This window comes from Balaenoptera borealis, assembly GCF_965194805.1.
Source record: "Balaenoptera borealis genome assembly, contig: HAP1_SCAFFOLD_395, whole genome shotgun sequence".
In the NCBI taxonomy this organism is placed as follows: Eukaryota; Metazoa; Chordata; class Mammalia; order Artiodactyla; family Balaenopteridae; genus Balaenoptera; species Balaenoptera borealis.
In genome coordinates, this window is record NW_028123798.1 from 283,687 (window position 1) to 355,775 (window position 72,089).

General features: G+C 41.9%; 2 long non-coding RNA genes across 2 annotated transcripts; both read left to right on the plus strand.

The window, feature by feature from the left end:
- The first annotated feature begins 5,466 nt into the window (after window positions 1-5,466).
- LOC309621400 lies at window positions 5,467-15,569 on the plus strand. The gene is made up of 3 exons (XR_014239989.1): window positions 5,467-10,432; window positions 12,882-13,095; window positions 15,204-15,569. It is a non-coding gene; the product is annotated as an uncharacterized lncRNA (long non-coding RNA).
- Window positions 15,570-39,381: 23,812 nt separating this feature from the next.
- LOC309621401 lies at window positions 39,382-45,305 on the plus strand. Its single transcript, XR_014239990.1, has 3 exons — window positions 39,382-39,770; window positions 40,441-40,612; window positions 42,497-45,305. It is a non-coding gene; the product is annotated as an uncharacterized lncRNA (long non-coding RNA).
- Window positions 45,306-72,089: the final 26,784 nt, after the last annotated feature.

Genomic DNA, 72,089 nt, shown 5'->3' on the forward strand with positions numbered 1-72,089 from the left:
ATAGTATCTGGTCTTATGTTTCAGTCTTCAATCCATTTCAAATTAATATTTGTGAGTGGTATAAGATAAGTGTCCAGTTTCATGTTTCTGCATGTGGTTTTCCACTTTTCCCAACAGCATTTGTTGAAGACACTATCCTTTCCCCATTCAAAATTACATTAAAACCAATCAATATTTAGGAATAAACTTAACGAAGGAAGTGAAAAATTTGTACTTTGAAAACTACAAGACTTTGATCAAAAAAATTGAAGAAGACAAAACAAGTGGAAAGATATACAGTACTGTGTTCATGGATCAGAAGAATTATTGTTGTTAAAATGTCCATACTACCCAAAGGCAACTATAGGTTCAATATAATCTCCATCAAATTTCCAACAGCATCTTTTACAGATATAGAGAAATCAATTTTAAAATTTTGTACGTGACCACAGGAGACCCCAAATAACCAAAGCAATCCTGAGAAAGAACAAATTGGGAGTCATCACACTTCCTGATTTAAAACTATATTACAGGGGCTTCCCTGGTGGTGCAGTGGTTAGGAATCCGCCTGCCAATGCAAGGGACACGAGTTCAAGCCCTGGTCGGGGAGGATCCCACATGCCACAGAGCAACTAAGCAAGTGTACCACAACTACTGAGACTGCACTCTAGACACCGTGAACCACAACTGCTGAACCCACGTGCCACAACTATTGAAGCCCGCATGCCTAGAGCCCGTGCTCTGCAACAAGAGAAGCCACCACAATGAGAAACCCGTACACTGCAGTGAAGAGTAGCCCCTGCTCGAAGAAACTAGACAAAGTCCGTACGCAACAATGAAGACCCAGCGCAGCCAAAAATAAGTAAATAAATAAATAAATTTATTTTCAACAACAAAAAAACTATATTACAATTCTGTAGTTATGCCACACTATGATACTGGCACTAAAATACACACATAGACTAAAGGAACAGAATAGAGAGCCCAGAAGTAAACCCCTGTGTATAAGAAATTAAAATTTGAGATGGGAGTAAAGCACACTCAGTGGGCAAGATAGTCTCTTCAACAAATGGTACTGGGACAACTGGATATTACTTATAATTTTGGGGGGAACCTCCATACTGTTTTTCATAGTGCTTGTAGTAATTTACATCTTTACCAACAATGTACAAGGATTTACTTTTCTCCATGTTCTTTCAAACACTTGTAATCTTTTGTCTTTTGGCTGTAGCCATTCTAACAGGAGTGACATGATCTCGTGGTTTTGATTTTCATTTCCCTGATGATTAAAGACGTTGAACATTTTTTTCATATATCTGTTGGACATTTGTGTGTCTTCTTTGGAAAAAATATCTATTCAGATCCTTTATCCATTTTTAATTAGTTTTGTTTTTTGTTTTGTTTTGCGTTTGTGTGTTTTTTTGGTGTGTGGTTTTTTTCCGTGCAGAAGGTTTTTTAGGTTGACTTAGTCCCACTTGTTTATTTTTGCTTTTGCTTTGTTGCCTGTCCTTTGGGGTCATAACCAAAAAATCACTATTCGCAAGACAGAGGTCAAGGAGATTTTCCCCCAGGACTTTTTTTAAGGAGTTTTATGGTTTCAAGTCATACATTTGTGTCTTTAATCTCTTTTGAGTTAATCTTTGTGAGTAGTGTGAGATAGGGGTCCAATTTAATTCTTTTATATTCATTAGACTGTACCAGTTTACATTTCCACCAAAAAAGCACACGAGTTGCCTTTTCATCACATTCTCACAAACATTTGTTTTTTCTTGTCATTTTTATAATAGCCATTCTAACAGGTGTGAGTTGATGTATCATTGTGGTTTTGATTTGCATTTCTCTGATGATTAGTGATGTTGAGCATCTGTTCATGTACCTGTTGGCCATCTGTATGTCTTTTGGGGGGAAAAATGTCTTTTCAAGTCCTTTAGCCCATTTTTTATTTCATTTTTGACTGCTATTATTTTATGTTACTTATATATTTTGAATATTAAACCCTTATCCAAAAAAAAAAAAATGGTTTGCACATATGTTCTCCTGTTCTATAGTTGCTTTTTAGTTTGCTGATTGTTCATTTTGCTATGCAAAGTTTTTCCTTTGTTTGTTTGTTTTGTTTTGTGTGCTTTTGTGGCTTCCACATTTGGTGTTATAGGTGAAAAATATTTGCCAAAACTATATTGAGGAACTTGTTCTTTATGCTTTCTTCAAGTAGTTTTAGAGCTTTAGGTCTTATATTTAAGCCTTTAGTCCACTTTGAGTTAATTTTTGTGAGTGGTACAAGAAAGGGGTCCAATTTTATTCTTTTGTAGGTTGTTATCCAGTTTTATTCCAGCACCATTTATTGAAGAGACTGTATTTCCCCTACTGCATCTCCTTGGCTACCTTGTCAAATATTTGTTAACAGTAAATGACTGGTTTTATTTCTGTGCTCTTGATTCCGTTTCATTGGACTAGGTCTCTATTTTTTGCCAGAATCTAGTGTTTTGATTACTATAGCTTTGTAATAAAGTTTGAAGTTCGGAATTGTGATGTCCCTGGATTTGTTCTTCTTTGACCAGGTTGATTTGGCTATTAGTGGTGTTTTGTGGTTCCATACAAATTTTAGGGTTGTTTCCTCTTTCTGTGTAAAAATCATTGGAACATTGATAGGGATTGCACTGAATTTATAGACAGCTTTGGGTAGTATAGATATTTTTACAATATTCTTCTGGTTCATAACCATGGAAACTTTTTTCATTTATTTGTATCTTCAGTTTTTTCATCAGTGTTTTGTCATTTTCAGTGTGTGGATATTTTACCTGCTTGGTTTAATTTATTCCTAAATGTTTTATTTATTTCTGATGCCATTTTAACTATGATTGCTTTTTACATTTCTTTTTCAAATTGTTAGTATATAGAAGTACAATTGCTCTTCACATGTTGATTTTGTATCTTGCAACTTGACTGAATTTATCTATAACTTGTAATACATTTTTTTGTGGAATCTTTGGGATTTTCTCTATATAAGATTATATTAAATGCAAACAGAAATAACTTTACATCATCCTTTTCAATTTGGATTTCTTCTATTTATTTTTCTTGCCTAATTGCTCTGGCTATGACTTCCAGTACTATGCTGAAAAGGAGTGGTGAGAGTGCACAAATTTATTTTGTTTATATTTTTAGAAGAAAAACTTTCAAACTTTCACCATTGAGTATGATGTCTGCTGTGAATTTGTGCAACATAACCTTTCCTGTGTTGAGGTACATTCTACGATAGCAATTTTTAAAGTATATTTATCATGGAAGATTCTTTAATTATTTCACATGCTCTTTCTATATCTGTTGAGATAACCATATGATTTTCATATTTCATTCTCTTAATGTGGTGCACCACATGTTTGATTTACATAAGTTGAATTACCCTTGCATTCTAGGGATAAATTCCACTTGATCATGGTGTATGATCCTTTCAATATACTGTTGAATTTTGTTTGCTAGTATTTCACTGAGAATTTTTGCATCTATATCAGTAATACTTGACTTTTTTTTTTTCTTGTAGTGTTCTTATCTAGCTTTGGTATCAGGATAATGCTGGACTCATCAAATGAGTTTGGAAATGTACCTCAAAGTTTTTTAGAAAAGTTTGACATGGATTTGTTTTAATTCGATTTAAATGATTGGTTGAATTCCCCAGTGAAACTATCTGGTCCTAGCCATTTTTTTTTTTTTGGAAATTTTTTATTACTGATACAATCTTTTCACTCATTGTTGGTCTGTTCAGTTTGTGTATTTCCTCATGATTCAGTTTTGGTAGTTTTTATGTTGCTAGGAATTCATTTCTTCTAGGGTATCAAATTTGATGGTATATATTTGTTGATGGTCACCTCTCATGAGCTGTTGTATTCTTGTTGTATCAGTTGTAATGTCTCCTTTTTCATTTCTGATTTTACTTGAGTATTCTCGTTTATTCTTCATTAGTAGAGCTAAAAGGTTAATTTTGTTTTCATTTCAAAAACCACCTCTTGCATTGATGTTTTCTATTGTTTGCATGGTCTCTGTTTTATTTCTGTTCTCGTATTTCTTATTTCATTGCTTTGCTACTTGTGAGTTTAGTGGTTTGTTTGTTTGTTAGTCCCTTGAGAAGTAAGGGTGTTTATTTGTGATCTTTCTTTTTTCTTATTGTAGGCATTTGTTGCAATAAACTCTCTTATAACTGTTTTTCTTGCAGCCCATAAGTTTTAGCATGTTGTGTTTCCATTTCCTTTTAAGATTTTTTTAAATTTCAAAGACATTATTGTAAAGCTGTTGTAATTTTCCCCCCGGTTTTATTGAGATATAATTGAACACAGTACTATTTAAGTTTAAAATGCATATTATAATGATTTGAATTACATATATTGTGAAAGCGTTATTGCAGTAAGATTAGTTAACATACATCACCTTATATAGATGCAAGAAAAGAAAAAAGAAGAAAAAGAAAATATAGTTTCCTGAGATGAGAACTCTTAAGATCTACTTGCTTAACAGTTTTCAAAGATACCATATGGCCGTGTTAACGCTATTCCTCATGTTGTGCATAACATTCTCAAAACTTATTTATCCTAGAACTGCAAGTTGATACTTTTGGACTTCATCAAATTCTCCCTCTTCCCACCTCCCTCCTCTGGTAACCAAAAATCTGATCTTTTTCTATGAGTCTTTTGTGAGTTTTTTTTTTTTTTTTGACATATAAGCTTGGTCTGACTTCTCTCACTTAGCATAACGCCCTCAAGGTCCATCCATATTGTCACCAATGGCAGGATTTCCTTCTTTCTTATGGCTGAATAATACTCCATTTGCTAAATATACCACTAGGTTTATATCCACTCATCTGTTGATAGACACACTTTTTTTCCCATGTCTTGGCTATTGTAAATACTGCTGCTATGAACATGGAGGTGCAGATATCTCTTCAACATAGTGTTTTTAATTCTTTCAATATATTCCCATAGATGAAAACGCTGGACCATATGGTAGCCCTATTAAATTTTGAGGGCCTTGTCTAGTGTTTTCCATAGAGGCTGAACCAATTTATAAGACAAACAAAAGCACACAAATCAACCCTTTTCTCCACGTCTTTGCTAGCATTTGCTAGCAAATCTCTTGTCTCTTTGATGAGTTCCATTCTAACAGTCCTGAGGTGATCTCTCATTGTGGTTTTGATTTAATTTCCCTGATGTGTAGTGACGTTGAACACATTTTCATGTATTTGTTGTACATTCACATATCTTCTTTGGAAACATGTCTATTGGGGTCTTTGGCACAACTTTTAATTGGCTTAATTTTTTTTGTGCTATCGAGTTCTATGATGTATTTTGGATATCAACCCCTTATTAGTTATAAGGTTTGCAAATATTATTTTTGATTACATAGGCGCTTTTCATCTTGTTGATTATTTATTTTGCTGTGTAGCTGATTTTTAGTTTGATATAGTTCCACTTGTTAATTTTTTTAATTGTTGCTTGTGCTTAAGGTTTCATCAAAAATAATATTTAAGACCTGTGTTAAAAAGATTTTTACTGTTTTCTTCTAGGAGTTTTATGGCCTCCCGTCTTACAGTTGTCTTTACCTTATCTTATTTCTCTTTAATTGTCATGAGTGGTGTTAGACAGGAGTCTAGTTTTATTCTTTTGCATGTAACTATGCAGTTTTCCAAGCACTGTTTAATGAAGAGGCTGTCTCTCCACCGAGTGTTCCTGACTGCCTTATCAAATATTCGTTGACCTTGTATGCATGGGTTTATATCTGGATTCTCAGTTCTTTTCCATTGTTGTGTATGCCTTTTTACATGAGAGTACCATACTATTTACATTACTATGGATTTATAATACAGTTTGATATCATGGAATGTGATACCTCCAGGTTTGTTGTTCTTCCTCATGATCGCATTGCATATACAAGTTCTTTTGTAGTTCCTAATACTTTTCTGTTTTGTTTTTTTCTACTTTAAAAAATGCCATTGGTTTTTGATAGGAATTGCATTAAATCCATAGATGGCTTTGAGTAGTATGAACATTCAAAAAATATTAATTCTTCTAATTATGAACAAGGGATAACTTTACATTTATTTCTGTCTTTTCCAATTTTTTTTCATCAGTGTATTGTAGCTTGTATTGTAGCTATCTTTCATTTCCTTAGATAAATTTATTCCTTATTATTTTATTAGTTTTGATGCTGTTATAAATAGAATGGTTTTCTTTTTTCAGATCATTGTTAGTACATAGAAATATGACTGACTTTTGCATTTTAAGTTTTTACTCTGTAACTTTACTGATTATGTTGATTCGTTTTACGAGGTTTTTGGTGAAGTTTTTCCAAGTTTCTATATATAAAATCATGTTATCTTAAAATAGACACATTTTTACTTCTTAATTTCCAATTTTGATGCCTTTTATTTCTCTTCCTTGACTGATTGCCCTGGCTAGGACTTCCATTACTATGCTGAATGAGTGGTGAGAGTGGACTCCCTTGTCTTGTTTCTGATATTAGAGAAAAAGTTTCAGACTTTCACTCTTGAGTGTGCTTTGAACTGTGACCTTGTCATATTTGGCCTTTTTAAAAAAATTTTATTTATTTTTGGCTGCATTGAGTCTTTGTTGCTGCACGTGGGCTTTCTCTAGTTATGGAGAGCAGGGGCTACTGTTCGTTGTGGTGCGTGGGCTTCTCATTGCAGTGGCTTCTCTTTTTGTGGAGCATGGGCTCCAGGCATGTGGCCTTCAGTAGTTGTGGCACACAGGCTCAGTAGTTGTCACTCACGGGCTCTAGAGCACAGGCTCAGTTGTTGTGGTGCACGGGTTTAGTTGCTCCTTGGCATGTGGGATCTTCCTGGACCAGGGCTTGAACCCATGTCCCCTGCATAGGCTGGCAGATTCTTAGCCACTGTGCCACCAGGGAAGCCCCGATATTTGGCCTTTATTATGTTGAGTTACATTAATTTTATACCTAACTTATTAAATGCTTTTTCTGTGCCTATTGATATTATATTTTTCCTTTGTTCTGTTGATATGATGCATCACATATATTTGATTTGCTAGTATTTATTCAGAATTTTTAAACCTTTATTCATCAGTGTTATTGGCCTCTAATTGGCATTGTCCATTTCAGATTATAATATCAAAGTAATGTTGGTCTTGTAAAATGAGTTTGAGAGTTTTCGCTCCTCATCCATTTTTTCTCTTTCTTTTTTGAAGACTTTGAGGATTGGCATTAATGCATTAAATATTTGGTAAAATTTACCAGTGAAGCCACTTGATCTTGAGTTTTTCTTCATTTGAAGAGTTTTGATTACTGATTTAATTTCCATACTACTAATTGCTTCATTTAGATTTTCTCTTTCTTCCTAATTCACTTTTGGTAGGTTGTATGTTTCTAAGAATTTTTCCATTTATCTAGCTTGCCCAGTTTGTTAGCATGTAGTTGTTCAAAGTAGCATGTTATCCTTCTTATCTCTGTAGTAGAGTTGTAATGTCTTCTCTTTTATTTATAATTTTGTTGATTTGGGTCTTTTCTCCTTTTCCTTGGTTAGTCTAGCTAAAGGTTTGAAATTTTATCTTTTAATGAACCAACTCTTAGTATTGCTAATCTTTTCTGTTGTTTTCCTCCTTTCTATCACATTGATTTCTGCTGTAATCTTTATAATTTTCTTCCTTCTGCTAATTTTGGGCTCAGTTTTGTCTTTTTCCAGGTCCTTGAAGAGAAGAGGTAGGTTTATTATTTGAGATCTTTCTCAATTCGTAAGGTAGGCATTTGTTGCAATAAACCTCCCTCTTAACACTCCTTTTGCTTCATCCCATAGCCTTTAGTACACTGTGTTTTCATTTCAGTTTTTCTCAAAATACTGTCTATTTCTTCTTAAATTTACTCTTTGATAAATTAGTTGGTCAGGAGAGTGTTGATCAATTTTTTTGTATTCATTAGTGTTCCAGTTTTCCTCCTGTTATTGATTTCTAGTTTAATAATATGATAAGACAATATACTTGGTATAATTTAAGTCTTCCTGATTTTACTAAGATTTGATATGTGGTCGATCATGTGGTCTTTTCTAGAAAGTATTTTTTCTGCACTGAGAAGTCTGTGTATTCAGCGTTTGTTAGATAGAATGTTCTGTATATAACTCTTAGGATCATTTGGCCTTTAGTGTTGTTCACATCAACTGATTCTTTTTTTTTTTTTTTAATTAAAATATAGTTGAGTTAAAATGTTGTATTAATTTTTGCTGTATAGCGAAGTGTCTCAGTTATACACATATATACATCTGTTTTATATTCTTTTCCATTATGGTTTCTCTCGGGATATTGAATATCCTGTTCCCTGTGCTATACAGTAGGACATTGTTTTTTATCCATTCTATATGTAATAATTTGCAACTACTAACCCCAAACTCCCAGTCCATCCTTCCCCAAGCCCTTCCCCCTTGGTAACCACAAGTCTGTTCTCCATGTCTGAGTCTGTTTTGTCTCATAGATAGGTTCATTTGTGTCATATTTTAGATTTCACATATAAATAATACCATATAGTATTTGTCCTTCTCTTTATGGCTTACTTCACTTAGTATGCTAATCTCTAGTCACATCCATGTTGCTGCAAATGGCATTATTTCATTCCTTCTATGGCTGAGTAATATTCCATTGTATATATATACCACATCTTCTGTATCCATTCATCTGTTGATGGAAATTTAAGTTGCTTCCATGTCTTAGCTATTGTAAATAGTGCTTCTGTGAACATTGGGGTGAATGTGTCTTTTCGAATTATGGTTTTCTATGGATATATGCTCAGGAGTGGGATTGCAGGATCATATGGCAACTCTATTTCTAGTTTTTTTGAGGAACTTCCATACTGTTCTCCATAGTGGCTGTTTCAATTTACGTTCCCACGAACAGTTTAGGAGCATTCCCTTCTCTCCACACACCCTCCTGCGTTTGTTATTTGCAGAATTTTTGATGATGGCTATGCTGACTGGTGTGATTGGTACCTCATTGTACTTTTAATTTGCATTTCTCCAATAATTAGTGATGATTGGCATCGGTTCATGTGCCTATTGGTCATCTGTATGTCTTCTTTGGAGAAATGTCTGTTTAAGTCTTCTGCCCATTTTTTGACTGTTTTTCTTTTTGGTTATTGAGTTGTATGAGCTGTTTGTATATTTTGGAAATTAAGCCCTTGTTGGTCACATCATTTGGAAATATTTTCTCCTAGTCTGTATGTTCTCTTTTCATTTTGTTTATGGTTTCTTTTGCTGTGAGAAAACCTATAAGGTTGAGTGGGTCCCATTTGTTTACTTTTGCTTTTATTTCTATTGCCTTGGGAGACTGACCTAAGAAAACACTGGTACAATTTATGTCAGAGAAAGTTTTGCCTATGTTCCCTTTTAGGAGTTTTATGGTGTTATGTGTTATATTTAAGTCTTTAAGCCATTTTGAATTTATTTTTGTGTATGGTGGGAGAGTGTGTTCTAACTTTAATGATTTGCATGAACCAACTTTTCCAACACCTCTTGCTGAAGAGACTGTCTTTTCCCCCATTGTCTATTCTTGCCTCCTTCATCAGAGATGAATTGACCATGGGTCTGTGGGTTTATTTCTGGGCTCTCTATTCTGTTCCCTTGATCCATATGTCTGTTTTTGTTCCAATACCAGGCTGTTTGATTAGCATTGTAGCATTGTCTGACGTCTGGGAGGGTTATGCCTCCTGCTTTGTTCTTTTTCCTCAGGATTGCTTTGGCAGTTCTGGGTCTTTTATGGTTCCATGTACATTTTTGGGTTATTTGCTCTAGTTCTGTGAAAAAATGTCATGTGTAATTTGATAGTGATCACATTAAATCTGCAGACTGCTTTGGGTTGTATGGACACTGTCATTTTAAACAGCTGCAGCCTGTTCTCACTGTCAGTGGAACTAGCTCCCCTCTGGAAGCTGGTGTCCATACAGGGCTCTTAGAAATAAGACAGACAACACCACCCACGTGGACTCTTCGTACACACCTCTGACCCCTGTCTTTCCTTTCTAGAAGTAACCTCCTTAATCGAGTGGGTGGCGTCTGGGGATGTGGTAGCCATCACCCTCCAGGAAGAGTCAGTGCCCCTCCTACCACTGGGGAATGAGTGGCCCTGTGCCTCATTCCCACCAAGGGTCCCAGTTTCAGGAGTTTGTTGAGCTTTTATTTTGCTGCTTTAGTGGATGAGAAATGACACATAACCCATTGTCTTCTTTTCACTTCTCTTCTGATGATTGAGGCTGGAATTTCATCACTTTCATTTATTTCCAGAATGCAGCCACTTTTCCCAGTTCTGGGGGAGACCACTGAACATGCCTTCCTGGGTGTTCCCAGCCACAGACTGTGATCCACATCCAGCGAGGAAACTCCACTCTTTGTGCAACTACTATGTAGCTAGTGACTGGCTTCTGACCAACAGAATATAGCAAATCATGGGAGGTCAGTGTTAAGATTCATTGACAAAACCTCTGTCACTTCTCTCTCACTTGCTGCATCCTGTGTTCTCTCTCTGTTTCTGTCTGTCTCTCCTATCCCTGGAAATGGGGAAGCCTGCAAGGGTGTTAGTAGCTGTCGTATGGAGAGGCCCACATAGGAGAGAACACAGGCAGGTCGCAGGTCTCCAGACAGAGGCACTAGGCTCTCAGCTCTGACTGCATCCTGCCAGTACCCATCTCAGTGAGTCTGGGAGCAAATCCTCCCCTGTGGAGAGACAGCTGAGACCTCAGCCACAGCTTCATAGAGACCTTGAGTCGAGGGCACCCAGCTAAGTACCGTGGGAGCTCAGGGGTAACTAGGTGTATGTATTTTGTATGTTGGGAAACCCTCCATAATGATCTTTAGTAAATCAGACAATCTTTAGCATAGAGCAGATCTACTCAATGTTATGTAAAAAAACCCACAAAGATAATGCATGTTAAAAAGGTAATAAAATGGACTAAAAACAATAATAGAATTATGTTGATATTACCATTACTACTCTTAAAGAGAAAAGTAAACTTAGAAAGATGGCAGATTCGCGTACAGACTCCTCTAAGTAAATTTCAGGGTACCTATATGAGACGTTCTCTGGGGTATTTTAGAGTCAGAATCCTAGGTTTGCACAAAGAAATTTGTTCTGAGAGGAGAAAACAAGCAGGAGGGAGTAGAATACCAAAGAGGAGGAGGATGTGGGTGAACTTGGAAAGTTATATGCAAACCACGGAAGGGGAGTCCTAAGGGACATAGAATAAGTACCTCGGTCCATAGTAAAGGGACCTTGTCCTGCCTACCTCATAACCACCACCAGATTTCAGAAGACTGGCCAGTTGGCTAGGGGGCCTAGGCTCCAGGCATGGAAGTCAGGAGCTTTCTGCACACCCTACATGCAGAGGCCTCGTCTGTGATACATCCTTACCCCCAGCACTGTCTCAGCATCAGCACCTTGCCTGCGCTCCTGCCATTTGTACCTACCCGGTCCCATAAAGTCCAGACACTTCGGTTTGCATATGTCACACCAAGGCTATTGGAAGATGTCATCCTAGGTGATCCTGGGTCAGCAGGGAGGACGAATTGTTGGCACAAACAGTGCAGGGGCTCCCTTGGGGACTTAGAAAAATAAGTGGTTACTTGAGCAGGCATGTCACCAACCCTATGTCTGCCAGTGCCACACCAGCTTTTCCTGGACACCTGAGTGAATTTAGAACATGTCCCCAGGTTCAGGCATGCCAAGAATACTCTCCTTACTCCTCACTTGTCAAAATGTCAGTTCCTAGGCTGACTTTTAAAATTCGGAGACTGCACTCTAGGAGGGACACCCTCTCCATCCTTCCCAGGAGATGTGAGAGTGGTTCCTGGCCCAGAGTTGAGGTGGAAAGTCCTGTGCTGAGTCTGGCAGGACAAAAGTGTCTTCCAGGGCTCTTGCACTGGCACCACTTTCTGGTCCCTTAAGAGGACTTTAACATTGTTCTAGAGTCTCAAGAAAGTCAAGACTGTCCTCCCTGGGGCTCACTTACCAGTAACAACTGTCCGTACTTCCAGTGGGTAAGTCTGAATATCTCAGGAGGCTCTCTGACCAACAAGTACCCATAAGTACAGCAGGAACCAGGAAGCACCATGTGTATGTAAGTCTGTTGAAAGCCCTCCATACTACTCTTCAGTAAATTGGATACATTCATGAGCAGAGAAACTTAATAAGAAATGCAATAACAACAGTAGTGATAAATAATATCAATAGTGATTACAATCATAAAGATATTAATTGTACTACTACCAATAATAATACTAATAAACTTAAGGACTGAGGGATTACATACAGAGTTCCCTAATTGAATGCCAATTTCTTGGGGTATTTTGGGATCAGAGTCCTAGGTTAGCACTGGCTTTGGAGCCACAGTCGTAGGTTTGCATAGTGAAGGTATAAAATAAGCAGCAAAAAAGAGCAAAAATAAACAGCAGCAGGTAAAAGAAATCCATAGGGTGGCGTGGGCTGACTTAAGTCTCATATTCCAACCCCAGTGGAGAAAACTATGTAGAAGAGAAATGTTGATCCAGCGCTTTCCTGGCAAATGGAGCCAGCAAATCTCATGAGTTCTGATGACTGGTGTCTGCGGCTCTAACCCGGGAAAGAAAAGCAGGACTCCAGATACACCTTCAATACGTGAAAAAACATAAAATGTACATGGAGCTTCAGCTCTATCTCTACCCCCACTGCCTGGCAATTGACAAAGTGGCAGATCAGGGCTATTGATTGCCTTTTGATGCACCTACAGACTTACTTGAAATTAGGAGGAGAATATTAGTTATGAATTTGCAAGTAAAATGTTTATAATAACCAATCTGGAAGTTGAATTACCACTTTCTTGGGAAATTGATAGTTTATTTTACACAACACCTCATATGTTTCCTTTAGTAACATTTGTTCACAGTATATATATTTCTGAATATGTATGAAAGGCGTATGCCATATTGGCCCAGAGAAGCCATTGATGGGGCTTTAGAAATCAGTGACCTTTGAGGACGTGTTTGTAGAACTCACTCATAAAGAGTGGGACCTGCTGGACACATTGAAGAGAAAGATGTACAAAGATGTGATGCTGGAGGACGTGCATTGTCTCATCTTCTGGGTGAGTCTCTCAATATTTATTTACTTCCTTATGCATGTCTTATTGAGATAGGCTCTGCAGCTTCCACATATGCCGCTGCACTCATGGCCCTGACTCATGCTTCTGTAGCACTTAGAGAAACCTGGAACGAATGTGTTCCTTTACTTACCACAGCACATGTGTCCCTGTATGGAGATAGAGTCTCCATTACCACAATCGTATGTATTCCTTACTAGTCTGCCACCAACACGCAGAATAATGCTGAACACAGATAAGGGCTATTTTATCTAACAAACAAGTGACTTTATGTTGCTAAGTAATTCTACTGCTTGGGGGACTATTATGAGGTTTGAACACAGCAAAAATACATGACCGCTTGTGTCCCCCTTTCTACATGAACTCCACGTAATAATCTCATGGGTCTTATGTTTATTGGATTCTGTTAGAAAACAGTGTTAACCACATTATGAAAACGTTGCTTCCTTCCTGGCTGAGACGTCTAGGCAGCCTGCAGTCTGTCTTTCCTCTTGGGCAAGAACCACAGCAGCCAGAGACTTTTACTGTCTTTGAGTGATGTGTCAGGTGACAACCTTCAGTGTTTTCCCCCTTCAGGGTGCTCGAACCTGGGCTGCCATTGATGCCCTCACACTTGAGCTTTGGCATCTTGTCCTGCACTTGCATTGCATGCACTGTTCTCAACACAGAACTTTAAATCCATCTAGCATTTCCCACATGTATCAGGGCATCAGCTCTGCAAACCAGATGTAATTTCCCAGTTGGAGCAAGAAGAGTAGGTGTGGAGGGACGAGGAGGGTTTCCCCAGGCTGGGGTCCAAGTCAGCTCCAGACACATGTGCTCAGTGTGGGGAGGGAGCAGGACACTTGGAATGGCTACTGGAGGTTTGCTCGACTAAAGGATATTTTTAGAAATGTATGTGAAGCCATTGAGTCAAATTATCCAGATTCTGTCATTACGCATCACACATTAATTTCTCTTCACGTTTTTCCCTCTACTTTTCACCTCAGAGAAGCAAAATTCCTGTCCTCGTGGGAGTTAAAATTCCATGTTTCTGTCTTTGCCATGGTCTCTTTAATAATGTTTCCTCTCATATTCCCTGCAGCATCTGAATTTATTTTATTTTTCTTTCACCTAAACTCTGAACATTTTATTAACATTTTTCTGAACCATGTTTCTATTCACTGGTGTATGCCTCAAATTCATGTTCTTTCCCCAGGTAATGTACTTTTCAAGAATTTAATCCCCTTAATGTCACATGTGTCATTTCTTATTTATTTAATTTAATTATTATTTTTGTCTTATTTCAAGCAAAAATTGTGACCATTAAAAGCAAGAAATGATATCCAGGCAAGTTTTTTTTTTTTTCCTGGTGGACCAATTTAGTTGTAAGAAAATAGTAAATTTCTTCAGGTGTGAACCCTGGTCATCCACATGTGAAACCTAAGGATGAGGTAAGTTAGGAATTCAGCAGAGTCATATAACTCAGATACAGTGTAGTGTAAACAGTAGTAGCCCAGCATAAAGTGTTCACTTTATGGACTAAATTAGACTGAATTTTGATGATAGCTAGTAGAAATGCTGCAAAGGGGGGATGTCCATGCAGAATATTTACATACTATGTGTATGTAACTGACATGGAGATAATTTTAACTGGAGACTATCATTGAATAGACTTACATACACATGAGTTTTCACAGCATAGAAAACACTTTTACTGTAATCAATGAAGGAAAGCCCTCAGGGATTTTTAATTCCTTACTCAACGTTGAATTCTCACACTGGATGTATCAATGCTAAAATCAAACTGAAAAGCCAGAGTTCATATCAAAATTCTCAGACATGGAAAAACTCTTATCAAGAATGTTTTACCACACATTTCAGCTATGGATTCATAATTTTGGCTAATAACCTATTATTTTATAAATAAGCAGAATAAAACTATAGATTTGTTAAGTAATCTTGGAATGATAAATAAAAAATTTTGTAACAATAAGTACTTTTTGAATAGGTTAGTGTTAAGAAATATATATAAACAAAGTTATATGTGACAGTTATTATGATCCACTTAATTGTGATCGTCAGTAAGATTATCAGTTGCTTTTTCTCATCAGAAATGTTGCAGGCCAGAAGAGAGTGAAACGATATGTTTAAAGTACTGGGGGAAACTACCTAACAACCATTCTATATCTTACAATATTATTCTTCAAAAATGAGGAAAATGAAAGACAGTCTCAGACAAAAGCTGAAGGAGTTCAGTACCATAATACCTACCCTTCAAGAAATGGTAAAGGGATTACTTCAAGTTCAAATGGAAGGACACCAGTAACTTGAGGCCATATGAAAATATAAATTTATCTGATAAAGGTAAATAAATGGACAAATAGGAAAAAAAAGCTATAATTTTGACTTGTAACTACACTTTTTTATTATTCTGGGATATTTTCTAAATCCAAAATATTAAAATAATTATAAATGTATTGGTATTGTGTGATTGTTTCCCCTAAAATTCATGTTAAACATATAACCTCCAAATGTAGTGATATTAGGATGTAGGCCTTTGGGAGGTGCTTAGGTTATGACGGCAAAGCCGCCATGAATAGGATTTGTGTGCTTTTATTTATTTTTAAATATATATTTATTTACTTACTTATTTGGCTGCATTGGCTCTTAGTTGCAGCACGTGGGATATTTGTTGTGACGCCCAGGCTTCATATCTAGCTGTGGCACAGGGACTCGGTAGTTGCAGCACATGGGCTTAGTTGTCCCGTGGCATGTGGGATCTTAGTTCTCTGACCTGGGATTGAACCTGTGTCCCCTGCATTGGAAGGCAGATTCTTAACGACTGGCCTACTTGGGAAGTCTCTCCTGTGCTTTTAAAAGAGATTCCAGAGAGCTCTCTAAACCCTTCCTCCTGGTGATGATATAATGAAAAGTCTATGACTCAGAAAAAGACCTTTACCTAACCCCCTTGATCTCACACTTCAGCCTCCAGAACCATGAGAAAGAAACTTCTGTTTATAAGCTACCCAAGCTGTGGCACTTTGTCATAGCATCCCCAAATAACTAATTCATACATCTACATTAACAGAAAACAATGTATAAATATGTGATTTGTGACATTAATAAAATGTAATTAATGTGTAATGTAATAGGAGATGTAATAGAGATTTTGCATGTCATTAAAACTATGTTGATATCAGTTGAAGCTAGTTTGATAGGATTTTATATGTAATCTCCATGGTATCCACAAATTTAATATCTATAGAATATACACAGAAGGAAATTAAAAGTAAGTCAGGGGACTTCCCTGGTGGTCCAGTGGCGAAGACTCCATGCTCCCAATGCAGGGGGCCTGGGTTCAATCCCTGGTCAGGGAAGTAGATCCCACATGCCACAACTAAGTGTTAGCATGCCGCAAAGAAGATCAAAGGTCCCCCATGGCACAACTAAGACCTGGCACAGCCAAATAAATAAATTTTTAAAATGAGTACAAAAAGTAAGCACAAAGGACGTCAGTATGGGAGAAAATGTGGGACAGAAAAGCTATATGACATTACAGAAAAATTGGCAATTAAAAGTCATTCCATATCAGTAATTTATATATATGTATATAGCTTAAACTCATCAGTTAAAAAACAAAGATGGACAAGCTAGACATAAAAAGGGTCCAACTTATGTTGTCTACAAGAGACTCACTTAGAAGTAAGGACACTCATATGCTGAAAGTGAAAATATGGGAAAAGGTATTCCATGAGAACAGTAAGCTAAAGAGGAGAGGAGTGGCTCTGCTGCTTCTGCTGCCAAGGCTGTGGCCCCTACTTTGCAGGGAGTAACCGGGGGTGGGTGCAGGGGCTGGGGCGCCCCTCCCACCCTCTGCACCGTGAGCCAGGGAAGTCAGAGGGACTTGGTCCCCCTCCCGAGTTCCATTCTTGCTCCAATGAGAATGGTGCTAATCAATAAAGACCAGGGTAGAGCTGATTCACTTTGTTTATAAAGCAGAAACTAACACACCAGTGTAAAGCAATTATACTCCAATAAAGATGTTAAAAATAAATAAGTAAAGACCTTGGGAAAAGAGATGGTCCCCGTGGAGAATGCCTATGTCATAAGTTTATCTGCTGTCAGGTTGGGTTGAGAGAGAGGAGCTACATTGGTGTGTTCTCTCCCTTCAAATCGATTACTTTTTCCTTCTTGATGTGCACACACACACACAAAACCATTATAAAGCCCATACATATAGAATGCTAATGGATTGGTCTATGAGCTTGAAAAGAGGGAAACACTTGATGTCGTTGCAGCGATGTGTTTGTGTCTGTGCATGTGCATTACTAGGTGGAGGGTCCACAGTATCCATCAGATAATTAAAGGAAAACATATCTCCCAAGTGTTCTGGATTTCATAGATAAATTATCATAGGACAACAGTCTTCAATAAAAATCAGGTAGCTCTCTCACACACCACTCATTAAAGTAACAAATATTCATTGAGAGTCTCCAGGATTCCAGCATGTGAAATTTTCTGGAGACTAAGAGGTGAAATGTATAACATTACCGCCTTCACCAAGTTTATAGCTCAGTGGAGGCAATAAAATTTAATATCTCACTTTTTTTCTATTTAAGTCTGACTCTGGGTTTAATTTTTCTGCATCGTGTCCACAGTGTCCCAGGACTGACGCCCTCCTCAAGCTCAGCACCTAGAACACAGATCTGATTGAGCAAAACTGGTGATGCAGCTGCTTCCCAGTGAGGCTGTGGCCTCTAATGGCTGTCTCCTGCTCCTGTGTCTGTGGCCTGCTCAGCATATGGGAGACACAGGCTGCTTCCTCAGTGCGTTGTGTACCTTCCAAGGCCAAGAACTTGCTGAGCAAAACATAACTTCTTTACTCTTGTGAACACCTGGCCTCCAAAACGCTGAAATATCTAGTGACAATGTACTGAGGATGTAATTTCTTATTCATTCCCTGACCTACACTCTCAGTAAGAGAGACATGAGGTAAAACAACAGGGAATCAGGCTTATGGTCATGACTTGGCTGGGTCAAGAAGTTCTAGGCCATGTGGGAAGACTCCTCTCTCCTCTGAGATTTCTGCTTCAACCAACGGGGAGCAGCTGCCCTTAAGGTCTGAACTGGAACCCTATAAAATTCATATGTTGAAGTCCAGACCTTTGTACCTCCATAATGTGACTGTATTTGGGAATAGGGCCTTAGGAGAGGTGATTAAGTGAAAATGGGTCATATGGGTGAGCCCTAATCCAGAGCTGTTCCCCTATAAGAAGAGATTAGGACACAGCCATGCACACTCAGCTCATAGAGGTAAGTCCCTGTGAGGAGGAAGCAAGAATGCGGCCATCTGCAAGCGAGGGAGAAAGGCCTCAGAAGAAACTGAACCTGTGGACACCTTGATCTTGGACTCCCAGAGCTGTGAGAAAATTAACTAAGCCTCCCAGTCTGCAGTATCTTGTTCTGGCAACCCTAGCAAAACCCTAATACAGCTTTATTTCTCCTATATTCCTCTTTCTTGCAAATAAAAATTATGAAAATAGCACCGAAAACACACAGCGTATAAAGTATTTGAAAGGACAAAAAAGCAGGGGAACCACGGGGGGGACTGATGAACTACACAGCCGTGATTCCCCTGGTTTTCTTTGTCTCCTACCAAAGTAAAGGAAAATAGTCAAAATCACCATGGAAGGCTTGAGTAGACATTTTAGAGCAGGCAAATCTCCATGGTAAAACAAACTTGAAATGTACTCAGAGTTGGTAGAAATAGTAAATGCATTTTAATCTTCGGAGGTTTAAGAAATTCAATTTCTTGAATTTCTAGAGAGGTTATAATACATATGTACATGGTTGAAGGTCCTGAAAATATAAAATACTTTGCATTACATTGTGCCCCCCACCACCTCCCCCCGTCTTTGCCCCGGAGCCCTGGCCCTCCACAGGTAACCATGTATCTGTTTTCCCATGCACGCTTCCCGGGTGTCTTTATGTGCATACAAGCAAGTATGAACATATATTTCTCCTTGGCACCCTATTTAAAATCACAAATAGAATACTAATAAGCACGGTGTTTTGTTGTATCTTGATTTTACTCATTTGACAATATCTTGCAAATTATCCTCTATCAAGACATAATTTCCTGCACGACAGTGCACTGAATGGATGATGTACTATAATGCACTTTGCCAATCCACCTTGGGATGAACGCTGATATTCAATAACCTATATTACAAACAATGCAGCGATGCATAACCTTGGCGTGCATTATTCTGCTGCTAGCAAATGTGTAGGATATGTTTCTAGAAGATTTATTATAACCTGGAGTGCTTTTAACTAAGAGCATTTGAGAAGATGTTACAGATACTCTGTTGCTGAATCCTTCTGCAGAGACTAGCAATGTGCCTTTCTCTTTAAACTGCAACCTATCAGATCTATCCCCCACATATGTTTAAAAATGCTTTCCAACCTCTTCTACCTTCAGAAACCCTCCATAATCTTTCTTCTCAGCACTGCCCTTTATTCTCACACCCGTCACAGCCTTACCTGGCACATACCCGTTGTCTCCACCTTGCTCTCTGCCCATTTAGGAGAATTTAGAAATACTGAAACCCCTCTTTGATCATCTTCAATAAATCAGCTACTGTGTGAATCAACTTTACTGTTTTTTCGCTAATTACAAACAATGGTAATAATTACAAATAATGTTGAGTAACGATGACAGTATTAATTTACAATTCTGTAGGTCTCCAAGCTTCTTATTTCACCAGTGTGTACACCACTAATGGATCTCAAAGCAAATTCTCAAGTCACTGAAATTTGTTCTTGCCACTGACACCACTGTATGGCCATCTAGTCGTCCTTGCAGCAGCGGAAGCCAGGTAACAACCAAATGGATGGAAAACCACCAGGATAGATCTGGATGGCACGCCAGAGAAGGTGCGCCTCCATTCCTCTGCACTCGTTCCCTCTGGGTCCACCACAGGTCCCATTTCTCTCTCAGGGTTGTCTCCCCGTCCACACTCGCGTTCAGAGGCCATTCCGGGACGAGATTGTCTCGTGGAGCCTCTGACAACCGCGCACGGTCTCGTGCCTCCTACGACCATCACCAGACGCCCCAGGCAACTCCCCATTTCCCCATTTGTTAGGCTTCTCCGACCACCAAGCCCCAGGCGTGACCGTGGACGCGCCTGGAGCTCCCTGCCGCTCGCCCCCGACTGTCCTTGTCGTCAACTGCGTTGAGGGGACCTGTGTGTGTTCGACACACAAGCGCTTCGCCGACGTAGCCATCAGAAGAGGGAACGCCGGGCGCTCCCCCGTAGACGCACCTCGGCCTGCGGGGGAATCCCATTTGCCCAGCCCCTTGACCGCTTCTGGCGGATCTCGGAGTAAGTGGCCGCCGTGGAGGAACTACGTCGACGGGAACGGGAGGCACTGGATCCACAAGGCGTCCGGGACGCACACCGGCGCCCTACTGGCCGGGGCGTCGCCTTCCCGTGGGAAGGAGGACGAGGAGGCCGGAGTCGCCCTCCCACTGCCTCTTCGTTTCGCCATCCGGCCGTACCCAATGCGGAGAGAATCATATTTGGGAATTAAGGTGAACGGTATTCAGAGAGAGAGCCGGCGGAAACTTGGCGCCGTCCACGCCCATAAGAGACTTTCAGCCATCCGCAGGCGTACTTGGAAAACAAAAGTACGACCACCTGGACACACGGAGGACGACGCCGGGCACAGATACCCTCTCCTGACCACGCGCAGCAACTTGGGCGTTCCCCGCGTCAGAAGTCACCGGGGAGTGCCGGTCGAACCGCACAGACCACCACTCAACTACTACTAGGGAGTGCAGCGCGGGCCTCACAGTACACAGGTCTGCCCGTCCAAAACGCGAAAGCAAGAAGCGCCCATGCACCCGAGACCGGGACCCAAGCGCGGCAGCCAAAAAGCTCGTCGCGCCCTCCACCGACCTCAACGCCCGGGCCCGGTCCGTTCCCCACCTACGAAGTGGGACGCTGGGGAACCGAGGTGGTAGAAAATGAAGGCCCCTAAAGTGACTCATAAGAACGGACCATGAAACCTCAGGCGCTCCGGAGGGCTCGGAAGACCCGCTCCCTTCACAACGCGGTGGCGGGCCCAGGTCGTGCCCAGTCCGGTCGGTCCCCGCGGCGGGAGGGGCACGGGCAGATGCTGGTCGACCAAGCAAGGTAACCCCCAAAACGTCACTCGCGAGCGCGGCAACGGTCACACTCTCACAAACCTGCGTGCCCAATCTCCAGCGACAATAGGAGACGCACAGGCCTCGGAGCCACCGGGATAGACGCCACCAGCGTCGCCGGCCTCCCGGAACTCTGCCCCGCGCCCGGCGGCCGAGTCTCAGCCCTCGCGAAGATCGCCGAAGCTCCGGAGACAAGGGACGATATAAAAGCGGCCGCCAGGTGGCGCCCGACAAACGGCTCGAACGTCCCCGGGCCGGATCCCGATCGCCGAACGGCGAGGGTGCAGCGCGGGCCGTCCAAACGCCCGAGCTCGTCTCGGGGCGTCCGCCTCGGAGCTAGCTCGCGGCTCGGCACGACACGGCGCGACCCCGGCAGCAGACGAGGGACGAGGAGCTGGGAGGATGTTGCCGGGAGGCTGCCGCGAGGGAGACGCGCTCTTCACGCTATTCCTAGGCCGCCGGCCGCTGTAAACAAGGAAAATTCTGCAGGGGGATGGACTGAGTGAACTGTAAGCTGAAACCAAAAAAACTACCAATAGAAAACACGGATGACATTTTATTCTGTAATTGCAGAGTGGAGATGGTACTAAAACATAAAAACCAGGGCCCAGAAGCCATAAAGGAAACGATTGATAACTTGACCACCTAATTGATCTTTATATATTCCACAAGCAAAGTCAAATGGCAAGAAGTGGGTGGGTGGGAACATTTGTGCAAATACATGTGTAATAAGAATATTGATATCAGTATTACTTAACAGAACATTTAGAAAACAGCCATTAAGAGGGACCAGGTAAGTAAATTTCAAGTACATTCAGACAATGCAGTACTATCACTTTGTGCTTTGGTTTACTGATATATTTTTAAATGAGCTAGATCTATAGGTACTGACTTGGAAAAAATGTTGATGACAAACTGTTTAATGAAAATAGCAAGTTTATACATATCTTTTGAAAAAAGTAAATGGAAAAGTAAAGGATTGGCATAGGTAAAGCAACTTTGAAAAACAAGAATAAATTCCTCCTTATAGCCTGGGGTCAAGAGCCAGAAAGATGAGTGTGTCAGAAACAAACATAAGCCACACTTCCTGCTTTTCTGCCCCCTCCTTCTGCAGTCCTGGGACAGGCAGCTGGCATCTCAGCCCCTCAATGTCTCTCCTCCACCCACACCCAGAGCCACCTACAGGCAAGTAGAACTTTCACTCTGCAGGCATGGGCTCCCTATGTCCTCAGCCTGTTTCCTCATATCAGGAGCCCCTAGCAATTCACTTAGTTTGCCCAGTCGTCCATGCCGAGGGTTGCTGGCCCCAACCTACGCCTGTGCAGCCTTTCTTTCCAAAAGCTTTGAGCTGATATCCCAAGGGAAGAACATTCCCCTTTTATAGAAGGTATGAGCCAAGGGGACAATTGGAAGTTTGCGCCTGGATCCATCATACAAACTTTGTGTGAACTCAACTCCCAAAGACACAAGAGCGACAGAGGGTCCACTGTATTGTTAGTGCAACATGGCCATTGCTTTCTTAAATCACGCAGGCTCAATCAGCAAGTCCAGCTGTGGCATGAAGAAAAAAGAAACACACACACACACATATCGGCAGGAAATCCGTACTCCTCCCAGGTCTGAGAGTGGTGGGAGCAGAAAAGAAATCATTGTTGCCACTTCTTGGGTCCCCTGTGCTGACAAATAATGGCTGCTGTATTGATGTCACTGGCGGGGAGTGAGGGCTTGGAGCTCCCTAATCTATCATTTGCTGTCCAGTGCCCTACATTTCATTCTGTCTATCATACACTTTCTCCTCAATACACAGTTACAATTAAGAAAATAATAATCTGCATATGTTACATTCAATTTTCAAGTTTGAACAAAGGTGAAGAACACATAGGGAGGGACTTCCCTGGTGGTGCAGTGGTTCAGAGTCCGCATGCCAATGCAGGAAACTCGGGTTTGATCCCTGGTTTGGGAGAATCTTACGTGCCGCGGAGCGCCCAATCCCATGAGCCACAACTACTGAGCCTGCACACCTGGATCCCGTGCTCAGCAGTAAGAGAAGACACCACAATGAGAAGTCCGCGCAACTCAACGAAGAGTAGCCCATGCTAGCCGCAAGTAGAGAAAGCCCGTGCTCAGCAACAAAGACCCAACATAGCCAAAAATAAATAAATAATAATTAAATAAATTGGAAACTCTTTAAAAAGAAAAGTACACATAGGATAACTGAGTTATTGTGACGAAGTTTAGGAAGGAAATTTTATTTATCTTCTTTTGTAGATATAACAATGTTCAAATATACTCTATAAAAAGTTTAATATTTTAAAAATTAAAAATAGTAAATAATTCCTCATTACTCTTTATTGCCCAGCACCCATCTCCACCCCAGCACCTTTCACACTAAACTCACCTGATGTCACATCTGCTCCCCCTCGTCTGGAAACTTGTTTCTCTCATCACTCTCACCTGTGTTCACCACACACTTAAGGCCGTTGTAGTCATTCACATGGTAGTTAGGGAATTTTTCTCTACCGAGCCTAAGGGCTGTATTTATTGTTTTTAGTGAAAATCTCTCCCATCTGTTCTGTGAAGTCACAGCCTTAATGAAGTCTGGAACAAGTGGGTGTGAATGACGGAAGGAGATTATTTCCACATCAGTCTCCCTAACAGGGTGTTGAACATAACTGGCATCAGTATTTCATGGGTGCACTTAGAAGATCCAGGCCAAAAGGAGAAACCTGACCATTTTGCAAAAGATGGACCAACTCAAGAATAAAAATAAGTCTCTTCTCACCTGTTGTTTCATTGTCAGGAACTCAGCCACCACTTGTCCTCCTCTGCATCCTCATGCAGGGTCAGATGAGAAACTGAGCAGATAAAGATAAGGAAAGAGAAAGCAACCAAGAGAATCCAGGCATTTAAAGCATTGTTAGGTACGCCAGGCATGAATGCCCAACCACTCACCTGGGAATGAGCCCTATCACCTAACCCAGAGGCATGTGTAGATATGGTGAACCCCCCTCTCTCCAGGGTCAACAATAAGGCAGTGTAGGCTGCTGCACATAATCAAGACAGTAATATTTTCATTTACACATAAAATATGAAAATCCTTGGGTGTTGTAATTATTATTTTTTTAAATAAATTTATTTATTTATTTATTTTTAGCTGTGTTGGGTCTTCGTTTCTTTGTGAGGGCTTTCGCTAGTTGTGGCGAGCAGGGGCCACTCTTCACCGCGGTGCCCGGGCCTCTCACTACCGCGGCCTCTCTTGTTGCGGAGCACAAGCTCCAGACGCGCAGGCTCAGTAGTTGTGGCTCACGGACCCAGTTGCTCCGCGGCATGTAGGATCTTCCCAGACCAGGGCTCGAACCCGTGTCCCCTGCATGGGCAGGCAGATTCTCAACCACTGTGCCACCAGGGAAGACCCCGGGTATTGTACTTTTATTAGAGCTACTTTTTCAGAGTTATTTCATTAATGTTCAATTTCTAGGATTTACACCAGGCTCCAGGAAACCCGCACAATGATCAGTTGGGGAATGTTGAGTCCACAGAAAGAACACCACTCTCAAATGTTTCCTGAAATAATTCTTGATCAAATGCACCAGGATTTTTTCTACAACACCCGCCCCAGTGCTTCAGAGCCCCCACCCTCCCTGCTGTGCCCAGACCCCATCCCCCGGATGCCCTTGCCCTCAGTCACCTTGGTTCCTCCCCATGTGGGAATCAGGCAACATGAGAGCCTCAACCCTATTGTTGCCCTCAATGGCCTCGGACATGTGGCCAGGCCACTTTGGATCTACTTAATGGTGGGGAAAACAATCCAGGGACTCATGTCTTGTTGGAAGGTCTTTTCACACAAATCAGGACTAAAAACCCCTTGCACAGGAAAGCAGCAGGAGTACGTACATCATAAGCCGACTGTTGGGTACCACAATCCACACAGGGCAGACACGCTCATCAAATATAGAGTGAAGTTTAATTTGGGGTGAAATTTAGTCGACACCTTCAGATACATTAGTGAAATAGTAGGTGGAGTTCTGTCCTACTAAATGTCATGGGGAGAAACATTCTTCATTTCATAATTTTTCTATAGGAAAGTATGTGTAAACTGTCAAGTGTTACCTAAGTCAATGTTAATCATTAACTACTACGTAAACAAATACTGATAATGTGTCAGGAACAAGGGTGGATCACAGCCCTTTGATCCTGAGATCCTGAAAAGAGAAAACATTCCTTTTGAGACCCTGTGATTGAGAATTACCTACGTTTGCTCATTTGTCTTTAGTACAACCCTGTTACTTATAGATTAGTTACCTTTTAACAAGTAACATAAGCTAGGTTCCGAAATTTTGCTTATTTGAGAAAATCATGCAGCTAGAAAATGACAGAGCTAGAATTCAATCGTAGCTCAGGCTGTTTCTGAATCTGAAATTCCTACATATGCTGGTGTTGAGGTGTGGATCCCAGATTCAAGTTTGACCTGGATATGTCACCTACAAAATCAGTGGTTGGAATCCTCCCTGTTATCACAACACTTCCCCTCCAGTCTGTTCACACAATGACTACCGTGCTTAGGTTCTCCCAACACAGGAATCCTCCAGTGCACTGGCCCAGCCACCCGATCAGTCCCATGTCTCCTGAGTTTTATGGAACAATTCTCAGGTCCATCTGACCTCTCAGCACAGCTGATGATCAAGACCCCAATCAGAGATGACAAAAAATCTCCCCTTCCTATGGCTGCATCTATCATAGGTATCTCCCAATGAGTTTTATAAATATCTGGCATCCTACCAGGACGTGATCATACATCATTTCTCCCATGCTTTACACACACTTCGAATGTTCCCCTCGTTTTTTTGAATCCCTGAAATTCTCACCTTCCCTCACTTTCAATAGTGTGCTCACCTCCAACCATGCACATGCAGTAGATAATTTGAAGAAATGTTTCAGCTCACTGTCATGAAGTCAACACCTATTCCTGCATCTTCACCCATTGGCGATGCCGCTCCTGTTTAAACTGAAAGTCATTTCTACGCCTGGATAAGCCCATTTTCCTCAAATGTATCCCCTTCTCTCCTGCTCTCTGGAGAATGTTTTATTATTAATTGTAAACTGAAGCTCTTGTACCAACAAACACCCATCACTTCCCAGTCCATTCCCTTTCATCTTTTTCAGTTTCTTCATTCTTGAAACAAAATCTTTGAGCCAATTTTTCTCTAATTCCTGCCCAATGTACTTCCTCCTTCCAAAGTAAACTGAAAGAGCAGTGTAGGATTAGTGACAATCTCTGGGCGCCCCTCCCACAGTTTGATTTACTAGGGGTGATCTCCCTGTTACTATTGACCTGCGTATACATAAACCTTTATAACATTATAGTTATATCTCCATAATTAAATCCAATGAATGTTTCTCAGTATTTTACTTGGACCCAAGCAGAACTGGACTATGCCCTCGGTCAGGAACTTTATATTTCCAAGGTTCTCTGACATCGCACACTCCCCACTGCCTTTAAACTAGTCAGTTCCTCCCAGTGTACTGTGTGCGGTTCTCCTCAAACAATACTATTTCAACATCTCAAGACTCCATTGTAGCCCTCTTCTCTCTTTTTACTATATACACCATCTTCGAAAACTGTTATAATTATTCAGTCTTTGACTGTTACCACTATGATAATAATGCGTAGAAACGAATGCTAGATTTCATTTCTGAGGCGTCATCCATACTGGCATGGGAAGCAGGCACCTACAATGAAATGTATATCAGACAGAAGCCAGGAACTTCCTCCCCAAATAAAAACTACTTCTCCTCTCGTCTGCAGTCTCAGATAGCGGCTCCACTAATTATTTGGGGCTCAGTCATTGACATAACGTCCCAGAACCACACAAACAGATCCAAGCATCGATTTTAGCTCTACAATGAGCGCTCTCGTCTCTGTTCATCTCCTCCCTGATAGCCACATACATAGTTCCAGCTACACTTACACTGCTTCACTTTCAGGTTAAATGTCAGTGCCTCAGAGCTTCCTTCTTTAAATTACTAGCTAAGTAACTCTCCTCTCCCTGTTGTCTTGAATAGAACCTACAGGCAACACATCTAATATTTCACGATATCTCTTCTCGTCTGTTATTTTTCTTTTCTTTTCTTTTTTTCCTGTTTTCCTCTCTGGACTAATTGCAGAAAAGTCAACTGTAGAGTCATAAAGCAAGTTACACTTGAATATTAATTATGAATTGTAAATCCACAGAAATTCCATTTACACAGTAACCTAATCTACTCTCAGATGGCCTGTGACCAAAGGTCTTTAATCAAATTATATAACCATCTTCAGATTTAAAATTCCTTGACTAATAAATGACTTTGTTTCCTCCTGGGGAAATTTTTCTTTAGTAATCACCAGAAACAAAATGTACGGGGAAACTGTGTTTGTGTCTTTACTAAAGTATGCAGCTACCACGCTCCTGAGTTCAAAGTTTTAGTCTCTTTCTATGGAATCAGGCATAGAATTGTCTGTGGGCTCCTGTTAATAGATTTTATAACCTCATATATTTTATAATCATGAAGAAAGAACTCCTTTAATCTGGATGCCAATTAGGATAAATCTAATCCAGAAATAACTTCCCTAACACAAGCTTTTCCTTCTCAACAGGTTAAAAACTTAGATACATGTAAGGAAAGTATAAGTGATTCCTTTAATTTGCTAATATTCTAAAAGCCTCCGAAAGCAATCTTGATGCCTTGGGCCAGATGTCTCACTGTTTTGTGAATTGTGGCCAGTTCTGGGAAGAGAATTTGCAGCAAGCGTATCGGTCTTTATATAAATGGGTTTAACCTACAAACAGTCCATCAGGCTGTGGGTTTTGTGTGGCTTTACATAAAGACTGGTGTTTTTTGATGACATCAAACATTCAAGGAAGATATTTTTAGTGTTTTAAAGCATTTGCATTTTAATAGCAAGGTAAATGATACTTAAATTATAATCAATTACATGACGTTTCCAGGGATGCAGGAGAGAAAAGAATACAAATGGAGAAATTGGGCTTGGCCAAGGAAGAGATGATTCTTCAATTCTTCCTACGGGCTTGGGAGTCAACAATGAGGAATATTTGCAGATTTTGTGACAGTGAGCTGAAGAATTTCCTCATTTTATCTGATTAATCTGTCTAGTAGAAGGTCATTCCCTTTGTGGAAAGTAAGGAAACTACTGAGTATGATTAAAAATCAAAAGAAATGGAGAAAGTCTGAAATATTTGTGAGGCATAGAATAAGACTTAATTATCTAGATATAGTACAATGGCCAGAGATATTTGGAAGATGTTGGGCGATTTCTGAACCCCACCAGATTTAATATCCTAGTTAGATTCAGTCATGGAAGAAGCAGGTAGTTGGAGCCCTCCAAGACTGGAAACTTGATCAGCAGATGTGATGAATTTGGAAGGAATATGAAAAGAGGAACATGGAAATTGTTGGTCTTCATAACTATATGTTGAAATTACTTAATTTGATTAATTTGGAATAAACATGAAGACAGGTTGGCACAGATGTTAGGAGAGTGGGGTCAGTGCACTGGAAGTTCTCCTAGTATTTGGGGTCAGTGAGGAAACTGAATAATAACTTGGAATATCATGGGTTAATTACCTTTAAAAACTCTTTGATTTTTATTTCCTAATAAATGAATTTGGGATACTAATATTTCCCTTATGAGAAGCAGTAGCCAAAGCCTTCCTAGTTTGACCCTGGGAAACAAGATTACTCCCCTTTTCTCGTTGACCACTTCATATTTGCAGGTGGGGTGGTTTTTCACTCCCAGATAAAGGTTTATGGATTCATGACTGTTACGTCTGAAAACTCTAGATAAAATTCAAGTGTCATGGCTTTCTTCTCTTTCCTTCGATTTCCTGCTTAGAGTAAACAGTGTCTCTGAGAGAGAATACTAACAGCTGAGTTCTTGGCAACGTGTCCCCAAGTGAGTGGGGACTTGCTCTTTCTCCTGCAATGGTAACTGTTTCCAGTGGATAGAAAGGTGTCACCACTTGGACTGAGTGCTCTAATTGTATCCAGGAGGGAGTCAAGGCTCTGAGCACTAGTCCTGTCATCTGGCATCTCTGTGAGGATCGTGGAGTAGGGCAAGCGCTAATACAGCAACCGTCTCCTTTCCAACATTTACACCGACGTTTTCCAGACTCCATGAAGGCAGTGATGGTAAAGAGGGCACATGAGAGGTTATATTTCTCTCCCCTCAGCCATGGTCTTGACAGGGGTGTGACTCACTCCATAAGCGAGTCTGTGATGCAGTGAGCTCTGTCATGTGATGGACACAAGTGGAGGGATGAGCAAGAGCAGAAGTTCAAGGCCTGGTAGGGGAAGTGGTGTGTGGACGGGTAAGTTCAATACGTCCAGGGTCAGAGGTGCTGGCTAGAGGGCTGTGCAGGGCGGAGGGGGCAGGAGAAAGAGAAGCCCTTCAGCAGGACTGGCCCAGAGGGCAGAGTGCAGCCAATTTTGCTTTTTTTTTTCCTCCAATTTTTAATCTGTTTTCTCAGAATACAATTGACAATTTTGAAAACTCTAAAAAGTCAAAACAAAATATTCCCTTTCATTCTTGTTCCAAACCAGCCATTTCCCCCCTGTTTAGGTAACCTTTGTTCAGAAACTGGAAGCACTTTACAGAAAGCATTTTTTCCTTAATTGGTGCATTGAGGAGGATATAGTAGGTAGAGGAAAACTTAGAAAACTGTGGCCATATTTGAAGCCCTGGAGAGGCCTGAACCATCGAGAGTCTCCTGTTAGTCTGTGAGCAGGGAAGACAGGAGGAAGGTACAGGAGACACAATGGTAGTCAAAGCGGTGAGGTCCCAGGAAACGAGGAGGGAAAGAGGGACCTCAACCCACAGGAAAGGTCAGTCGGGGTTCATCTTACCGTTTGGCAGCCCCGAGACCACTGGCTTGTGAAGTTGAGCCCGTCTGTCCTCATATCTGGTGATGAATGCATGGTATGTGTCGAGGTTAAGTAGACAGCAACTGCGGATCCCATGTTGTATATACAGTCTGTTCAGTCACACAAAATGGTGGACATTGCATCAAGACTCTCTGACTTTTTAATGACTAATTCACCTGTAGCTTTTATTTATTGGGGTTTGTTATTTTCAGACATGTCATGTCAGCTTATTTAATCACTCAACTCTCTTGAGAGGAGATTAAAATATTTCCCACATGAGAACAGTGAGGATTGTATTGGGGAACACTTTGCCTGTAGTCACTGCTGATAAGTGGCGGAACATATATATTGCCTGCCTTGGGCTTAGTCTGTAGATTTAACTGAAAGTAGTGGGTAGAAGGGATATTTATGAATTCCCAAGTACACACTTTTTAATTTCCAGTCAGCTCAGAATTAACATTCTGTTGTGGACTATGCAGGTTATTTCACACCACCTCACATGTGATGCTCCTTTATCATGAAAGTCACTCTGTATTCAGAGTGTTCGCATCCCTGGATTACATCTGAATGGCATACGCCAAGTCAGCCCAGAGGAATATTGGACTTGAAGTCAAACAGGGTTTGAGCTTTCGATACACACAGCTGCATTTTCTCAGTACTGTCATCCTCGACCATCATCTCTGGACATTTGGGGACATGGGGCAGCCTGAACCAGAAAGTCCAGCATGTTTTTAGGAATCAGTGACTTTCAAGACATGTGACTGTGAACTTCATCCAGAACTGGGGTAATGTCAATTGCAGGTTTCTCTGAGTGAAATGTCTCTGGAATCTTGTTGAAGTCAATATAGAAAAATCCCTCCAATAGTGCCACAATTCTGTGAACGTATCAATCTTATTAATCTAACCTTCTGCATATTCCTTGGCCTTAGATGAAAGGATGGCTCTGTTGTTACTGGTGCTAAACTTCAACGAAGCGCCCATTGTTTCAGTCCCTCCCTTTCAGCGCTTTTCCTCATCTTGATGTCGCCAACATCCCACCCATTTTATTTTTCGTTTCTTTTACCCTTAAAGATATATTCTAATTGTCAATATCCTATAATATGTTTCCAATTACTGGTATATTCCTCCATTTCATACCTTTTCTCTGTGTTAAAGATCAATATTTTAAACATGTTCACAAACGGTAGCTTCAGGAAGAACCCATTTATCTGAAGGTCAACAGTAAGTTTATGGGGATGAACTCCACTGTCCACATTAGAGACATCTTCTTAGGGTAAGAGGAATTCAGCACAACCACCTGACTGAAAGTGGACTTAAAGGCAGGCCCAGCAGAGGTTTTTGAATAGTTTGCATTTGGAACCATATTGCCCCAAAGACAAACCGTACCTTGAGTCTCAAAAGGGCAGTTGCTTAAATGTAGCTCATGTATATAGTGTTTGAAAAATAAAGAAGACCTAAAACTTAATCAGAAAACGATGGCAGTGAGAGGCTACGAAATAGAAAAATCTATGTGAACTCAGCAAAGTGAGACTCTATGTGAATATAAGTACCATGGTGGGGGCGTAGTTAGTGGAGACCATCACTGAGGGAGCATCCTAGAATTCATGTGTAGAGAACTAAAGAAATGAATTTTATGTGAGCAAACTTTTAACAGTCTTTCCTTTCCTTATCAATAGCAGAGTCTTCACCCTGGAGGAGAGCCCGCTGAATGTCACAAATCTGAGGAGATTTCACATAGAACTCAACTTTCACGCCACATGAGTGGCCTCTCACAGGACAGAAACCCTATGCTTGCAATCAATTTGGAAGAGCCTTCAGCCTTTATTCATCATTGAATTAGCATAAGCTAATTTATACTGGAGTGAAACCATGCAGGTCTCATCAATGTGGGAACGCTTTCAGGCAATGCTGTAACCTTAGATGACATGAGAAAACTCACCTTGAAGTGAACTCCTATATATGTTATAAATGTGGAAGATAGTTAACTGGAGCCTCACATTTAAATACACCAGAAACTCACACTGGAGAGAAACCTTAATGTGATAAATGTGGGACACACTTCAGCAGTGCCTTAACTTTTATTCACACTGATGAACTCACAAGGTCAGAAACACTCTCTCTTGAAACACTGTAAAACATGGTGCTTCAATTATTTTATTCCTTTTATATTTTCACTTAATGTGCCCCTTATAACTTAAAATTGAATTACAAATAAATTTAATTTTTCACAAGAGTCCTAGTCCTGGAGAATTTGTAGACCCGGCCATGAAAATCCAAAGAATTCAGTTAGACAGGGATTTATTCCTACATCAGAATTTTTTAGCCAAAAGGTTTTTTCCCCCACCAAGAACAGATAGATATGTCAAAACCGAGAAGTTGGAAGATCATTCCAAAAACACAACAATGTAAAGCAACTATACCCCAATAAATAAAATAAGGTAAGATAAAATAAAATGAATCATTGCAGACATGGAGAGTTCCATTTTCATATTTGGAGATGGTAGGGGTTGCATTAAGTTCTGGCTCCTGAAGGTCTGGCTCCTCTTCAGATAAATTGCTTTTACTTTGTAGGCCTAAAAACATTCATTATAACCCTAAAGCCCACTGACGTCTAATGGGTGAAAGCATGGTATTGTAGGGGTCTATAAAGCATGGGATATTGCCTGCAACCTTTGTGTGTCTGTGTTCCTGTCTGTGTACATGCACACGCACACACACAAACATGCAAGCAAGGGGGAGAGCATATAACATCCATCTGATCCTAAAGAGAAAATGTGAGTCTGGAATCAATTGCATAAATGTGTCATCAGGAGAAAGAGCATCGCCGCTTCACTGTCTGCACGCTGTGCACAGGGCCGGCACTGGAACAACAACGCGGGGGTCAACTACACACTGCACCCCGCGTGCTACTTCTTTGATCCTTGTCTCTGGTGTGAAAGGGCCCAGATTTCCCATCCTGGGCGAAAGAAATATTCTTTATAAATGATGTGTAGAAGGTGTTCTGTCCCCTGTCAAAATAAGATGTTTGGTGACTTGAACTGTCAGAGTCATCTGCTGGAGCTGGCCGTGAGGCTGAAGAACAGGTCACGGCCCCAACCCCCTTTGGGTGCACAGAACCCACAACAGCTGCCAGACTCCGCTGGCCATTAGCCCTCAGAAAAGCTGGACTCGGAGCGGCTGGACTCCAAGCCAGGGGTGGAGCTGGAAAGGCTGCTTTCTGTCCTTCTGGGGGCCACAGAACTTAGTGGTGAATTGATGGATGAGGAACTGTGCCCAGCAAGTAACTATTGCTCAGAACTCTTTGGGCCCCTGCACGCAGCCGGACAGGGAGCACAGGGGCAGGACAGTCTCACTCACTGCTGGTGACTGGGGACGCTAACACGAGGGGACCATACATGAGCAGAGGCGGGCACCCTGGGGGAGGAATTTATCCCCTCACATCTTGGGCAGATTTTGGTAATTTGTTTTTTGTTTTGATTTTAGTTTTCATATTTTCTGGCGCAGGGCTAGTACAATCAATTCGTTTTGGAATGCTGGTCTCTAAGGAGGGATGTTTGCACTGTAACTCGAGAGAACAGGCCATTGCCTCCTACATCCCATCTGCCAAATGCCACACCCAGCTTGGCTGGTAGGAACTGCAAGCTAAGAATTGTTTTTATATTTTTAAATGGTTGAAAATCATTCATAAAAAGACTATTTGCAACACACGAAAATTATATAGCATTCAAATTTCCTTGTCTATAAATAATGTTTTATTGAAACACATTTATACTCCTTTATTTACATTTTACTGTAGCTGCTTTTTGGCTACAATGACTGAGCTGAATAGAAACAACAGACATCATATGACGAATCGAAAATATTTACTCTCTGGTCCTTTACACAAGTTTGCCAACCCCTGTTCTAGAAAAGCGGGAAAATAAATTTTTTTGAAACATGTATGCTGGAATTTATACTTTTAAAACAGTTAAACTTTTAGCGAATTTTGTCCCTGGAAACAAACTTTAGGTAGAAGTAATTATGTTACATTACTCTCAATAATCTCAGTTAGAACAAACACTAATTCACAATTATTCCTGCCTTGAGGAAGGGAATCCACCTGCAGATTTTTTTATTTTCATCTAAGAAATAATCACAAATTAGTGTAACTAAAACCTATCACCCATCTGAATTAGCATCAACTGCCAAAACTGCTAGATATTTCTGAGCCTCAAAATAGGACATTGTAAGCCATAGGAGTATTTACTTAAAATTTTGGTTTGGCGACATCTGTTGACTGTGGCAGTGTTGTTTACCAAAGTTAACTGATCATCGAGAATTTCAGCAAGAATCATTTTCTCATAGAAAACTATCAAGAGTTAATGCACTATACTTCACACTAGAGTTAAATAAACTAGAAAACAATCACATTGATGAAGTCAATGAATATGTAATTTACATAAGAATATAAAAATATATAACAACAAAATATCACTTATTACCTTATTTTCTGTTATTAAATATAAAAACATATTATGCAACTTCCAGGTATTCTTGCATGTGGTAAGCCATTTCTTTCTTAAAAGGGCATTATTGCATAATGAAACACATAGGTAAATGCATTTTTAGATTTTTATTTTGCATTTAGGAAAACACTTAAGTTCAAATTTACCAATAGTGTATATAATCGCATTGGGACTATATACACTACAGAACACACTGGGAAATTCTGGATTTTATGATAATAATGTGTTATTTTGGATTGTTTCGTATTATCAAAAAAAATAGAAAGAAATTAAGAGTCCAATATAAAGAGCAAGATAGCAATCCTCTTGTCTGTTATCCTTCAAAATGTTAACCGGTTGAAATTTGAATAAAATCTATGATGAAAGTAATTTTAAGAGGAACGTACAGCAGAATTGCTATCCTTATAAAAATCGTTACTGATTTTCAAATATATAGTTTTGAATTCTAACAATTTTAAAAGTACTTATTTTGGAATATAGAGAACAGCAAACCTGGATCTTAAGACAAGAAGTCTAGCTTTGCTCTCCCCAATTCATGCAGACTAGCTTTTCCAAAATTGAGAATTTTGTAAAATATTTTTACTACCCAGTCTTTCTAAAAATATATAACCTTTCAAAGTTCCAGAATTGAGACTGTATTAAATGTCAATTTTATTTTATGAAGTGCCAACTTTTTATTGTAGACTAGTAGTGATATTTTGTAACTATACAATGTAGGAACATGTCTTTTTTTTAATGTCAGAAATTTTATTTTGCAATTTATTCTTATTACCTGCATTAGAATACAGAAGAGAAAGGTGTTGTGTCCTTTACAGTTTAATCATCATAAGAATCCAAGTTCTGAAATTTTGGAAGTTCTCATTAAATATTTAATAATTGAAAAGTTGATAAATGAATGAACAAGGTGATTTAGCATATTTCTCTCCTGCAGGAATCCTTTATGCCAATAATTCCTGAGTCGCATTTCCCCTTTATGATCAGTTCCCTGTTACAGTGTCCCTCCCTTGCATGGGTGTGTGTGTGTGCACTCAGATGCATGTACACACGGTAATGTTGCAGGTAACATCTTGGGGTTTTTAAAAAAATATTTTTTTAAGATTTTTTTTTTGATGTGGACCATTTTTAACGTGTTTTATTGAATTTGTTACAATATTGCTACTGTTTTATATTTTGGTTTTTTGGCTGTGAGCAATGTGAGATCTTAGCTCCCCGACTAGGGATTGAATCCACACTCCCTGCATTGGAAGGTGAAGTCTTAACCTCTGGAATGCTAGGAAAGTCCCCATGGTGGGCTTTATAGGCCCGAGAATAGAATTTCCCAACCCATTAGACTTCAATGGACCTCAGGGCTATAACGAAAGTTTTGGTAAACAAAGAAAAAGAAATTGAACTGAAAAAGGGCCGGAACTCATCATGCAGCCTGTACGCTCTCCCTAGCTAGCCTTCTTGAAGATTTAATTGACAAAATAGACATTGTCTCTATGCTGATCTTTCTCCTGGAACTTTTTTTAGTACCACTTTTCTAGATGAAAGAGTAAAGCTTTAAAGGTAGACTTACCAATGGCTCTCTGAGGGATCTCCTTTGTGTTTACATGATTTAGTATATGCACCCCTTACTGTTCGAATACATTCTTAAAGTACAACTCTTTTTATGTCTGCAAAGATCTTTTACCTTCTCGTCCTTAAGATAACTATCTTTTCTTCTTGGACAAAACGAACAAAGAAACCCTTGGCTACAAAATGCTAAGTAGGGATTAAACCACCATCTGACTCTGAATTCTTGAGTTCTTCCTGTCCATGTACCCACAAATATTCACCTTTGTTTAAATATAATTAATATATAATTCTTTTTTAAAGTCATGTGGGAAATAGTAAATGAAAGTTAAGTAATAGAATTAATTGAAGCAGCAGAGGTTAATCACAAAGTATGTGTGTATTTATCCTTGAAGCCATTCATCCTGAACCTGTATACACATATTTGGACGCTAATGTAAGCGTTAACACACATCATACTATATTTTGCATTTTCAGTTAACATTCAACGTTGTTTCCTGATTGATCCCAGTCTTTGTAATAATGATTATAATTTTATAAAGACAGAAAGTATCTAACTGATCAACAGTGACAGAATATTAACAGAAAACGGGCCCATTCTTATTCATCCCAATATTTCATGATTTTAAATGACACATACCCACTCAGTAGTGCTTACATATTTGCAAATACTGATCTACTGAAGCAGGTTTGCTTCGTTTCTTCTTACTTGATACTGAATATTGCTTTCAGCACTTCTCAAAACCCTTCATCATCTACACCTTCATATTGTATATTTAATAAAAAGACAATTGCTGAAGGACTTAATTATTGTCTCAATTGCATGCTAACACATTCTTTATAGACTATTTTCCCAGTATGAGTTTTTTGATATGAATAGCAAGTGAAAGATTTTCCACATTGTCTTTAGAATTGGCATCTCCTCAGTGTGAGCACTTTCTTGTTCACTCAGGAATAAGGAATCACTGAAGAATGTCCTTCCTTCATTACACTGAGACTATTTTTTCAGTGTGAACCCTCTCATATCCAATGACTCCATGACTAATGGAACTCTAGCATTCATTTCATCGGATTTCTTCTACAGCAGTGATTAGATGGTGTACCCCAAGAGGGCTCTCCTCGTAGTCAACCTTGGGCTGTCTTCTCTACTGTGTCAAGAATGCATCGCACTCTGAGTTCTCTGTGTATTCTGAGTCTGGAGCTCCAATTGAAGGCTCTTCCACCATGATTCCAGGGTCAGGGTTTCTCTCCACATGACATTCCTGGTGGTTTAAAAGGGATAATTTCTGGCTGAAGGCTCCATATCTTTGATTACAGACACAGGGTTTCTACTCTGTATGAATTCTCTGGTGTTTATAAAAGTGGGAGCTCTGTGTAAAGGCTGCACCACATGGATTCCAGACATAAGGAGTCTCTCCTGTCAGTTTTCTAGAGCATATAAGCGTGAGAGCTGCGTTTAAAGGCTTTTCCACGTTCATCGCATTTGTAGGGTTTCTCATCAGTGTGAATTCTCCCCGATGACTAAGGTCATGGCGTTGACTAAATGCTTTCTCACATAAATGATATTCACTCTTGTTTCTCTCCTGTGTGAATGTGTTCATGACATCGAAGGGTTGGATGGTCACTGAAAGCTCTTCCACAGTCATTCCAAACATAGGGCTTCTCGCCCCTGTGAGTTTATTGGTGTGAATAAAAGTCAGGTCTCTGGCTGCATTACCTTTATAAGGTTCATCTTCTCCAGTGTGAGCTGTTGGTGTATAAATACGAGGCTTCAGCTGAATTATTTTCCACGTTCAGGATATTTGCAAGAGTCACTCCAGGGTGCACTCTCTCATGTTGTCTAAGGTTGGAGGGTGACTAAAAATCTTCCACATTCTGAGATCTGCATGATTTTTCTCTAGTATAATTAGCTTATGTTAATTCAGTGATGAATAACGGCTGAAGTCTCTCCCATTTGGGCTGAAAGTATAACACATGTGGAGTTAAGGTTGTTGTATGTGAAATGTCCTCATATTCATTGCATTCAGTGGGCTCTTCTCTAGCATGAAATCCCTGCTATTGACAAGGAAAAGGAGGCTGTTAAAAATTCCTCACATAATATTCATTCAGTCATTTCTCTACATGTGAATTCTAGGCGGCTCCCTCAGTGATGGTCTTCATTGAAAATCTCCCAATGTTAGTTACATTCACAGGTACTGTTACTTTGCTGATTTCACACAGATTTTGTATCTGGTAAACCCTCACTGGTCATAGCTTTCTGAATAAGTTTTAGGTCTTCTTTATGTTTTAAACACTATATCCATGAGCTATGTTTAATCAATTACCTTTTCATTGAAGCCCAGGTTAGAGTTTGACATGTAATGTCAAATGACATGGGTCCTCAGATTGTTCCATCCTCCATTACATTGATAGAAAATCTCCTGGCCACATGTCCAAAGTCATGGAAGGCAGAGCTAGGGTTGAGGCTCTGATGTTGCTGATTCCCACATGAGGAGGAACCAAGGTGACTGAAGGTAAGGGCATCTGGGGTGGCGGGGGGCGCAACAAGGAAGGTGGGGTGCTAAAGGCCTGGAATGGGTGTTGGAAAACAAATGTTGGTGCCTTTCACCAAGAATTATTAAATGAGAATTTTGCGAGAGGTGTCCTTGCTGTGGAGACAAGACTCTTCAGGAGACCATGGTAAGGGTTACCTGGGAATAAGTGTTAATCCTAGGAACTGAATATTAATAAAATAATAACTCTGAATAGTAAGTCGAAACAAAGTATAACACCCCATAATTTGCATTGTTTTCTGCAAAATGGGGATATTATATCCTCCTTACACGCCGAGTAGGCAATGCAGCCTTGTTTTTGACCATGGGAAGAAAAAGCGTTCCTTCTGTCTGTGCATGGCTGTGGGTTAGGTGGGAGGGTTCACACCCAGTTGAGTGGTTAGGGATTCATGCCTGGTGTATCTAACAATACTTTGAAAGGCTGGGTTCTCAAGGCTGCTTTCTCTTTCCTCAGATTTACCTGATTGATTTTCGGATTGCCCCTGCATAAGGAAGCAGAGGAGGACAGGTGGTGGCAGAGTTCCTGATAATGAAACAACAGGTGAGAAAAAAACTTACTTTGATTCCTAAATTGATCCATGTTTTGCCAAATGGTCCGGTTTCTACTTTGGGTCCGGATCCTCTAAGTGCACCCAGGAAATATTAACGCCAGTTATGTTCACCACCCTGTTAGGGATATGGCAGGTCAGGGACCAATGTAGAAATACTCTCTTTCGCAACATTTACTTTCACTTGTTCCAGCCTCCATTAAGGCTGTGAACTCACAGAAGAAGGGAGAGGTTTTTTCCTTCTCTTTTTTTAAAGGTCCTCCCTTGGGCTCAGTGGCCTCCTTCATCATGTTACTGGCTGCAGTGGACTTAGGAATGCTGTGAACACAGGGGATAGAGAATGACTCAGAGCAGAAATCTCTAGGCCAGTGGGGAGCAGGCGTTTCATCAGGTAAGTCCTGTGTCATAGGTGCTGGTGTGAGTGGGGGTTTGGTGAGAGATAGCAATAAAGAATCATTTATTTTTCCTAATTTTAAAAAGATTAACTTTTTACAGACTACTCATAAACATTTTGATAGCTTCAAAAAGATAATCGTAAGTTTCTTAACAAAGTTGTTCACATAACCCTTTTCCTTTGTATTCTTAACCTTCATTCAATTTAGAAAGTTGAATGAACGGTCTGCAGATTCTTATTCTCTTAATTTTGACTGTGTATGGAGGAGAAGGGGCATAGTACACAGAACAAAATGTAGAGCACTGGACAGCAAACCACAGTCTGGAGAGCTCCAAGACCTCACTCCGCCACAGTGATATCAATAAAACAACCAGGATCTGCCTGAATGAGTTGGGGTTCTAGCCCAGGGAACCCCAGAAGTGGCAACAATGGGCTTTCTGATCCCCCCATTGGCAGCCCTGATAAGTGTTCCTATTAGACCCAGGGATGTGTGTGTGTGTGTGCTTGTGTGTGTGCGTGTGTGCGTGTCTTTCTTCTTCCTGGCACCCCTTAACTTGCCGAGTGTGCGTCAGTGTTTCATGAAAACCATGACCATGTGGTGCTAAAGTTATAAGACTCTCTCAGTCTTGTATCTTCCTGTGTTGGATACATAAAATTTCTCTAATAGGTCCAGATGCAAATGTTCAGTTGTCTCCTTGGCTCCTACCTGCAATGGCATGGGGATGTCTTTTCCTTGGGAACGCACCTCTAGGCTCATGGAGAGAAGAGCTGCACAGGTGTAGGGTGGACAGAGATAATTGGAGCAACCAAGTGAATTGCTAAGGTCTCCTGATAAGGAGGTAAGAGGCTGGGCACTAAGGGAACCCAGGTTTGCAGAGTCAGGGTTCCGACTGCAGAATTCTCCACATTAGCGTGAGGAGCGCGTCTCCTTCGCGACAGCCTCCTGCCCAAATCTTCCCAGCCTTGTTGTCTGCTGGGGTCGCGTCGTGCCGTGCTGAGCCGAACCGACATTTAGCTCCGAGGCGGACGCCCCGAGAGGAGCTCGAGCGTTTGGGCGGTCGGAGCTGATCCCTCGTCGCCCAGCGATCAGAATCCATCCCGCTGACGTTTGAGCTCGTTGTCGGGAGCCACCTGGCGGCCGCTTTTATATTGTCCCTTCCCTCCTGAGCTTCGGCGATCTTCGCGAGGGATGTGACTCGCCCGCTAGGCGCGGGGCAGAGTTCCGGGAGGCCGGCGACGCTGGCGGCGACCATCCCGGTGCTGCGGAGTGGTGAGCGCGTCCTGCTCTCACCGGAGATTGAATGTGGAGAAAACTGTGTTGTGCGGCTGGCGCTGAGCACCCTCGAAGGGTTGTGCGGAGGTCTGTGCCGGTCGACCAGCACTCCCTGGTGTCGCTTGGCCTGCGGAGACCTCACGTTCTGCTACGTGTGACCAGGAGAGCATGTCCGTGCCCGACGTCGTCCTCCGTGTGTCACGATCCGTTGTGCGTCCTCACCGGCTTGGGGACCCGGGTCCATTCCGGTGCAGTCGAGGCGGTGGGGCTGCTCACCGGGGGGCACTTCAGTTTCTCCGCGTTCCACTCGAGGCTATCACGGGTCGGATCTTGCCCCGAAGCAGGAGCACGGGATCCGTGTCAACAGACTGGATCCACCCGGCAGATTGAACCGGCGTCTACGCTGGGACCTCCCGCCCCCACTCCTTGGTCGCCTCGTCAGCGTGGCGCTTGCGTTTGTGCAGGTCTCCTCACGGCGGACTGTCGTGGGCAAGCGGGAAGGGTGCTCGTGGAGGCCCAGCAGTCCCTCCTAGGCTTCGGTGGTCGTAGGTCGTAGTCGTTTCTCTTTGGGAAACAGGGACCGCCCGGGGCATACAGTGATGGTCGGGAGGAGACACGAGCCTGGCCGCGCTCCTGTGTGGGCGCGGTTGTCGGTAGGTTTTCTGAAGAAGCACTGCAGGCAGTGAACGGCCTACAGACGCGGGGGCGGATGGGCGGATCCCCCAGGGCAAGAAATGGGACCGATGGTGGCCTGAGTCCAGGACAGGTGTCAGGGGCGTGGCGGTGCGCCTCTTCGCCGGTGTCCGATCTGGGTCCTTCCTGTTGAGGTTCACACCAGTTGCACGTCACTTGGCGTCTGCAGCGCAAGGTCGACCAGATGGCCGGATTTTGGTATTGGGGCAAAAAGGGAATTTAATGAATTAACGTTTTCTTTGTTGTGAGATTCACTACAATGTGAACATTAGTGAAATGAGAAATCCTAAGGTTTATAGTAAATCGACATTACTGTAATAATTACTATCGTTTGCAGTTTTTTTCACAAAATGTTGATTTATGAAATTTAAAATATATTTAGTACAATTTTTTGTGATACAAATCTGCTAATGAGAAAAATGGAATTCTTTTGCAAGGGGGTTGCCATTTAGCTTATTACAGATTCCTATCATCAAAATTTCAGTTGTTAATCCTGACTTATAAGGCGATTTTGCATAGTTTACATGTTTCATATTTGAAAATTCTTTTCACACAGATATGTACTACCAAATACTGCAGTTCATGAGCGTATGATTTTAATTGAGCATATTCATTGCTTGGAAGGAACTTATAAAATTCTGTTAGATTCTTCTATTGATATTTGCCTTTTAATATGTCATTATATTGTACATTAGTCATTTCCAATTCTGTTTGCAGTTAATTTTGAAAACATTGATTCAAGTTTATCTATCCACAGAGTATCTGATTGATTGAAGATGATGAAGGAGGGTTTTGGGATGCAGAATTTTCTAAATCCACCTGGAAGTCCGCGAACCTCTCCCTCCAGCCACAAGGCCCTGCCCCACATCCTGCAGCAACGAATCTGGAAAACCAGATTCCAACCTCTGCAACAATAGGCCCCAAGGGTCAGGACTTGGTCAGTGACTCACAGCTGCGTCATTTTCAGTCTTTTCCATGTAGAACCAAATGCAGGGAAAGCCAAATATGTTCCCGTAAGTAATCAGTTAGGGCGCCCCTCTTCCTAACAGCTTGTTTCCAGCCTCCCACATCACAAGCTCTGAGCAGGACATGCTTTCCTTTTTTTGCCACCAGAAAGTGTCCCCACTCTTATGTGTGCCCTGAGTCTCAGCCTGATGTCAGAGGTGGTGGCTGACTCCCGTGCTCTACAGATAAGTTGTGAGTAAATAGTGTCTGTTCTCATTTGCGGGGGTGTCGTTTTTCATATCTACAGAGCTTAGTATGGCAGGAAGCAAATAAAACTCATGATAATGTTTCCATTGTTATTTTAAAAATCACATTTATTAATCACCATTTTTTAACTTGAGACATAATTCAAATACCATAAAATTCACCCTTTGAAAAGTGTAGAATTTAGTACTTTATAATCTATTCACAAAATTGTGCAACCATCAGCACTAATACCAGAACATTTCATCACCTCAAAAAGAAACCCAATCCCCATTAGTCTCTTCTATTCCACCTATGCTCAGGCAGTGGCCACCGCAAATCTGCTTTCTGTCTCTACGGATATGCCTATTCTCAGTATTTCATGTGACTGGAATCATACAATATGTGCTCTTTATATCTGGCTTCTTATACTGAATATCACGCATATGAGGCTCATGTTTTAGAATGTATAAGTAATGTACTCCTTCGTTTGGACTAAGAATTTTTCCTTTTAAGCCATAAGATTTTACATACATTCACATGCCACCAGGGTTTTTTTGTTTTTTGGGTTTTTTTGTAAAAAATATATTTTCAAATTTAACCATTTAAAGTCTACAGTTGACTAATATCAAGTACCGCTTCCCTGCCTGACCCCAACTTACCCCACTCACCTGGAGCTGCCAGTAGGCCCAGAGGACACAAGCCCAGCCATGCTGCCCTTCCTTGGAACCCCAACGTCATCCAAACTGACCATGACCCCACTATTAGCGCCCTTCATTGTAGCAAAAAGAACTCCAGACACTGAGAGACTCTAGTGAAGAGGGCAGCTGTCCCCAGGCAAGTTGTTGTGCTTGGGACAAGGAAGCAGTGCCCTGGGACCTGCAGTCACCCAGGGGCCCCATGAGGTACAGTGCTGGTATCCTGAGGGCGTATTCTGCTGAGGTCCCTGCCAGGCCCCTATGGAGGAGAACCAGTGAACACTTGGGGACATCTCTTGTCATTCTTTTCTTCCTTCCTTCGTTTCTTTCTCTTTTTCCCTTTCCACCCGGAAGAGGTAAAGCTTGACAAGAAAAAATAAATGACTTTCTAGACCATCCATATTTCAGGGCTGCCTCATGGACCTGTCCTTGTTTTCTCAACAAAAACCCTCTGAGGAACTAAGATGTGCTACGTGTTCCATGCACACTCACCTGTGTGCCTGCCCCGCACAGTCCTCCATCTTCCCTTCTCTCTTCCAACACTTCACTCCCTTGTGGGGGCTTATTCAAGGGCAAAGATTGCTGTGAGTTCCAGCATGATGTCTGCCTCACCCCCTTCATGACTGTCTTGTTGACTCAGTAGCCTGTGTTCTCGCTGCACGGGAACCCTCGTCTGTCCTCTGCTCAGGGACACTGCTCATCTTTGGCAACACCCACCTGTATTCCTCACTGTTCAGGCCCTGGGAAATCGGCTGTCCTGACCTGGGACAGCTTTAAACATAAGAAATTGCTACCTTCCACTGCTGGGGTCAGAAGGCTGGGTGTGTGCTCCAAGGCTCTCGGAGGTGTTTTGCATCCTCCCAGAATCTCCCCTCACCTCCGTAAGAAACTCTACTACCAAGACACCTCAAACCAACGCTCTCCATTAGGTGCTGAGCTGTCAATATTTCCAGCCCAGAAAGACCACAGCCTGTGCTTTGCAACAGGGAAATCCCTCCCCTCTACCTCCAGTCCATCCAAGTCGCCCCCCGTTCCTCAGCTCGCACAGCCCACAGACGGCTTCTGAGTCTGTTCAGCAGGCGAGGTCCCATAGGTGTCAGGTCCTGAGTCTCTTCCAGCCACCAGGTTACACCCAACCCTACATGATGAGTCCACAGTCCTCTGGGAGTGCAGGGGCCCCTCCCATGTGCCTCTTCTGACACTGTTGCTGGATCTCCTTCCTCCTTAAATCAGGGCAAGGAACTTTTTTTCTCTGGGCCTGTGAGTGGGGAAGGGTAGGAGGGGACAAGTAGCCTAGAGAGTCCAGTCCATTCTGCATCCTGTGGGCCCATGACCCCGGTGGGTGGAAGCAGAGGGAGTAATGAGACAGAGAGGCTCTTGGCCTGCTTAGTGGCTCGGGATTTAGGGTACATTCAAGTGCAGGCTGAACCTACTGGAGAATGTTGGTCAACAAACAGTTTCTGCATGTGTAGGAGCTGAACGAGTTCACCAAGCTCTCTCAAAACTAACATCCATTTATAAACACTCTTCTGGCAACAGGGGAAGGGCAGATGATGTTCCAGGAAACTCCTCCCTAAACTCCGGGAACATTCTGACAGGGTCTTTGAATATGCAACAAATGTCTGCTTTGGTTAAGAAGACATTGGATGATTTTAAGGTACATTTTGGAAATGTAGAAAACTACAGTACTTCAAAATCAAAATCCTATTTTATGATTTAGAATCTATGTACTTAGATGACTGATAAATTGTTTAATGAAGGCATTGGTAAAAATAAAAGCTAAGAGTTAAACAGTTTTAACATTACTTTCTATTTTCATAATTTTTACATTATAGTCTAAAACTGTGACATGCTTAACTATTTGTCCATCTATCTCTCCTTCTCCCTCTCTCCGTAGTTTTAAGATGTTTGTCACTATTTGGTAGGTGCTAATTCTTCTGCAACACGCACACTTCATTGTGTAGGAGAAGTGGTAACATTTGTTCACTGGAGTGTAAGTGAGGAGGTGATGCACGGGCGGGCTGGGCCACTGCAATGTGATGAGAGAAGGGTAGGCATTGTCCAGGGGGGCTGGGCCCTGGCCCCTAGGCTGCGGTTTTTATCCAGACATCTGGGGTGCCCTGATTCACTCTTGACCCAGTAAACAGGGGGCCTAGAAAAGCTCTGTGAACAGTCCTAGCCAGGAGCCCTTCACGTACTTCTCTCCATTTACATCGTGGGCATGGAGTTTTCTCAAAGATTTTCAAGTTCTCAGTTCTTCTGATTTCTATAATCTTCGCTTTTCTTCTTGCCAAGGATGTCACTAACTAAATCAGCCTATGTATGATTAATATGAACATATATTATTGATATATTAGTAAATATTATTATTTTAAAACAATAGTGTATGATATTTAACATTTTATTTACATTATATGTACATATATTTATGTAGTATTCTGGTATTATAATAAATGAAATTAATAAATATAAATAAGCTATTAATATGAATATATATTACACTTGCGAGTCAGGATTTGACTCCTGGGTACTCAACTCTGCCACTGAGCCACACTGTTTGCCTGAAAAAATGAAGACTTCAGGGCAAAGTGAAATGTGAGGGGGAGGCTGGCAGAGAAGACCCAACCTGCAATCACAGTGAAGAATGAAGTGTGTCCTCAAGACCAGCTTGAAGCGCACACCCTTAGTGAGGGGAGTAGATGCAAACACCGTCGCCCGCCCCGTGTGCCCCGTCTGGAGTGGGGGTCGGGAAGGAAGCGTCCTCCATGCATATCTTCTCAGGCTCCTCTCACCGGACCCCCTCTCCTCCCCAGTCTCTGCTGTGACACTTGTGTTTTGCCACATGGAGGTGAATTTACCGCCCTCCCACTGTTCTCCTCCCTCCTGTCTCTCTTTTCTTTCCCTTCTTTGAGGCTCTCAGGCCTGCTATCAGCCAGGCTGGGGTCCACAGCCAGTCATAAGCACCTTCCCTGCAACCAGCGTGCTGTCCTTGCCCCATCTTCCTCCTTTCAGAGCTGCGATAACTGGGTACCTGCTGTCACTGGAGACTTTCCCTGCTGTTAGTCTACCCCCGCCAGGTGCTCGGATGTGCAGGACAACTAAAGACCCCTCTGACTTTCCCCGGGTGTGCATGCTAGCACCGATTGGAGGTTGCTAAGGCTTGCCACCTAAGCACAGGCTGTGCGTTGGTTTAAGATATGGCCCTAATATACAATAAGAAAAAAACTCCCCTGATATGATTGTTATGACTAAATATATTCAGAACTACATTGAGCCTAGTCTCATACACTCAATTAATTACAGCTTTAGAGCTTTCTAACTTCTACTCAGATTTGCAAAGATTGGTCACTGGGAAATTTATTAGCTGTCATTGTTTTCCAGATGGCAGAGTAAACAGGGACTAAAGGTAGAAACACCTGCAAAATACCTAATATGGTCAAAATTGTCCGACTACATTTACAATGCTATTGTTTAACCATCCAGACAAATGAGAAATGCCAGAGAAAAGTCAAATATAGATGTGTTTTCGTTCAGCCAAAAAGATGACAGTGAGAGGTGAGGTGAGGAAGCTGGCCCAGTGTTGGTGGTGGGACCAGGAAGTTGAGACCTTATGCAGGCAGCTGTGGCGGCAGCTCTACCACGTCCTCCACGGGGCTGGTCTCTCAGCCCCCTAGACGGGCACCTTTTCTTGGTAAACTCAGTGTCATGATATCAGCCATTCATCAGGCACTTCTTTGGCTTCACACTTGAGCAGGACCCTTGTAGCTGCAAGGTTTACAAATTAGAGCCTGTGCAGTCACTATTCTGTGCTCTGTGCTCTCCTCAACTGAGACTTCTTTTGGTGTCTATCACAGCACCTATACCACGTCCTGAGTGTCCAGGCTTACAGTGGATCTACTTTAGACTGGGCTGTGACATTTCTGTGTCTAGCATGTAACAGGTATTTCATGAATATTTATTGGGGACAAGGAGGCTAAACTGCAAAAGTGTCTACTCCTAAGCTGATTTACACAGCTTGTGACTGCAGCAGAGCTGCAGAGACCTCGCTGCCTGTGGTGGGCACTAAGGATCTCACAGCTTGTTTCATCTGCATGTTCTTTTCCCCCTGATAATATGACCCTTTTAGCTTCTCCTCCTAGAGGTTTGCATAGACCAAGTGGGAAGGACCAAAGTTGTTCCAGACTTGTGTCAGGCTGTTAAAGCTCAACTACACTGAAAGCTCATGAGAGGTACAGTATCACGTGGGGGTGACTTTCAACAAGAGTTGTCACAATGCCACTAACCTGAACAAGCTTATTCACTTTTTGTATAAAGGTTTTAGTCCAATACTCTGCTCAAAAAGTGCAGAATGCACATTGTGTGATGTTTAAGCCCTTTGTTCTTGCTCTAGGGCAAGATTTCTCAATCTGGGGATGAAAGACATTCTGAGCGGGATAACTTTTTGCTGTGGGAGCTGTCCTGTGAGTTCTGGGATGTTGAGCAGCACCCCTGGCCTCTACCCACTAGCATCTCCTCAGGCGTGACAACCCAAAGCGTCTCCGGATGTAGCCACTTGTCCTCTGGGGATGGGGGATTGGGGAAAAATTGCCCAGCTGAAAATTTTTTCTCGAGTGGCACCAGTAGAATGCAAGGAGAACCAAAACAACAGCTACAAAAACAACAACAAATGACTCACCAAGACTTGCCCAGTGATGGAATTATGACAAACTAAAGAATAGGCTTTCATTGTGCTATTTTTGGATCCTTGTGTGCAGATCGGACTCGAAGTCCTCCATTCCTTAGTGGTATTTGGCCCAAGGTCCCAAGATGCCTTTACCTAAAGTGTGTTGAATGCCACGTTTGTTTAATATATTCCCTCAGATCTGCCCCTCTGTGTGCCTGCATCAACAGCGTGTATCTACTTAGATTATACAATGTGAGAAAACAGAATCCTCATTATTTCAATAGCCTTCAAGGTAACAACTCACAATGAACCTAAACTAATTTTACTGATAATAGTGAGACTTTGTTACCAGAATATGTAGTAAATATTAGGAAACAATCTATTTTACAGTAATAATTCCAAATAAAGTTAAAGAAACTTTATCATCATGACTGTTTACCACCAGAATCAGGTAGTGTAGCATGTTAGGTGGTGCAGCAAGGTGAAGATGACAAGCCAAATATCTCTAACATGTTCCCCACTTACTCATCTCTAAAATATGGGGCACCACTCAGGGTGCACACAGATGTGCCACCCACACCTCTGGCCCAGAAAACACTCACTGCCCAACTGCTGGAGTGCCATCAACAGGTATCTTCCAGCCAAGATCCCATCAGGCAGCCTCACCCATGCATGGGTCCCTCTCAGTGCTGCCACGCCCAATGGTCAAGTGCAGAGGGGCACTTACAACGCCTGTGATGGCCACATATGCTTCAGACCACGAATGGGCTGAGCCAAGGCTTCCTCAGGGCTGGACACCTGAAACTATGTCATCTTCCCATTCCTGCTGCCTCTTTGCCCTGTCACAGAGGTTGACACTTAACTTGCACCCTGCTTGCCAAAATCCATCTTAACATTCCCTTCCAGAGAAACTGACTTGTGACGGGGGGAAAGCAATGATGAGAAGTATTTGGGAGCTAGACTGCTCCGCAGTTGGCAGTAACAAGGACCCTCCACGGGCTAGGTGGAGTACCCATAGTGTCTGAAATAGCTGATGGTCCAGATGTGCAAACTCTCACAGGTGAGAGGGTAGTAATTGCTAGTCACCATCGAAACCAGCAGAGGAGCTTCCGGGTAGAAAGAAAGCAGAAAAAGCTAAACACCTCATCCAGACCCAGGATTTTGATAAAAGATATTTTCACATATTGAGGTATGGGGAAGTCGTCTGGCTTATACATGAGTTAAGCTGAATGTTATGCATACTAGAACAACCTGCGTGTGGCCTATCAAACATACATTGTGCTTCTGTTTTAATTATTAAAGAAAAGAGTGCATTGACCAGAAGTAAAGAGTGTCCATGTTAAAAATAAAGATGAAATGCCTCCCTTCCTGGGACGCCAATGCTGAAGCTCCTTTAATAATAAGCCTCACTTCCCTGGTGCCAAGGCCATGCTGACTTGCTGTGTATGGGCTGATCTGTTTTTTGTTTGTTTGTTTGTTTTTGTTTTTGTTTTCTCCCCTGAAGCCTTAAAGGAATGTATCCCTGACTTGTTTAATGTTCTTTGTTCTGACAATATATAAAACTGTACTGAAAACCATGCTTCCCTAGGACAGTTCCTCAGAGCTATCTGAGGGGTTTTCTTCCAGGCTATAGTCCACAGTTTGGCTCAAATAAGATGCTTTTCTATTCCTATTATAGATTGTTTATTGATTACTTTCATCAACAATTTACTAGTTAAAGTAACCAGGCTCCAAGTCCCAGACGAGGCTAGACAGTCACCCACCAGAGGTCTGCTAGCCCGTGGGAGGTTAGGGCCGCGAGAGGGACCCTAACTTGGTAGTGGAATTCAGGAGGATGCCCCTGAGGGTTTAAGCCCACGCTCTTCTGAGCCCTGTGAGCCTGCAGAAATGGCCAACCGTCCCTCTGGAGACCAGGTGCCTCCCTTCAATTCTGTTCTTGCAACGAGAATGAGTGCTTCGACCCTTCTTCCTGCTCAACTTCCTTCCTTACAGCTACCAGCCCTGGGGAGAAATTGGTAACACGCAACAACCCCCCAAATTGCCGCAGTGCTCACATGAATAGTTGGAGGAAGTAGCTGAAGGAGCAGACCGAGTGAGATTTCCCTAGAGCCGGAAAAGTGCGGCCAGATGCGTCACTTGCGGGTAACGACCACAGCTGCCACCGTCCCTTTGGCCTTCCAGGTGTAGGGTGTCTGCCGGCTCCTTGCTAAGTCTATTTTTCCCCATTCCCGGCCCTTCCCCATCATCACCCCTTCACCTTGAATCATGTTCAAGAAATTTGATTAAAAAGAAAATGTGTTCAGCTACATCCAGTGGAAAACCTGCTATTAAGGGTATTAAGAACAAGTAGAACCTTTCCCAGGCAAAGAACCACGGCTTCATCCAATCGTGCCAAAGAAGGAAACAGTTAAAAGAGTGGGATGCCATGGACAAATGGAAATCTTTACAATGACTGGAGAGTTACTCTATTTAGAAAAAGAAAAGGGTCGTTTGATCCAATCCCAAGGTTATTCCACACAAAAAGAGATCAAAAAGACTCTTTTTCCACACCAGCAGGTGGATAAAGGAGCCATCAAATTTGTACTCAGAAGAGTTGATATCACGTGTCTAAGCTTAGCTTCTCCACGAGCTAAGATTTGCTCCGCTGCAGCAGATAGGATTGTTGCAATTGAGGCAGAAGGAAAACAGCTTGCTCTGGGTGCTGCAGTCGTGAAGATGTCTGCAGACGATGCTGAGAAAGTCAACACAGCAACTGGCATTGAAACATGTATTATTTAAAAGATGGGCAGTGGCACGTAAAAGCGTGTAAATAAGCCTCAGAAGGAATGCACTTGGGCTCCACATGGATGCGGTGCAATATCTGTGTTTGTGTGTGTGTGTGACAGGATGACGACAACACCCCTGTGATTATGCTGAATAAATTCAACACATGCAGAAAAGAGAACCCAACAAACAAACAGGTGTTACCGCCTTGCTTGGAAACAGTGCAGACGAGCTGTCTCTGTGTCCTCTCCTGGCCATCAGGCTGTAACTCTCCCGAAAGAGCTTCATGACCCAGCCAGTGTGTTGGTGGTGATGCGAGAAGACAAATGGGACTGAATTCTCAGTGTGTCAGCTGAGGTGCCCTCATGTGAGCATCTGGACAAGACCGAGCTGGAAAGAGTCAAGTGTAGGGGCGCTGAACTGGCTGGGGGGCTTCTCTTCCCGCATCCGTCCTGAGTTAGAACCCTCTCAGCCCTTCATGGTGGAGAAGGGAGACGAGGAGACACCTCAGCCACTACACACGGACAGGCAGCCCCCAGGTCCTGCGGACTTCCAAAGCCTCGTGCTATGAACTGTCTTGTAATAACTTTGTTTTTGTCATTAATGTGATAGATATTTTTACTAGGATTAATCTGAAAACCAGTTATTACCATCAATGTCAGTAATGGAATTAGCTGTGCTAGAGACAGCCTACAGTTTAACCTAAAGTTTACAACGAAGTTTTTGCCTCAAAGTTTTAATGATTTCAAGACGAGACTAGAATAAGACAAGACACCACAGAAACTGCTTGGTGAATGGGCTTTATATTCACTCTAAGTAAAATTATCTTTGAAAACTTAGAAACGTTTAATTATGCATATTGTTAGTAGTATGAAGGTGAGAGATCGAAATGAAATATGAACCTGGATGTGCTTATAGCAGTATTATGTGGTTCTGTGGAAAGCTTTCTGCAGTGTTCTCAAATAGCAGTGGAAAACCCCAAAACAAGAAATGGCGAAACCTCAACGTCATGCTGTTACCTGCCAAAAGCAAGCTGCAAGACAACACAGAGTATTCAAGACAAGTAAAAATGTAACTATATTATCTGTGAGTAAATAAAAATATATTTGAAAATTTTTTTTTGTTGTTGTTGTTGGAAGAATATATACAAATGAACCATGGATACCTTGATACGGGTGAACGAGAAATTGTACTGTTACCCTGAATTATCCAGTTTTGTGTGTGTGTGTGTGTACTTGGAACTCAGGATGAACTTGAACAAGAGTGTACACTGTTTGTATTTAAAAACACACGCACACACGCACAACTTTACATGTGATTACATAGAAATGTCTTGTCATACAGCCTAGAGTCAAGTCAAATAGTAAGTTATGTGGAAGAGAATGGGTCTTTATTTAAGGATTAAAGACAGAACACACTCGAAGCACAAATAGTGAAACCCTCGCTGCACAGTAGTCACTAGAACATTCCTTGAGCACTCGCTGGGTTTAAGCCAGCCTGGAAATCAGTTATTTGTCTAAAACAAGTGAGAATTTATGCCAGGTTCCTAGAAAACACATGTTTTAATTAACTTGGCTGCCAGTATCTCTCCAGGGAATAAATGTACATTTTATTCTCAAAACTCGTTTGGGCCTGTTCTATCATGGATTGGTCCATTAACAACAAAACTCTCAAATCAATATTTAAAAAAACCATTTTTGCGCACCTGAAATCTTCCTCCTTTTTAGAGCTTTTTCTTTTTCTGTCATCTATTCCACACACTGTAAAGTAAATACAGTCGAGTCCGCAGCAGCAGCCGCTACTCAGGGGACTCTGGGCTTCAGTCATCACTAGAGTTGAAATGGCAAAGAGCAAGTTTGATGCAGAACCCTGAAGGCATTTTGCTACTGGGTAATCTGGATCTACAGAAAGCACATGACAGCCTGATACTGTTTCCTACATCTGCCACCATTTAAAATAATTTTCTAATGTTTTATTTTCTGTAACCTGAGATTGGGGATGTTGGGGAGAGAGTATCAATATAACTATTTATATAACTCATTATTAATAGAGTATAAATAGAAAGTATAATTAGACGTGAGTCTAATTCACCTCCATATCCTAGTTCCTGTGGCTCTCAGTAGATAAGGCTCAGGTTACATTCCCGTCTCCGTTCTACAGACTGGACAGTAGGTGGCACCTTCAGCTAGTTTAAAAAACAGTTCACTGGTTTGGTTTGTTGTTGTTTTTTAACCAGTTTACCACACTTGGCCAGGAACCTTAACAGTTTGGTGCATAAGTGCATTAAGTCCTGGCCATTGTCACGGGAGAGTAATTTTAGAAGAGCACAAAGCCATTGACATAGATCTGTATGAAGTATTTACAAATAACCACAGGAAGAGACTTTGCCTCTCTGTAGATTGAGATTATCCAATAATGAAATGCATTTAGGGTTTTGTGTCATAAATATTCTTTGCAAATTAAATTTCTGGTAATCACAAAAGTCTGCCTGTGACAAGCCCTCAACTAGTTTGTCCTTTGACCCAGGCCAGACACAGAGACTTTATATAGTTAGGTTGTCTTGTCCCAGGGAAAAAAAACTTGACCTAGCTGCTCACAAGTGGAAAACAAAGTATTAGACCTTAAAATGTTCCAGTAGAGTGCAGGTCAAACACTCCTGATTCTAAAGACTTCATAGAATGTTTTTAAACCATTTCAGCCACCAGTCGCTCTTGATTCTGAAAGCTTACTTTACTTCGTACTGTTCACAATGGAAATGTGTTGAAATCACTGCAGCTATGTTCTGCTCCAATGCACAAGGATCTCTACAGACTAGGAACAGTGATAAAATATTCTGAAGGCGTAAATCCAGGGCATTTAATTTTATTTGAAAAAAAATCTGTGCGCACACACATTTTATACATGACTTCAGGGAGGCCACAGGCTCCCTGGGTTCCCTAAGCCCCTCAGATGAAGAGCTCCTGACCTGGGAGTGAAAGAAAACAAAGGCACCCCTACCACCCTCCCCATTCAGACCTCTGGTCTCATCTCAGCCACCCCCGTGGGAAGGCAGGTGGGTGCTCAGCACACGTACTGTCCCAGCTGCACGGCGGTAAGACATGTTATACGAAGCAGATCCGCCGCACTGCACCTCTGCTTCCTACATCCTGCTGGCCCAGAAGGAGATTTAGAAAAAGCACAGAGGAGAACATCAACTCAGCAGAGCAGGCTGGAAGCACAAGGGAGTGGAGAAACAGGAAGCACAAATCAGCACAGGGAATGACTGACTTCTGACGGTTTTGTTGATAACAGATGTGGGTGAAGCCATCCTGCTCCCTGCTGATGGCATCTCTGTATCTGCAGACACTTTCTGTTTGCCTCGCAATGAAATGCAACTGCTTGTCAGAAGGCCGATCTCTTTTGTCATCCATAGATCATCTTCTCCTGGCTGTCACCACTGTAACCCAGGACCGTATGCTGATTGTTTCATTGGTTGTTAACACTTTTATAAACGGAGATCTAACTGCCAAGTGTTCAAAATCCCAGGGGTCTGTGAGGTCCCACCACAAATTCACTCCCCAGAGTGATCTTTGAAGTAGGTAAAAATGACACAAACACAGGATTGAAGATACTACTGTGGGAACATGAAATAAATTTAGAACCTTAGAAAGTCTAATTGTAAAGTTATTTGTTTTCCTTTAAAGTCTGATAAGAAAAGACCCTCTTGCTTATCTTGTCTAAAGAATACAGATGGACAGGTACTTACTGGAGAAAAGCTACAAAATTTGAGACTGAAGAATGGAATTAAAAGCAAATGGTCTCATGCAGAATAACTACTCTGTTTTCGACAAGTTGAGAGGAAAAAGAAATGGATTCAAGAAAAGATCTTATTATTAGAGCTGAGACCATATGCCATTTAGTCAAATTTGTTTTTCTGAAGGCCAGATCGCCTTTCACAGGCTTGTACAGACACAAGGCTGCAACTATCTTCTTTGTTGATCTACAGAGGGGTCCACAGCCACCACTCCAGACCACCACATTGTGTAGCACTCGAGATGCTCAGGACTCTGTCCTATGTATCCCTGGGGAGTGACTCCCAAAGGGTCCATCCACTGGGAGTAATTCTACATGTTTTTAAACACCCTTTAAACCTCGGAAGAGAGCTCTCCTCTCTCCCACATGAAATATCCCCTCCTGTGTCACATCTCCTCACTGTCAACATGGCTGCTGGTGTTACAATCAGTCTTAAGATATGGTCTCCTGAGTAATATTTCTTATTATAATAAAGTCAACGGTTTTATACAATATCTTACTGGCATTATTAATATGTCAGATGCAGAGAAAGAATTCAAGTATTAAGGCAAATAATTGGCCTCCAACCAAATGAATTATCTAAGTATTGTTTCAACTGATAATGAATGTACAGAGCCTTTTCATAGGGAAATATGGGACAAAACGTAAGAAAATTAGATCATTCGTAGCTCATAAAATTAGCAGTGGTAGATGTTCTTTGAAAAGAAGAACACAAAGGATTATGAATCAGAAAACTGCTTCCAATGTGAAAGAAAATAAGGAAAATCCACCAGAAAATTCTCATGAGTAGACATTTTAGAGAATCCGGAAAATCTTTCTGGTAAAACAAATTTGACTTTCATTCAGTTGGTAGAAATCGTGCTATAACTTTTAATCTTCAGAGGTTTAAAAAAAAATTAAGGTCCACATTCCTGAGAAGTTGATAATACGTGTACAATGTTCAAGAGCCTAAAAATATTCAATACTTTATATTGTATTCTGCCCCCTACCCTTGCCTAGGATGCCCAGTCTTAAAAGTCAGCCACTGTGGTTGATTTCCCAGGTATCATTCCAGAGTGTCTTTTTATGTGTATACAAGCAAATGTGAATAGCTATTTTTCCTTCCCTCCACATTTTAATACATAAGTAGTTGTATAATGTTTCATTATATCTTCCTTATATTCAGTTGACAATATCTGGGGAAAAAATTTTCTATCAGGACGTTGTTTCCTACAAAGCAATCCACTGAGTGGATGATGTAGTATAATGCATGTTGCCAGTCCACATTGGGATAAACACTAATATTCAACCAACTTTTGACATTACAAACAATGCTGCAATGCATAACTTTGGCCTATGTTATTCTACTGCTAAAATATGTATAGGATAGTTTCTAAAGGATTTGTAGACTGAAGTATTTCTAACTGAAATAGCATTTGATAAGATATTACCAGTAAGATAGCAGGTACTGAGTTTTTCTGAGGAACCTAGAAATGGTCATTTCTCTTTATTTTATTATAAATTCAACTTCTCCTCTACAAGATTTCTCCTCAATCTGTGCTTAAAAACATTTTCCAACCCCTTGTACCCTTGTGACTTCTCTATAATCTGATCCTCTTCTTAGCAGTGTCATTCATTCTCATGCCCACGACGGCTTGACATGGTCTCTAACTGCTGTCTGTACGTCTCTCTTTGTCCATCATTGCCCAACCCACTCCACTGGATATAGACTCAACATGGCCAGACATCTTGTTGAGTATGAAAAAATGGATCATGGATGATTGTGACTCACTGAGCCTGGATGAGAGGAGACATCCAGAGGGGAGTTTAAAGTAACTGGGGAAGGAGAAGAGGATTTAGGTTTCATCCATGGTCATCATTCATGGGAAGATGCTACTGAGCCTTTACAGAGCAGGAGAAGACAGAGTTGGAGGCAAGTACTTGAATGGCCCAGAAATTACAGCTGAACTGAGAGGCAGGGACTCCAACGGGAAGAGCAAGGGAGAGAACACAGTGAGTTGGGAGGTCCAGGGGGTGATAATTTGTGGGGCACGGGTCCAAAAGGAGGGAGCTACCAGGAGAGAAAAGCCCACAACTGCCTGATGATACCTCTGAGTCTTTGTCGAGTACCAATCTGAGCACATACAGGTGAAATTCCACAATCTGTGTAGGAACAATTTCTGTGGAAAGAACAATTACTGGAGAACTGTACATTAAATAATTTCCAAAGTTCATGTATGGCTGAGAATCCTCACCAGCCAGAGTGAAGAAACCTCCTTGAATACATGGAGTATTCAATTAAGACACCAAAAAGTGTGCATATTACAAGTGGAACTAATCACAAGCCCTAGAATAAAGGATACTCTAAGACTGTATTAAAGGATACTCTAGAACTGTACTAACAAACCTTAAAAATAAGACTTGAAAGGGTCTATGTGATATGCAAGTAATCGTTTCTACCAGAAAAAATTTTTTTTAATTAACACTTTAAAAAAACATAGAAAAAAACCCCACTTCTATAACCCAGGAAAGTCCAAGGGATTTAGGGGCCTTGTGTGAGACCCCAGGTCATATAGATATATATATATATGTATATATACATTAGAATATTCAAGAAATTGACTACTTTCTGGAAAAATATGAATTCTCAAGACCAATATTTAAAACAACCAAAGCAAAAGTAAAATATGCAAGGAAGGATATAAAATAAAAATTTTCAACAATTACTTTTGAAAATCAAGTATGGGCTATGCAAGTAAAAAAAAAAAAACAGCCGACTACAAAAGTAACAAATAGTTTCAGAGAATCAATAATAGAAGTATAGAGGAAATCTGTGTTTTGTGAAAATAATTTAACCCTGATATCAAACATAAATGATATGAAACAAAACCACACACCAATTGTACCTGTTGGTGGGAATGTACATTGATACAGCCACTATGGAGAACAATATGGCCGTTCCTTAAAAATCTAAAAATAGAACTACCATATGACTCAGCAATCCCACTACTGGGCATATATCCTGAGAAAACCATAATTCAAAAAGACACATGCACCCCAATATTCATCGCAACACTATTTACAATAGCCAGGGTGTGGAAGAAACCTAAGTCTCCATCAACAGGTGAATGGATAAAGAAGCTGTAGTACATATATAAATGGAATATTACTCAGCCAGTGAAAGGAATGAAATTGGGTCATTTGTAGAGACGTGGATGTACCTAGAGACTGTCATACAGAGTGAAGTAAGTCAGAAAGAGAAAAACAAATATCGTATATTAACGCATATATGTGGAATCTAGAAAAAGGGTACAGATGAACCTATTTCCAAAGCAGAAGTAGAGACACAGACATAGAGAACAGATGTATGAACACCATGGGAGGAAAAGGGAGGTGGAATGTATTGGGAGATTGGGATTGACCTATATACACTACTATGTATTAAATAGATAACTAATAAGAACTTGCTGTATAGTACAGGGAACTCTACTCAATGCTCTGTGGAGACCTAAATGGAAAGGAAATCCAAAAAACAGGGCATATATGCATACATATAGCTGATTCACTTCACGGTACAGCAGAAACTAACACAACATTGTAAAGCAACTATACCCCAATTTTAAAAATCATATCTTATTAAAATTCTAATTAATAATATATGAATTGTTGAATGCTAAAGGACATTTTCAGAGATTATGAGATTTTCCAAAGTTAATGAAAAGGCACTGAAAATCCTTAAAAATATAACAGCTCAAAGGACAAGAATCATAAAAAAATGCACAAAACAACTGACTTTCTAATTTTAGGATATAGAAAACATATGTATAAATCTCATCCATAAAAAAACAACTAAAATTTAAAATAAACATATTTTAAAGGAATATAGAGAAAGAATAAGTAGAAAAAAATCAAATTTACAAAATACCATTTAAAAAGACCAAAAAAAAAAAAAAAAGAGAAAATGCCATGATTCTGTAGAAGACCAAATATGATAGACATATCTACCTTTCTCGATTTTAATTCTAATAACCTTCCAATCAAAATCCTAGTGTGTTGTTAAGAAAGTGATTAAGATTTAGCTGAAAGTCAAGCTAGAAATTTTTTTGAAAAGAATGTGTGAAACGTGCCTTACTAATTATATATATAAAGCTAAATTAAGAGTGTGGTTCTAACACAGAAAAAGATAAACTAGTGTCGACTTAAAAATGCACAACGTGAGAGTTGCAAGTTAAGTTTTATTTGGGCAAAACAAGGACTATAGCTCAGGAGACAGCATTTCAGAGAGCTCTGAGAAACTGCTCCAAAGAGACAGGGGGAAGGTCCGTATATATGTGATTTCGGTGAAGGGGGAGTACATGCAATCGAGCACATATATTTTTTGCAGAATGTTTCTGTTAGTCTCGTGAAGGTTACTGCTCGTCTCGAAGAGCAGATCTCATCATGAAAGATCTTAGTGTTTTTCTAGATATGAGGGGATACAAGAATTGGGCTCCTAAAATCTTCTCCTGAAAGTATCTAACTCTCTGAAGAACTTTCCTGCCAGTTTCCCCAGAGCACAGAGTGCCTCATTTCTGCTCTCCACCCTGCACTCCTTTCAGGGGGTGTTGAAGGTCAGTGGCTGAAGCAGCTGCATCAGCACATGATTTAATACTTGTCGAGGTAGATGACAAGTACCAATTCGTAGCTGAGACTAGCGTTACCCTAAATATAGATTCTAGGATGAGAACCTATACGATAAAGGTATTACAATCAATAGAAGCCATTATGGACCATACAATAAGTGGTGATGAAAAACTGGGTAGTTAGTTTTTTTTAAAAAGTATTTACATCTTCACTCAAAACCATACATAAAAATAAATTTGAAATAAATTTAAACAGGGTTTTAATTATATATATATATATATATATATATATATATATATATATATATATATATATATATATGATTTCTAGATGGAAAAATCTCAAACATAAAAAGGATAGAAGAAAAATTACATAAAAATGGGAAACTTCAAGAGGTTAATATTTGTATAAGTTAATATTTATAACATTAAAACATTAATACAAATTGATTTAAACACAAAGAATAAAACAAATCTGAAACACACACGAATGATATGCAAATAAAATTCCTTTGATTAAATAAAAATACAAACATAAAACATTGATCTCACAAGTGAAAAATAATACAATCCTTTCTACCTTTAGGAAAACTTTCAAAACATGGCACAATTAAATCAAAAGTGGTGAACAGCCACATACATAAATTGGTACATTTCTAGAAAGCAGTTTTTAAAGATGTGTTAATAAACCTCCTGTAATTCTATCTTTAGAATTCTACTACTAACAGGGGGGAAAATGATATGGAGACGTGTTTTTACATAGAAAAGGCATTCAAATACTTTACTTTTAAGATGGAAAAATTGTGAAGAGCCCTAAATCTACAATCTAAATAGCAATGAAATGGTTAAACTATATTGCACATGTTCCTGACATAACATTATTCAGGCATTATCATAACGTCTATGAAGATATTTAAATACAGGTCAATAAATGCATCCTAGCAGCTACTATTTACATTACGTGTTACATACGTTGAACCCTTAACTTTGGGAATCTAATTTAAATCCTTAGAGCAGGCCTGGGCGGTGGGTTGTGTCATCTGCAAATCAGATGCCCAATCTTGCATTCTTTCAATGCATTGTTCTCAAAATTATATATTACATTACATTATATATACATGGAGAGAGAGAGAAATCAACAATATTTACATGTGAGTTTATTAGGAGTGTAAATATATAAAAATGTTACTAGCTCTTTCTTTGCGATAGAGATGTGCATGATTCTTCTTTTCTTGGTACTTTATAAATTTGGACAAAACATTACTCACATAATCAGGGTAAAAACCAAGTTAAAAATGATGAAGCATTCAAAATATAGATGAAAATTTCTGGGATATTATTTTTAATTAGGTAAAGATTTATTGATATTTCTTGGAGTGCATTTATTTTAGAGTTGTTTAATCAAAGTATGTTGAAGATGTTGTTAAGACAGTGTGGGGCTACAGAACAAGAAATGTTCAAAAACTGGCTTTAACCATCTCAGCTAGTCAGGGTCATTACCTTTTTAAATCTAAAGTTAGAGAGCAGGGACTATAGTGCCTATGGAACTACTAACCCTCCTTTATGGATTTTCATATTTCAAAATGTTGTTCTCCACACCTATTGAAGCTCATACTACATTAGCATTATATTATAATATTCTATATTTAACTATACAAAAGCCTACAGTTCTTTGGTTGCCTAATCTGAGAACTGAATTTATTAAGAGAAAACGACTCAACGGAACATGGAAGCCAAGGTACGCTGTAAACCTTAGTACTCCTTTTTTCATAATGTGTTATATTAATTATTTACAAATAATTGTTAAAGACATTTTGGTTCAATTCCTCCAACTGCAGTTCGTGATCCTTAGGGATCTCAGGATTTAAGGCCATATATGCTCTTTCACAGCCATGTTGGAGAAAGATATTAATACATTGTCAGAGTTGCAATAAGGTATTGCTCAAACGTGCCTGACATACAGGGAACAATTTGAACATATTCTGAATCTCACTTGTGTTCACATGTAATTTTGTCCAGAGAAACAGTTGGTGAATGAATGCATAGCTGCACCCAGAGGAACCTAGCCAGGTGGAAAAACACAAAACACACACTTGCACAAACCTCAAACAGCTACCCCACTCACATCAGACGTTACAGCTTTTTAAGGGATTTCAAATCACACTTCTCTCACTGCTTCACAATCACCCACAAGCTGCAACCCTTCTGCCACCCAGATTAACCAGCAAACTGCAGGTCCTTTTCATGATAAAGTGCCATATTTATTGTGGGTAAATATTTAACCATTTAGCACATATAATTACACTGTCATTTTTAATAGGGTTTGTCTTAGTTTGGGCTGCTGTAACAAACATACCAACAAACATTTATTTCTCACAGTTCTGGAGGCTGGAGAGTCCAAGATCAAGGTGGCAGCACTTGTCGGTGCGAGCGCTTTCCTGGAGAGTTATTCTCCGGGTGAAGAGCAGAGAAAGCAAGCTCTCAGGTGTCTTTTTATAAGGGCACTAATCCCATTAATGAGAGCTCCACACTCCTGACTTAATTACTTCTGAAAGTAACATCCCATACTTCCAAATAACATCACATTGGGAATTGGTCTTCAAAATATTAATCTTCAGGGGACAGAAACATTCAGTCCCTAGCAGGGTCTTATTTTTTAATGTACCAATGAGAGTTTTTGAGTATTGGACCCTAAACCCATTTCCTCACAAGCCCTGTGGTATTGGTTTTTTTGATTTTCCTTTTCGTTTTAAAATAGATTTTTTTCAGATTTGTTGTGCTATAATCAAGAAACCTTCATACTGTTTTCCATAGTGGCTACACCAATTTACATTCTCACTTACAAGTGCACAAGGTTTTCCTTTTCTCCACATCTTAGCTAACACTCATTCTTTTGTCCTTTTGAGGGCAGCCAACCTAACGGCTGTGAGGTGATATCTCACTGTGTCTTTGATTTTTATTTCCCTGATGATTAATGATGTTGAACATCTTTTCATGTATTGTTGCCCATTTGCATGTCTTCTTTGGAAAAATATCTATCCAGTTCTTCTGCTCATTTTTTAACTAAATTGTTTTTGGTTTTTTTATTGTTGTTTTGCTATTGACTTGGGTAGGTTTTTATACAATCGGCATGTTAACCCCTTATTATATATTTGCAAATACTTTCTCCCATTACATAGTGTGCCTCTTCCATTTGTTGATGGTTTCCCTTGCAGTGCAGAAACCATTTAATTTTATGTACTCCCACCTGTTTCTTTTGGCTTTTGTTGTCTTTGTTTCTGGTGTCAAATGCAAAAAAAAAAAAAAAAAAAAAGAAACATTGCCAAGACCTGTGTGAAGGAGCCAGTCCCCTATACTTTCTTGTAGGAGTTTTATGGTTCCAGATCATAAATTTTTCTTCAATCCACTTTCAGTTGATTTTTGTGAGTGGTATAAAATACAGATCCAGTTTTATACATTTGCATGTGGCTGCCAGTTTTTCACACACAATTTACTGAAAAGACTATCCTTTCTCCATTGAGTATTCTTGGCCCTGTTGTCAGACATTAGTTGACTGTACATGCAGGAGTTTATTTTAGACCTCTCCATTCTGTTCCATTGGTCTGTGTGTCTATGTTGATGCAAGTAGTATACTGTTTTGATGACTATAGCTTTGCATTGTAATTTGAAAGCAAGAAGTGTGATTATTCCTACTTTGTTCTTCTTTCTTGGGATTGCTTTAGGTATTCAGAGTCCTCTGTAGTTCCACACAAATCTTAAGATTGCTTTTTCTATTTTTGTGAATAATGCCATTGGGAATTTGATACATTACATTAATTATTTTAATTACATTAAATCTGTATGTAGATTGCCTTGAGGAGAATGGAAATGTTGCCAACATTAATTCTTCCAATCTATGAACATGGAATATTTTTCCATTTATTTTGTAAACAATTGTACCTAAATCTTTGTCATCATCTCTGATTATCTTCTTTATATGAATTCCCAGGAGTAGAATTACTAGTTCAAACACTATAAATATTTTAGAATTTTTAATGCATATTACCAAATGATGCTCTAGAAATAAATGGTACCGTCTACATTTTTCCAATCCAGCATCTAAGAGTGTTGGTCTCACTGCATCCTCACCACATTTACCTTTGCAGTTTTTACTGACAGCTTGCTAGTTAGATATACAAAAATATTTGAAAAAACTAAAGTTACTTTCACATCTGGATGAAGTACTTATGGAGTTTCTGACTAACCGGAAATTCTAAGGAGGATAATTTTAAGTGTTTAGATATGATTTTAGTTAATTGTAGCTGTTTCTTCCCTACAAAATTATTTTGGGGGTTGAATACAGGAGCGTGCCTGTGTTTATTTTCTTCCTGGGGATTGAAGCCTCTGCCTGTCACCCTGTTGCTCCCACTTTGTACTTTACTATTGTTCTCCCATTACCCTGCCCTGTCTCCTCCCCTAGCCAGAGACACTGTTAGTAGCGGAGTTCCACCTTCAATTTGCCAGCGAGTGTAATGAAAAGCACCCACAGGCTGATGATTTTCATTTGGGTCCTGAAATATGAATTAATGTGATTTGTCTGGAAAAATTATCACAAAACATGAACTCTGTTAGGGAGTGGGTGGGGGATGAGAAAAAACTGTGAAAACTGTGTGTGTGTGGGGGGGGGGGCAGAGACAACCATTTGGCTCCCAACAGCCTGGCCCACTTCTCTCCTAGAGCAACTGAACACTCGATATGTAACTGAGTGCAGGGCTGCCCGAGACTACAGACGTTCTCGGGCTCCTGTGTAGCTGGGTTATTTGTGAGACTAAGCTCTCCCTCCAAGATGGAAGGAAAGAAATTTGTGCAACTTGTAGGATATTTCCTACATGGGAGAGGCAGGCCTTACTTTCTCCTCCCTCTGTCCTACTGCACGAATGTAAACACTGAAACTGTAGCTCCATCCTGCCCCACGTCCACCCCGGAGGAGACCAACTCCCCTAGGATGACAGAGCATCAGGGATGACAGAGAAGCTTCCTAAAGTAGCCTTGCGAGAGCAACCCCGGACTGCCTACATCCAGATCAGAATGTGAGAGAGATGCAAACTTCTGTTTGGCATAATTACGTGGGGGGCGGGGGGATGGGGTGGTGTGTTGCAGCAACTGAACTCTAACCAACACAGGAATCCTGGAAGGGGCTCCTCTCTGCACTTCCCATGGGTCAGGCTGCTCCAAGGACCAGCTGTCTGATACTTTCAGCTCTCCCTTTCATGTGTGGTGGGGGAACAGCCAAGTTCAGTAACAATCCAATATCCTCTCCAGGTGCTTCTCTGGAAATCTACTGGGTGAAGATGGATGCTCCCAACACAAGGTATCTGGAGCTAATATTTGCCGGGGATACGGTCTTGTTCTTTCCCCCAGAGCGTGCACCCCGGCGATCTCCTAAACACATAGCTTGTTTTGAAACGTGCTGTGCTGTTTCCCTGCTGATACATGCAGAATCTAAATAAGTAACTCAGGGCACAGACCATCTTACGTCTGTTGTAGCTTCAATGTTGCTGGAAAGATAAGTTTAGAACTAAGTCCTGTAGTAAACCAATACTTTTAAGAGCCTAATTTGGAGAAACAAAAATATCCAATTGCGTCATCCACCCACAAAGTGGGACTCAACTCAAGTCTTGGCCTGAGGTCCCCATTCACGTGCAGGTGTATTGGACTTCCCAGGTGTCTGTTCTTGTCCATATAACTTCTCATATACTCTCCAGCCTTATGGACCCCGAAGTTTATGTTGAAAAGACAGCCTAATATATAATAAAATATTAAAGTGATTGAGAACATTGTAAAAAGTTTCATAGTTCATATGTTCTTTATTTGTTCATGCTTAATTATCTACAGAGTGTCTTTTCTTTCGGGACTGGTTTAAAATATAGTTTATTAATAGGGAATATGAGGTAAAGTAAGGCTAACGGATCACTAGACGACTGTCACTGAAAAGATGGTTGGTTACTTGCAGCTCCCAAGAGGAGGGGACAGGCCGCACATTGGTCAGCAGGCAGAGGGAAGGAGGGGAATTCGGGAAAAGTGCTTTTTCTGTGATTCCCCAGGAAGGAACAGTGAGGAGGGTGAGCAGATTCTGGACTGACTAGCCTGTAGGATGTCAGGGGCTGTCCCTGGTGTCTGGGTGATGAGGGAAGGGAGACAGTGGCCCCCAGCGTGAGAGCCACAGTGGAGGTGGATGGTGAGGGCTCTGGATGGATTGGTTTGCATTTGAAAAGCAGGCTTTGGATTAGTCTGAATTCAGGGAGGCAGGAGAGGAGGGACCCAGAGGCTGAGGCAAGGGGACTCGGGCCTGGCAAAGGATTGTCTAGAACAAGGCGAGCCTGGCCTGTGCAAGTGAGGAGATGTTAAAGCGTCAGGTTTACAGAACCTAGAAACTTGGTCTACACTAGGGCGCAGCTTAAACGTCACCTCCTCAGAGACACGTCCCCTGCCTGTGCATCTGCAGTGACAGCCACCCCCGCCCACGTATCCCAGCCATCACCCACCTCATTCCTGTGCAGCACCCAGGGCCGGCCCTGTCAGCACCCACTGTGGCTGCCCCACCCGGAGGAACTGTCCTCACGGGGTCCCAGGCCTGCGAGCTCCTCTGCCACCGCTGTCCCCTCTCTCTGCCACCCCAGTCACTCCCCCGCCCCGCTCTCCTGCTTCCTCTGAGGTCTGCCCTTCCCTGCACAGCACGGACCCTTCTACACGCTGTTCTGCTTACTGTCTGTCCCCCTCCGCAGCGTCAGCTCCATGGGAGCAGCAGGGTTTTCTCTTTCAAAATTGTTCTTGTTTTTGTATGTTTTATTCTCTGCGCTGCCTACAGCCCAGGTCAGTGTGGAGCCCGAGGTAGAGACTCCATAAACACTGAATGAGCAGCTCCTAACACAGCCCAGAACGTGCCTTTTTGTGATTTCCTTGTTGGGTGAGTCTCTGTCTCATCGGGACTGGGAATCCCTTCCCCCAGCACAGGCCTGGCACACAGCAGATGCTGGATCAGCATTTTGAGGAATGAATATGCCACTCACTGTGCTTAACACAAAGACCCAACAATGATGAACATTGTTGCTGCCCTCAGGGGACAGTTAAAATCAAGACAACAGCCCCAAAGGAGTGGCTTAGTAAGAACCATGTCATCAAACTGAGACTTAAATGCAGTTTTGGCTCCTCCAGAAACGGAATCTTAATCCAGTGGATCAGGAATCCTCTGATCAGCACTAGCTAAGTCATCTGCCTGGGAGACCCCTGCCATCCCCTAATGCAAAGAAACCTTGTGAAAACCCACAGAAATCTTTGCCCAGTACAGCTTCCTTGTTTCAGCTCCCTTCTGCCTATAAGCGTCTTTAATTTTGTGCAACTCCTCAGAGCTCTTTCTATCTCCTAAATTGGATTCTGCCTGATTCATAAATCTTCAAATAAAGCCAGTGATTTTAAAATTTTACTCAGTCGAATTTTATTTTCCTTTTTTTTTTTAAAATGAAGCTTATAGTTTATTTTAAGGTTATATTTTGCTTTAAAAGATTGTCCTAGAATCAGTCGGGTTTATTACTGCTATGTAAGAAACGATTACAAAATGTTGTGGTTTGAAATATAATTTACTATTATCTCTGCTAGTTCTGTGGGCTGTCTGTGCTTAACTGCGTGCTTCTTGCTTAGAGCTCTTCGTGCTGCTGCAGTTGGAGGGCAGCTGGGACGGCATCACCGAGAGGCTCCAACAGGCTACTCACAGGACTGGCTGGGGGTCACCTGGTCTGTGGACCAGAGTGTGCACGTGAGCTCCGAACGTGGCTTGGTTTCTTCACAGCAGAGCCTGTGTTTCCAGGAACCACTGTGTATCAGCAGCAGTCTGAGTAAAGAAAGGGGCAGTGACCAGATCTCTTATAAGGCCGTTTCGGGACTGGCCCAAAGTATCCTCTACAATTCTCTACGGGTAAAAGCAGTCACAGGCTAGGCCTGATGTGGAATTTGGAGAAACAGACCACTTGTCTCCTCGGGGTGGGGTGCCTTGTTTTGTATAAGGAAGGAAGGAATTGAAGGTGGCTGCCTTTTTCAGATAAACCACCACGAAGATTTTGCGATGAATGCTACAACTGGGCAACAGATGCCAGGGTCCAATACAGTCTACCTGAGCTCTCAGAGTCCAGAAGGTGAAGCACATGAAAAAAAAAAAAATTCCAGAACATTCCACGAAGGAGGAAATGTTGTGGGACTTGTCCTCACTATAAACACTGAGAAACTGGGCAAAACATATAAAACAATTTTTATGGTCATTGGACAATAGGAAGCAAAGGAGAATGGGGCTGGTAGGGACCATCCAGGGACAAGATTGCTGTTTCCTTTGTGCTGTGTTCCTAAGGGCTTTGCGAGTCTAAGCAGGATCTGAGCTTTGTCTAATACACAAGAGCAACTCTGTGATGTTCAGAGTGAGGGGACGGGTGGGTAGGAGTTAGCACAATCAGGGCTCAGGATTGCAGGGTTCATAATCTGAGACCACAGAAAGATAGGAGGCTCCCAGCGGGCCCAGAAGACACTCACAGGAGGGATCTCTATCCACGCACTAGTACCATGGACTCGTCACATGAGGTTTGGGTCCCTGGATGAGCCCCAGCCCCTAACACCTAGTGGGGGTTCATTTCCTGAATGAAGATGCAGGAATTCTCTTGGAGATGCAGGATGTGAGGAATGGGTGGGGCTTGGATGGACTGAGGGTAGAGGAAAGAGTTTTTTTAAGTTCTAGAGAGGGGAATGAGGTCTTTCTGGGCTGGAAATGCTGCTACTTCCGGCCAGCCTCCATAAAGTGGAAAGTAGTCGTCAGAGGTGTCCTGAACATGGAGTTTCTTACATCAATGGGAGGAGAGATTGGGAGGATGTGAAATGCCCCTGAGACAATTGGACCTGACATCCACCCATGAGACCTCAGCTCTGGGAAGTAGCAGCATAGCATATTTACGGTTGTCCCCACATCAGGACAGCAGTTGCTTTCCCTGGGTCTAATTTTGCATCTTTATAGTAAAAGTGAGAAATTTCCAGAAGAACAAGATACCAATACCTTCAGGAGATTGTCCTTCTGACCCCTTCTTTCTCGATCTAGGGCAATGCTCTATGATCCCCAGCTGTCCCCCTTATACATTCAGTGCTCACTCACCCAGCACATGACACACATTCACTGAGGCCCTACTGTGTGCCTGACCTGGTCCAGACACCAGAGGACAGCAGTGGGTGAAACAGGTGGAGAGAGATACGAATTCACATGCAGGTGACAGACTCATGGGGAAAACAGATTAAAAAATAGAGGTACACAATATCAGGAGGTGATATGTACCATAAAGAAAAGTAAAGTAAACTTTTGAAAATTCCTGAAGAAGTTTAGGGAGCTAACATGTAGAAGACACAGTGTTCTGGGCTGAGAGAATAGCAAGGGCAAAGGCCCTGAAGTCAACATGGGCTGCATGTTTGAGAGTCTTACTTTTTAGCTGGAATAGTTGCCTTGTGCTCAGTCTGTTTTGCTTTTATTTGTAAGCCTTGGTTTCATTTTCCTAGCTCATTAGCTTGAGGTTGATCACACCAATTTGATAAATTCAATTCCAGTGACTTATTTCAGCAAATTCTACTCCAGAGATTCAAAGTGGAAACATGTGACTTTGGGTCCAGCACTCTGTTAGCAACTAGCAGGCTGTGGACTGAACCCCCATGATGACTGTAGTTAATAAACTTCCTCAGTGTCCTCAGGTCCCCTCCGCTCCACTTCCTCCCCATCTCATCTGGGTCAAAGCTCTGATCCTGCCCCGCTGTCACACCTTCATTTCCTAGGCGTAGCTCAACTGTCATCTCCGCCCGAAATTCCCCCAGGCTTCTTAAAGTCCTAGGTCCCAAATTGAGTTCATCCCTTGTCTCCTCTTGTTGAATCCCTATCAGTGAGCGAATCCCTTGATGGCCCCACCCTCAAGTTCTAACACACGACGTCTGCCCCATCCTGACCCCTTGCATCCCACCCCATGATCCCATTGTTGCAGCACTCCCTGTCATTCTCTCCTTCCAAATTTCTATCTTGAGCTGCCCACCACCCTCTCCCTCGTCAATAGGTCCCCATGAGATGGGTACTATCAAACACCTGTGATAGGGAGAGAGCTGGGGGCTGTCACATACCTGTGATGGGGAGAGAGTTGGGGGCTGTCAGGCACCTGTGATGCGGAGAGAGCTGGGGGCTGTCACATACCTGTGATGGGGAGAGAGCTGGGTGCTGTCACTCACCTGTAATGGGGAGAGAGCTGGGGTCTGTCACATACCTGTGATGCCGAGAGAGCTGGCGGCTGTCACATACCTGTGATGCCGAGAGAGCTGGCGGCTGTCACATACCTGTGATGCCGAGAGAGCTGGCGGCTGTCACATACCTGTGATGGGGAGAGAGCTGGGGTCTGTCACATACCTGTGATGCGGAGACAACTTGCGGCTGTCACATACCTGTGACGTGGAGACAGCTGGGGGCTGCCACATACCTGTGATGGGGAGAAAGTTGGGGGCTGTCGGGTACCTGTAATGCAGAGACAGCTGGGGGCTGTCACATACATGTGATGGGGAGAGAGCTGGGGGCTGTCACTCACCTGTGATGGGGAGAGAGATGGGAGCTGCCACACACCTGTGACTGGGAGAGAGATGGGGACTGTCAAACACCTGTGATGGGGAGAGAGCTGGGGGCCCACACATACCTGTGATGCGGAGACAGCTAGTGGCTGTCACATACCTATGATGTGGAGACCGCTGGCGGCTATCACATACCTGTGATGGGGAGAGAGTTGGAGGCTGTCACTCACCTGTGATGGGGAGAGAGCTGGGGGCTTCACACACCTGTGACGGGGAGAGAGATGTGAGCTGTCACACACCTGTGATTGGGAGAGAGATGGGGTCTTTCAAACACCTGTAGTGGGGAGAGAGCTGGGGGCTGTCAAATACCTGTGATGCAGAGAGAGCTGGGGGTTTTCACATACCTGTGATGCGGAGACAGTCGGTGGGTGTTACATATCTGTGATGGGGAGACAGCATGGGGCTGTCACTCACCTCTTATGGGGAGAGAGCTTGGGGCTCTCACACCTGTGATGGGGAGAGTGATGGGGACTGTCAAATATCTCTGATGTGGAGAGAGCTGGAGGCTCTCACATACCTGTGATGCGGAGAGAGTTGGGGGTTGTCACATACCTGTGATGTGGAGAGAGCTTGGGGTAGTTCACATACCTGTGATGTGGGGAAGGCTGGGGTCTATCACATACCTGTAGTGGGGAGAAACCTGCAGTCTGTCACATACCTGTGATGGGGAGACAGCTGAGGGCTGTCACTCACCTGTGATGGGAAGAGAGCTGGCGGCTGTCACATACCTGGGATGCGGAGACAGCTAGTGGCTGTCACATACCTGTGATGGGGAGACAGCTGGGGGCTGTCACATACCTGAGATGCGGAGAGAGCTGGGGTCTGTCACTCACCTCTGATGGGGAGAGAGATGGGGACTGTCACATACCTGTAATGCTGAGACAGCTGGGGGCTGTCACACACTTGTGATGGGGAGAGAGATGGGGGCTGTCACATACATGTGATGGGGAGAGAGATGGGGACTGTCAAACATCTGTGATGGGGAGAGAGAAGGCGGCTGTCACATACCTGGGATGCGGAGACAGCTTGTGGCTGTCACATACCTGTGATTGGGAGAGAGTTGGGGCCTGTCGGGCACCTATGATGCGGAGACAGCTAGGGGCTGTCACATATCTGAGATGGGGAGAGAGCTGGGGGCTGTCACTCACCTGTGATGGGTAGAGATGTGGGGGCTCTCACACTCCTGAGATCGGGGTAGAGATGTGGCATGTCACATAACTGTAATGCTGAGACACCTGGGGGCTGTCACACACCTGTGATGGGGAGAGAGCTGGGGGCTGTCACATACCTGTGATGGGGAGAGAGTTGGGGGCTATCACTCAACTGTGATGGAGAGAGAGCTGGGGGCTTCACACACCTGTGATGGGTAGAGAGCTGGGGTCTGTCACACCCCTGTGATTGGGAGAGAGATGGGGACTGTAAAACACTTGTGATGGGGAGAGAGCTGGGGGCTCACACACCTGTGATGGGTAGAGAGCTGGTGGCTATGACTCACCTCTGATGGGGAGAGAGCTGGGGGCTGTCACACACGTGTGACGGGGAGAGAGATGGGAGCTGTCACATACCTGTGATGTGGAGAGAGCTTGGGGTAGTTCACATATTGTGATATGGGGAAGGCTGGGGTCTATCACATACCTGTAGTGGGGAGACACCTGCAGTCTGTCACATACCTGTGATGGGGAGACATCTGAGGGCCGTCACTCACCTGTGATGGGAAGAGAGCTGGCGGCTGTCACATACCTGGGATGCGGAGGCAGCTAGTGGCTGTCACATACCTGTAATGAGGAGACAGCTGGGGGCTGTCACATACCTGAGATGCGGAGAGAGCTGGGGTCTGTCACTCACCTCTGATGGGGAGAGAGATGGGGACTGTCACATACCTGTTATGCTGAGAGAGCTGGGGGCTGTCACACACTTGTGATGGGGAGAGAGATGGGGGCTGTCACATACCTGTGATGGGGAGAGAGATGGGGACTGTCAAAC